Source organism: Erinaceus europaeus, chromosome 1, assembly GCF_950295315.1.
Source record: "Erinaceus europaeus chromosome 1, mEriEur2.1, whole genome shotgun sequence".
Lineage (NCBI taxonomy): Eukaryota > Metazoa > Chordata > Mammalia > Eulipotyphla > Erinaceidae > Erinaceus > Erinaceus europaeus.
The window spans coordinates 9974472-10038649 of NC_080162.1; the positions used below are offsets into that span (position 1 = coordinate 9974472).

Genomic DNA, 64178 nt, shown 5'->3' on the forward strand with positions numbered 1-64178 from the left:
ATTATTTCCTCTATACAACTGGTATGGATTCTTTCCCCCACCATTCAAGTCAGCTTTTAGGAATATCCAGGAATATGAATTTGGGTTTCTAAATTTGCATGAAATTATAGCTGTCCTGTTCGCTAGTCCTACCTCCTGCTGACTCAGAGATTCAGCTTTAAAATAGAAAAGCTATATTTATTTTGCATAAGGCTGCTACTGCTAGTGACTAAAAATAACTCTGATATGCTCTTAATCAGGGCTGCATGCAGATCTTGTTCTAATAGAGAAATAATTTATAAACTCAACTGAATTATCTGGAAACTGTTTACAGGAGATCTGATTTCTCTCCCGATTCCATCTTTTTACATACTTATTTTTTTAAAAAAGGCTTTAGACCTTAAGTGAATGCTAATTGTCAGTAGGAAAACTTTACGTGTAGAAAGTTGCTTGTGTAATGTCGCAATTTTGGTGGCCTGGCCTGAGGTCCCCGAAAGCTGCCCAGACACAGGTAAGTGGCATCCGCCCACCTCTGTGGCCCCACGTTTCCCTCCACCATGGGAATTTTTTCGTTTTATGAGGAGGTGTCCCAGTTATTATCTCCTTCCTCTCTGGGACAGATTCACACTCTCACAGACGGTTTAATTTTCGCTACCCCTTGGATTTTTATAACTGTGGTCGCCACTTACAAGATATGTACAACGTGGTCTGTCATGAGGATAAGTGACCTTGAGGCTGAGATACGAGAGTTAAAGCACATGTGCTTAAGACTCAGACGCCCTCAGCGATCAGCAGATAGACCCAGAACTTCCGTTCCCACAGACACATACACGTGTTCGGAAGCTTCTCCTCCGACCCCGTCCCCTGCCGCCCAGGGTTCACCTTCTCCTGAGATACAAGAGTTAAGAGATATGTGCTTACAACCTAAGCAATTAAACGCCCTAAGCGATTTGCAGTCAGCACCCAAACTTCTGTCCCTGCAGACACGTGCTCAGTTCCTTCTACGGCTTCCATGACCCCTTCACCCGCTGTCCCTGCAGACACGTGTTCGGCTCCTTCTATGGCAGACACGTGTTCAGTTCCTTCTGCTTCTCTGGCCCTGCCCCCTGCATCCCCTGAGGCTTCCGGTTCTCTAGCCCCTCCTCCTACCGCCCCGGTTCTGGCTTCCCCTGAGGCTTCTGCTTCTCTGACCCCACATCCTGCTGATACATCATCATTAAGAGACCTAGTGGCTGAGGCACGGGAGTTAAAGGATATTTTTTCAGCATTTAAGGACTTTAAACCATGTGCAGTCCATCCCGAGAGCTCCGTCCCCGTAGATATGCGTGCAGTTTCCCCTGTGGCCACTACAGCAGTTTCCATGGCACCTTCCACTTCTGTAGCTCCCTCTCCCGCGCCATCGGACCAAATCCACACCTTCCCGGTAAATGTGGCCCCTTCTAAACAAAACCCACAGCCGTGGCAGCCATACTCCTCTAAAACTCTCGGAGCACTCAGACAAGCAGTCAGGGAGGACGGTATGCACGCTCCATGGACCAAGTCCGTTTTAAGGAGCTTTTACCACCATCTTAACACACCGCAGGATTGGAAGGACCTGGCTCGTGCTGCACTCCCAGACCCCCTCTACCTACAGTGGAAGGCATGCTTCCGCGATGAGTGCTCTAGACAGTCGCAGGAAAATAGTAACAAACAGGTAGGATGGGATTCTGATGCTTTGTTTGGAGAAGGAGCTTATGAATCTGGAGCTCAGCAGGCAGAAGCCAGGTTTCCAACCGGTTATTTTGAACAGGTGCGCATCTGCGCAACACAAGCATGGGAAAGGGTGACCCCACCCAATGTAGATTCGTCAGTTCCCATTAACTCTCTTCGCCAAGGCACTGATGAATCATTAGCGAGCTTCATCTCAAGGGTGAAGGCAAGCTTAGAGAGAAAGGTTTATAATCCTGACGTCCTCTCACTACTCCTGCGCTCTATTGTGTGGGAAGGCATGATACCATAATTCCGTCAGGCATGCCTTAATCTTAAACACCTACACCCAGATAATTGGATTTTAGCGACACAGGAACTTACATCAGGTAATTATGGGGCACCTGCTATGACACAGGTTTATGCAGTTACCCCACGTAATCACAACAGGGCCTGCTTTCAGTGCAGTCGCCAAGGACATTGCATTGGCATAACCAATGTCCTGATAAGCTGTGACGACGCCTCCAGTCAGGGAAACCCTGCCTCCAGTTAGAGCAACCACGCCTCCAGTCAGAGCAACCCCGCTTTCAGTCAGGGAGCCAGAGGCCACGTACTGTACACAAGATGTCGTAAGGGGTTTCATTGGAAGAGAGATTGTTGGTCCCAGTTTCATAAAGGCCCCTGAATGGTACAAATTTGGGGCCGGAGATTTTGTGGACCACTCCTGTTTTAGAATGGGGTCACCCTTCTATGACAGTAAAGATTGGCAATATTCCTTTTAAATTGTTGATTGACACGGGGGCAGCAAAGATGATTTTAAGGCAAGAAGAGGTTCCCCAAGATTGGGAACTTATCCCTGGACCCAGTATACATGGAGTAGGAGGGGTGACCCAATCATTTCGAACACGAGACTCGCTCATGTGGGAAGACCCGGAAGGTTCTACCGGACACTTCTGCCCTTTGGTAGCTGATATTAGCACCAACCTACTGGGCAGGGATATTCTGGAATGTCTTGATGTTAGGATATTCACAGATGCCTCTGCAGAGCATAACACTCGTTCCCATGAGACCAGGTCTAATCAGCACCCCCAATACTAAATGCCACTGTTCGTAGCCAAACACCCCACTTAAGCTGGCTTTCTAATGAGCCTGTCTGTGTGGAACAGTGGGCTTTACCTAGGGACAAGCTAGAAATTTTAAAAGAGCTCGTGCGAGAGCAGTTGTCCTTGGGACACATTTGCCATTCTTGAAGCCCATGGAATACTCCTGTCTTTGTGATTAAAAAGCGCTCGGGAAAATGGCGCCTCCTCCAAGATATCCATGCAGTTAATAAAACCATGCAGGTCTGGGGCTCCTCCCAAAGGGGTTTGCCTCTTGCTTCTGTGGAATTCCCACAGGAATTCCAATCATAGCTATTGATATACAAGATCGTTTTTTCTCTATTCCCTTGCATCCACAAGATTGTAAACGTTTTGCCTTCTCTGTTCCTTCTATTAATAACACCAGCCCTGCTGACAGATTTGAATGGGTGGTGCTGCCCCAGGGCATGGCCAATAGTCCTACAATTTGTCAGGAGGCTGTTAAATCTGCCCTTTTTCCATATATCCATAAGGGCCTTAATGTTTTTCATTACATGGATGACATATTAATATGCGGAAAGTCAGATACAGATCTCTGTGCCTTACATGATTTTCTCATTCCTGCATTAAAGAAAAGCGGCCTTAATGTGGCTCCTGAGAAGATACAGCTAATTCCTCCAATATATTTTTTAGGTTCAGAGATTTCTTTAATGCAAATTGGTCCCTTAAAACCTAATGTCACCTTTCCTTCTAACCTTACTCTTGCTTCTTTACAAAGTTTTCTAGGAAATTTAAATTGGCTTAGGCAGTAACTTTATCTGCCTACAAGCTGCCTCCAACCACTGTTTGACCTGTTAAAAGGAAACAAACAGCCCTCCTCAAAACGTAGGTTAACTCCCAAGGCCTTCTTGGCACTGTAAAAGGTTAACCAGGCCCTCCAGGACATGCACCTTGTTCGATTCTCCCCCTCCTCTCTGGCAAACCTTCTAATCTTCAACTCCACCCTAATAGTAGTAGGGGCATTGTGGCAAGAACATGGGGTTCTTGAGTGGCTTCACATGCCAGTAGGAGCTCCGAGACTCCTCACTGAGATAGACGCATTAGCATTCATGGTTCGCCAAGGGAGAAATAGGTCTGTGCAGGTCTTAGGGAAAGAACCGGATTTAATCATTCTGCCCTTTTCTCACAGATACAGAGTGGCTCATATGCCATCATTCCCGCTTTGCCATAAGTTTCTTGGGGTTTCCAGGTCAAATAGATAACCATTTTCCTTCTAATAAATTGATAGCTTCTTTACCTCTTTTGCCTCTACTAGCACCTAAACTTTTCTCTCGAGATCCCATTCCTTTTGCCCCTACAGTCTTCACTGATGGTGGAAAAAAGGGAGCTGCTGCCCTTATATATTACCCAGACAAACAACCCCCTAAACCTCTCTTTACTGAGCTTCCTGAGAATTCCCCTCAGTACAAAGAACTTAATGCTGTTTTCCTTGCATTAAAAGCTGTACCAGAATTCTTCAACCTTTTTTCTGGCAGTGTGTGTACTGTCAACTTACTTCCATGGCTTGCTCGTTCCTATGTAAAAATTGATGACAACCCACTTTCCCCTCTTTTGATTCAAATCGCCTCTATGCTCTCTTCTCGAACCCAACACTATATATTCAGCACCTTCGTTCCCACAGCCCTCTACCTGGTGCCCTGTCCGAAGGGAATGCTGCAGCTGACTGCCTTGCCTCCACAGGAGCTCTCCTAGTCTCTGTCATTGATCCTGCTGACTTTCATTCCCTAACCCATGTTAATCTTAAAGGCCTTAGAGCTCGATTTCCTGATGTTCCATTACCACAATTAACAGGGCTCTGTTCTGGCTCCTACGCTATTTAATATTTACATCAATGACCTTCCAGAAACTTCTTCAAGGAAGTTCATCTACGCTGATGACATCTGCTGTGCAACTCAGGCATCCAAGTTCGACATCCTCGAGGAAACACTCACAAAAGACATGTCTCTGATATCTGATTACTGTAAAAAATGGCAACTAATCCCTAGCACTGCAAAAACGGTATCATCTGTTTTCCATCTACACCATGCCTTGGCCTTGCGTGAGCTTAATGTGCAGCTTGACGATACGAGAATCCGGCATGAAGCCCAGCCAGTCTATCTTGGCGTTACTCTCGATCGCACCCTGTCATTTCACGAACATCTCATAAAAACTGCAGCAAAGGTGGGTGCGAGGAATAACATCATTGCAAGACTGGCCAGCTCCTCATGGGGCACGAGCGCTTCCACACTACGATCATCCTCTCTGGCATTATGCTATTCCACTGCAGAATACTGTGCCCCAGGATGGTTCCGTAGGCCCTATGTCCACTTGGTCGATTCCAAATTATATTCCTCCATGAGGATCATTTCTGGAACCATCCGTTCCACCCCGGTTCCATGGCTGCCAGTTCTTAGCAACATCGCCCCGCCAGATATTCGTCGGGATGTGGCATCATCTAAGTTCATTTCCCACGTCTACGCTCAACCGGACCTGCCAATATACGCAGATATCTTCGCCCACCTTGTCCAATGCTTGACGTCTCATCATCCAATCTGGTCCCCTACGCCTACACTGAACTTCTCTGTTCCAGACTCTTGGAAACAGAGTTGGCAGTCAGCTGAGGTAAAGAACAAACACCTCATCACAGACCCCTGCAAGCATCAACCCGGCTTTGACCTAGCACGTTATGATCGGGCCCTCCTCAATCGCTATGGAACAGGCCATGGCCTGTGCACCGCTACGTTCCATCGCTGGGGAGCCAGAGACGACCCGAACTGCCCCTGCGGCTCCCCACAGACTATGACCCACATAGTCAACGACTGCTACCTCTCCAGATTCAAAGGAGGTCTCGAAACTTTACATCAGGCTCAACCTGATGCTGTTGACTGGCTATGGAAGAAGGGCAAACGCTAGAAGAACCACAATTAAAATATATCCTAGCTACATGCTCTTCCTGTGCAAGTCTCATAAAAACACTTGCTATTTAGACTCTTGGTGTTAACCCCCGAGGCTTAAAAGCTAATGCTATTTGGCAGATTGATGTCACCCACATACCAAACTTTGGCAAACAAAAATATGTGTTTGTCTCAATTGATACCTTTTCTAAATTTATGTGGGCAACAGCTCAGACAGGAGAAAGCTCTAAAAAGCTTATAAGCCATATGCTCTCCTGTTTTGCTGTGATGGGCTTACCTCTTCAACTGAAAACTGACAATGGACATGCATTTACCAGCAAACAATTTAAAGGTATTTGTTCCCTCTGGAACATTACTCATACCACAGGCATTCCCTATAATCCACAGGGACAAGGCATTGTCGAGAGGGCCCATCAAACCCTTAAGGCTCAATTAAATAAAGATAAAGGAGGAATGTACCCCCCAATATCCAGCTAGCAAAAGCCTTAACTACGTTACATCTCTTTAATATTTATAATAACTCGGACTTACCTCCTATTATTCTTCACTGGCAAAAACCATCTACTCTCCCATCTATTAAGGTCAAATGGAAAGACCCACTTGATAAAATTTGGAAAGGGCCTGACCCTCTATTGACCATGGGAAGAGGTTTTGCATGAATTTTCTCTCATAATTACTCTAAACCTGTCTGGATTCCTGCCCGCCATGTCCGACAATACCCTCATGATGGCACTGTTATCCCTGAAGAACTAGAAATAATACAAGAGGACTAGCCACAGGATACATCCCAGGATCCATAATATGACATGGCAGAACCTACAAAAGTTGGCTCACAGAGCCCTCTCTCCTACACCTTCTCTGAATGTCTTATGTTATGACTGGCCAGTTGTGTTTTGTGAGTGAGTGTGCTGAATGACCAAAATTTTTTGTATGACCCATCTGCTCAGAGTACTCTAAATGTTAAAACCATTGTCACTAACAGGCGTTAACTCTCTAAGTAACCTGAGTCTGTTTATAGTCCAAAGTCAATTATAGTAAACCTCTAACTTGTTACAAGTTTTATTGTTTTTCACAAGTAAGTGATTACAGCTATCAAGCCTTCATATGAGGAATCATCTGTTCATATGGTAAGATAGTAAACTGTAAGAAGTTCCTCCATATCCAACCTATGTGAATTAACAACATTCACATATTCTTGTACACTTAACTGGTGTATCTTGTCTTGCCACCATAGGCCTGCCTTTGTCAGCCAACAATTTAAAGATGTTTCCATTTATAACATCACCCATGCCACGGACATCCTTTACTACCCCCAAAGACAAATGGCTGTTCCCCTGGACATCACATCCACTGACTGCTTCCCTTAGACTTGAGATATGATCCCACCTCTTCATACCAATGGATACCTTCCCCCTTCCTTAACTGTCTACCCTTAGTTGTGGGACCCTAGCTTGTTTTACTTCTTCTGCTCACAATAGGTCTTATAGTTCTTTTTTTCAACATTTTTATTTATTAATGAGAAAGAGAGGAGGAAAGAGAAAGAACCAGATATCTTTCTGGTACATGTGCTGCCAGGGATCGAACTTGGGACCTCACGCTTGAGAGTCTAATGCCTTATCCACTGTGACACCTCCTAGACCACGGTCCTATAATTCTTAACAAGCTCATGGCCTTTTGCAGCAACAGATTGATGCCATAAAGATGAAACCTATACAAACTCACTATCATAGGCTGGACATGGCAGAATATTGAGTTGCTGTGGAGGATTTGCCCCCCTCTATCAGAACGTCCACCATGTAGAGGACTGGCTAGCCAATGCCGGGTAAGAGGAAACTAGCGCTATCCAGTCAACCTAAGACAGGGCACCTGGTACTACTGGGCAAAAATGACCAGGTGTTCCAATGACGGGTAAGACGGAAGGCTGATCCCCATCCTAAGACGGGCACTGTCCACCCTGCCACAAAACAAAGTCCGCCAAACATCAAAACATGATATAAGACAGGGGGACATGTGGGGAGCCACATGTGCCCTCAAGGTTGCTATTGTCATGGCCATAGAGTTTATGTTAAAAGATAGTTCCTGGGAATCGGGCGGTGGCGCAGCGGGTTTAGCGCAGGTGGCGCTAAGTGCAAGAACTGGCTTGAGGATCCCAGTTTGAGCCCCCGGCTCCTCACCTGCAGGGGAATCACTTCACAGGCGGTGAAGCTGGTCTACAGGTGTTGTTCTCGCCCTCTGTCTTTCCCTCCTCTCTCCATTTCTCTCTGTTCTATCCAACAACCACAATATCAGCAATAACAACATAATTACAACAATAAAACAACTAGGGCAACAAAAGGCAAGATACCAAAAAAAAAAAAAAAGGGACAAGATAGTTCCCGCTTCCCTACACCTTAGAGTCTTTGTTAAAAGACAAGTTCTTTTCCCCCATGAATATATAATAATAAATGAATAGGAAAGATACGTCCCCCAATACTTAGTTGGCTAAGGCACCAAACCTCTTTTTCTATAAAGCATTCCAAGTCAGATGCCCTGCTAACCACGAGAAGCAGATTGTCTTTCTTCCACAGGAATCCCGGAAAAAGCCATCTGGACCCCTGCACACCCTGACATCACCCACTAGATGGCACGACTACAGTGGCACACACCCCGAAACCCTAGATGTCACCTGACGCGATCTGAAGAACCTGATTCACAGACTCCAAGGACAGAACTTTTTTACTGCCTGTCTGCCTTTCCTGCTTCTGCTTTGCCTGCCACGTTTTGGTGGTTCCAGCTCACAATCTACAGAAAAGCAGAATTCCAGAGGCTGACCTTCCTCATGCAGCATTTCATCCTCTGCCATTTCTCCCCCTGGTCACCTACTTTGGACTGAGACTTCTATCGGACTTGCTGGTATACCCTTTGGACACTTTAGACAATTTTACAGCAGCTTCCTTCCCTTCACGTTGCTGGTTTTTCAAAGACTGACCCTGAGTAGTTCATAGACTTTACACACTGTTGCCCTGGGCATTAGATAAAAGGAAAGGGGGAGATGCTGGGAAATTGTGCAGATGCAGTCACATCTGCCATGTTGTCCCCTCAGGCTACTGCTAGTTCCCGTGAGAGTTGGGACATTCTCGGAGTGCCTGTTCAGCCATGTTGTGCCCTCAGGGCATTGACTATATCCCCGAGATATCTGGAGTGCTTTGGTCACTCCTCCCTCTCCCACGAGAGTTATTATCCTACCCTGGAGTGCTATGGTTACTCCTCCCCCTTCCCATTCTAGCAAAAGCTGCTCCTATAAAAGCCCGTCTTCTTCCGCACCTCGCTCTCTTGCCAGCGTTTCACTCCGGTGTTCAGATGCAGGAAAGGTTACTGCGTGAGGTGGCCATTTTCACTACCTCCACGTGGCCCAACCTGCCTCTCTAGCACCCAACTCTGAGGTGCCAGCGCAAATAAAGATTTGTGTTTCCTCTTCGCTCCGGACCCCCTGTCTCTTCTCCATGGCCCGCGCACAACAGTAGGAGAGGTTCTGCTCGAAATTTTTCCACGTTGTGTCAGTGAATGGCTTTTTATTTTTACTTATTTAACAGAGCATTGCTCAGCTCTGGTTTGTAGTGGAGTGGGGGGATTGACCCTGGAACTTTGAAGCCTCCCTCAGGCATGAGAGTCTCTTTGCAGAACCATGATGCTGTGTACCCCGCCCATGCGAACGAACTGTTAAGACTTTCGTGCACATATTGTGAGTTTATACACTGTTGTCTCCCGGTTTTAAATCCTTGGGACAGGAACAATGTCTTCTCTTTTGGGTGCCTCTTCCAGTGTGGGTGCAGTACTATTTATTGCTGATGAATGAACTGACTTTAAATTAGGTTGTTTGGAATAATCTGATTTCCAGAAATACCTTTTATTGATGAGTTCATAACCACACTTGTTTCTTGTGTGGAATCTATTAGGTGATCACTGTTAGTACAGCTTAGTTACTCACAAGAATTACAAAGGCAACAGCCTCCACTCCATCCCCTACTCCATCCTCCCTCCCCTCCCCTCCATCTCCCCCTCCATCCTCCCCTCCCTCTCCCCCTCCCCACCATCCTCCCCTCCCTCTCCCCCTCCATCCTCCCCTTCATCTCCCCCTCCCCCTCCATCCTCCCCTCTATCTCCCCCTCCATCTTTCCCTCCGTCCTCCCCCTCCATCCTCCCCTCCACCTTTCCCTCCACCTCCCCCTCCATCCTCCCCTCCACCTTTCCCTCCACCTCCCCCTCCATCCTCCCCTCCACCTTTCCCTCCACCTCCCCCTCCATCCTCCCCTCCCCCTCCATCCTCCCCTCCACCTCCCCCTCCATCCTCCCCTCCACCTTTCCCTCCACCTCCCCCTCCATCCTCCCCTCCACCTCCCCCTCCATCCTCCCCTCCACCTCCCCCTCCATCCTCCCCTCCATCCTCCCCTCCACCTTTCCCTCCACCTCCCCCTCCATCCTCCCCTCCACCTTTCCCTCCACCTCCCCCTCCATCCTCCCCTCCACCTTTCCCTCCACCTTTCCCTCCATCCTCCCCTCCACCTCCCCCTCCATCCTCCCCTCCACCTTTCCCTCCACCTCCCCCTCCATCCTCCCCTCCACCTTTCCCTCCACCTCCCCCTCCATCCTCCCCTCCACCTCCCCCTCCATCCTCCCCTCCATCCTCCCCTCCATCCTCCCCTCCACCTTTCCCTCCACCTCCCCCTCCATCCTCCCCTCCACCTTTCCCTCCACCTCCCCCTCCATCCTCCCCTCCACCTTTCCCTCCGTCCTCCCCTCCATCCTTCCCTCCATCCACGGGCCCGGCGGGGAGCCGCCCTCCACCTCCGGCTCGGCCTCATCTCGGTGGCCGCCGTCAGGCTGTCTGTCTGTTACGTCCGTCCCTCCGCCGTCACAGGCCTCGCGGCGCCCGCCAGCCTCGCGGCCCGACCGCACAGCCGCCGCCAAGGGGGCCGGGGACGCACAGGCGGCTCCACAGCGCCCCCCGGACACCCGGGGCCTCCGCAGCGCTCAGCGTGGCCGCCGCCCTTCGCCCCGCCCACCAGCCCGGGCGGAGCCGCCCTGCGCCTGCGCCGCTCCTGCCCCGCCCCGCCCCGCCCCGCCCCGCTCTGCGCCTGCGCCGCTCCTGCCCCGCCCTGCGCCTGCGCCGCTCCCGCCCCGCCCCGCCCCGCCCTGCGCCTGCGCCGCTCCCGCCCCGCCCCGCCCCGCCCGGCGCCCCGACCGGAAGTCGCGCGGCTACCCACAGTGCCTCGCGGGTGGCGGGGATGATAACAAATTCCTGCGCGGCGCGCCCGGGGTCACGTTGCAGCTCGCCGGCGCGCTGGTCCCGCAGCCACCACGTCTGGGCCACCGGGTCCTGCTCGCCGCCTGGCCCGCGGGCGCCATGGCCCTGCTCCGGGGCGTGTGGGGCGCGCTGAGCTCCCTCGGAGCGGACCTCTGTGCGGGCTGTGGGAACCGACTGCGCCTTCCCTTCAGGTAGGGCGGCGGGCGCCGCGGCGGACACGCTCAGCTGCCCTGGGGCTGGGGGCCGGGCTGGGGGTCAGGCTGGGAGTGAGCTGGGGGCCGGGCTGGGGGGTCCGAGCTGGGGGGTGACCTGGGGGGTGAGCTGGGGGCCGGGCTGGGGGGATGAGCTGGGGGATGAGCTGGAGGTCCGAGTTGGGGGCCGGGCTGGGGGTCCGAGCTGGGGCCCGGGCTGGGGGGGTGAGCCGGGTTGGGGGTCCGAGCTGGGGGTCCGGGCTGGGGGAACGAGCTGGGGGCCGGGCTGGGGGAACGAGCTGGGGGCCGGGCTGGGGGGTGAGCTGGGGGGCCGGGCTGGGGGCCGGGCTGGGGGGTCCGAGCTGGGGGGTGAGCTGGGGGCCGGGCTGGGGGATGAGCTGGGGGATGAGCTGGAGGTCCGAGTTGGGGGCCGGGCTGGGGGTCCGAGCTGGGGCCCGGGCTGGGGGGGTGAGCCGGGTTGGGGGTCCGAGCTGGGGGGCCGGGCTGGGGGAACGAGCTGGGGGCCGGGCTGGGGGGGTGAGCTGGGGGCCGGGCTGGGGGCCGGGCTGGGGGAACGAGCTGGGGGCCGGGCTGGGGGGCGGGGGATCCTGGCCGCGCCGCGCCTGCCCTCGAGCTCCGCGCCGACCTTGTCGGAAGGGTAAAGCGACTCTGCACGCCGGGCCGAACTTCCGGCAGCCTCGCCGGTCCTCCCTGCACTCTCACCGCGCACCCCGGTGCTCCCCGCACCCCGCGCTCCCCGCACCCCGGCCGCCGGGGCCCGCAGGCGCGGAGCAGCAGGAGCCGACCGGCCGCACAGGTTCGCTGCACGCGCTGCTCTTCCTTCCAGGTTTTATCTTCTTTTGTTTTTCCTCTTTTTGATTTGATTTGATTTTAGCTGTTTGTCTCCTAGAGGCGGGTCAGACGAGGGGGAAGGGCACGGTAGACAAAAGAGCCAAAGGCCACGGACATGTGAGCGCACATGTCGGGCGGTAAGGGCTCCGTCTGTCCGCCCGCCCGCCCCTGCAGGGGGAAAGCTCTGCTCTGGCTGGGCTGCGGGTGTGTCTCTGTCTCTCTGTCTCTGTCTCTCTGCCTCTCTGTCACCCCCTCCCCTCTTGATGTCTGGCTGTCTCTGTGCAGTCAATAGATTTAGAAAGACAGACAGACTCCTGCAGCACTGCTTCACGTTTTTGCAAAACTTGCCCCTGCGGGTGGGGACTGGGAGCTCGAACCCGGGTCCTTGCTCGTTATAACATGTGCGCTCAGCCAGGTGCGCAGCGCTACCTGGCTCCAGTCTCTCTCTCTCCCCCTTCCTTCCTTTCTTCCTCTCTCTTGATTCAACATCTCTCTATTTATTTATATTATATATAATATAATATATGTATCTATATTTAACCGGAGGACTGTTCAGCTCTGGCTTATGGTGGTGCCGGGGATTGAACCTGGGACTTGACGGAGCTGCAGGCGTGAGAGTCTGTTTGCATAACCATTATGCTATGTACCCCCGCCTCTCTAATACTGATTTCGCTTTACATTTTTTTCTATTGTCTTTATTTCTTTTATTGGATAGAGACAGCCAGAAATGGAGAGGGAGAGAGACCCCTGCAGCCCTGCTTCACCACTGGTGAAGTTTTCCCCCTGCAGGTGGGGACCGGGGGCTCGAACCCTGTTCCCGGCACGCTGCGCCACCGCCCGGCCGCCTCCCCCCCTCCCCTTTTTGTTGCCCTTGTTGTTGTAGCCTCGTTATGGTTATTATTATTGCCATTGTTGATGTCATCGTTGGATAGGACAAGAGAAATGGAGAGAGGAGAGAAGGACAGACACCTGCAGACCTGCTGCACCACCTGTGAAGCGACTCCCCTGCAGTGGGGAGCCGGGGGCTCGAACCGGGACCCTTACGCCGGTCCCTGCGCTTTGCTTTGCCGCCGCCCCCCCCTCCCCCCCCAGCCTCTTTCTGTTTCAGGCTCTTCGCTCAGAGGAGGGCGGGAGTTCCGCTTTCTGGGCTGTGTGGAGCGGAGGTTGCCGCATCTGGGACCCGGGTTGCTAGGCGCGGCGCAGTGCGACGCTCACCTGCCTGCGCTTCTGTTTGTGCAGCTTTTCCACCCTCCCAAGATGGCTGTGCTCCGGCATGACTTACCCGAAGAAGCCGATGACTTCCTTCCTTCGCTTTTCTAGAGAACAGCTTCCGATATTTAAAGCCCAGAACCCAGGTAAGGAGAGAGTGAGGACTCTGCCACCAAGTGGAAATGCAGGTGTAACTGGGAAGGAAGGAAGGTGCTCTGGGGGTCGGGCTGGAGCGGGGACCGGCGGAAGGATCCCGCTTTGAGCCCCGGCTCCCCACCTGCAGGGGAGTCGCCTGCAGGTCTGCAGGTGTCTGTCTTTCTCTCCTCCGTCTTCCCCATCTCTCTCCACTTTGCTCTGTCCTATCAGGCAACAATGACATCAGTAACAACAATAACCACAACAATAATAAAAACAAGGGCAACAAAAAAGGGGAACAGTTTTTTTTTAATTTTTTTCTTTTGAAAGAAAGTACTTGTAATATAGTGGCACAGAGGAAGCAGCCTGGCAGGTGGTGCATGACTGAGCGCTGGCCCTAAAAGTGGAAGGAGGTCTCCGGTTGCAGCCAGGCCTCCCTGGTGCCAGGGTGCTCTCCGTGTCTTTTCTTTCTTTTAACCACAGCGCTGCTCAGCTCTGGCTTATGGTGGTGTGGGGCATGATTGAACCTGGGACTTGAGAGCCTCAGGCATGATAGTCTCTTTGGATAACCATTATGCTATCCCCCGACCCCTCAGGGTGGTTCTCGCTTTCACTGCTCTCTCGTATTAGTAAGCACTAAATGATAACAGTAAGTCCTTATAGAGTGGAATGTTTCTGCAGAAGAGGATGAAAAAGCTGAATTTGGGGGCCAGGTGGTGGCACACCTGATTGAACACAACCTTACAAGGCTGAAGGACCCTGATTCAAGCTCCCCAGTCCCCACCTGTACGGTGGTGAAGCAGAGCTACAGGCTTCTCTTTCTCTATCCGCCCTTCCTCTCAGTATTTGGCTGTCTCTATCCAGTAAATAAAGGTAATAAAAATTTTTTAAAATCTTTAAAAAAAAAAAAAAAGGAAAAGCTGAATTTGGGGGCTTACTTTTTTCTTTGTTTTTTAACCAGAGCACAGTTCAGCTCTGGCTTATTGGGGGGGGGGGGGGGGGCGTTGAACCTGGGACTTTGGAGCCTCAGGCATGAGAGTCTGTTTGTATAACCATTATGCTGTCTACCCTCCGCCCAGGGGCTTAATTTTTTCATAAGCCCCAAGGACCATTTTGTTGCTTGGCTGCTGCTTTTTTTTTTTTTTTCTTTTTGCCTTAATTATTAGTGAAATGAAATGGGTTTTTTTTTTCTTTAAGGATTTTATTAATGAAAAAGATAAAAGATAGGAGAGAAAGAACCAGACATCACTCTGGTACATGTGCTGCCAGGGATTGGACTCAGGACCTCATGCTCGAGAGTCCAATCCTTCCTCTGTTGTGCCACCTCCAGGACCCCAAATGGAGGTATTTGGGACACCCGCCATGAAGTCCTAAAGAAATCAGTACTTACTCAGGAGTTCTCCTCACTGAGAAATCAGTTCTGAACTTGAATACCTGAAACAAGGATTCCAGGTGGTGCAGGGTGTACAGAACCTGACTTAGGTGCCAGCTCCCACCATGCCAGGGTGCTGCTAGCTCTCTCCCTCTTTTTTTTTAAATAGACTTATTTTTTAAATATGTACGTATTTATTTATTTCCTCTTGTTTTTTATTGTAGTTATTGGTGTTGTTACTTCTTCTTCTAGCGTTTGCCCTTCTTCCGTAGCCAGTCAACAGCAAAGCTGTCAGGAGCTGCTTATTGCTGGCTTTGAAAGTGACTGGGATCCATGTGGATTCAGTCGGCTAGGAAGGATCGTCAGTTTCCCCAATGAATGGGTACTCACGGGATGCACCACGAGAAGGTCGATCCAATGCAACCCGGTGTTGTTACTGATGTTGGATAGGACAGAGAGAAATAGAGAGAGGAGGGGAAGACAGAGGGGGAGTTTCAAAGACAGACACCTGCAGACGTGCTTCACTACGACTCCCCTGCTGGTGGGGGGCCGGAGGCTCGAACCAGGGTCCTTAGGCCGGTCCTTGCGCTTTGTGCCACCTGCACTTAACCCGCTGCGCCACTGCCCAACTCCCCAACTCCCCAACTCCCCTCTCCCTCTTTTCTTAACATCACCTCAGGCTTCAGTGCTCTGTGATTGACTTTTTCAGGTAGAGACAGAGCAAAAGGTCATAGCACTGAAGCTTTCTCGGGTGTAGTGGGGTCCTCTATCCAGGGAAGCGGCTGTGCCCACCGCACAGGACAGACAGCCACAGAAAGCCTGTGGAGCTTGCTTCTGGGGCAGCAGTGTAAATAAAAGGACACATTGTGATTGCTGCGGCGAGACTTGAGTCTTACTCCCTATCATTTCAGGGGAGGGAGAAAATGGGCAACAGTGTATTGATCTCAGTTATTTCCCTGTTTTATTTTTCTTTTAAAAAAAAGGACTTTGTTTTAGTTTGAGAGAAACAGACCAACGTGTTGCTCAGCTGGCGTATGGTGGCGGGGATTGACTCTGGAGCCGTAGACATGGGATCCTTTTTGATCCTTTTTTTAAATTACCAGAGTACTGCTTGTGTTTTATGGGTGTCTGGGGAGATAGAGTGTGGGGCTTCAGGGTCTCAGGCTTGAGAGTGTTTATGCATAAGCGTTATGCAATCTCTTTCACCTCATTTTAAAACAATCTAGTATATATGTGTGTGTGTGTGTGTGTGTGTGTGTGTGTGTGTGTATACTTTTTTTTTTTTTTTTTGCTCCAGGGTTATCGCTGGGGCTCTGCATTATGAATCCACTGCTCTTGGAGGCCATTTTGGTTCCCCTTGTTGTTGGATAGGCCAGAGAGGAATTGAGAGAGATGGGGAACACACAGAGGGGAAGAGAAAGACACCTGCAGACCTGCTTCATGCAGGTGAGGAGCTGGGGGCCAGAACTGGGATCCCTGAGCTGGTCCTTTGCGCTTCGCGCCATGTGCACTTAACCTGCTACGCAACCGCCCGGCCCCTGCAAATGTTATTTCTGTGACCAGAATACTGGATGGTGGTGTGTGAATCAAAACTGTGTTTTAGTCAGTTTTTGTAGACTTGATAATTTAAAAAGTTTTTTGATTAAAAGTATGAAAAAAGATTTTTTTTTTTTAACCAAAGCACTGCTCAGCCCTTGGGGTGGTCCTTGGGGGGGGGGGGTTTGAACCTGGGACTTTGGAGCCTCAGGCATGAGAGTCTCTTTGCATAACCATTATGCTATCTACCCTCAAAAGTAAAGATCTTGCAGAAGTTCATTACCTAACTAATAAGTTTACTGACTTAAGGGTCTGTGTTGGTAGTATATGGTAGACGTCTTCCTCTTTTTTCACCAGAGCACTGCTCAGCCCTGGCTGATGGTAGTGTGGGGGATTGAACCTGGGGCTTGGGAGCCTCAGGCTTGAGTCTCTGCACAACTGTTATTTATTTTTTTTGTCCCACCTCCATTCTAGGCTTCTTAACTATTAAAATGATGAACTTTGAAAACACAGGGTAGTTTATTTTTGTTTTCTTTTACCAGTTTGTTAAGTATAGCTTAAATTTTTATATATGAAATAGGATTAATAGAACTTCTGGATTATTAGATTGTACTTTCCTAGAAGTCTTAGAAACTAATCTTGCTTTACAAAACTATGATACTTTTTGTATTTTATTTCAATCTGTAGGTGTGAAAATTCCAGCACTAATTAAACAGATTGCTCAACAATGGAGGGAACTTTCTGATGAAGAGAAAAAAGTAAGTGTATAGATCTTTAGTATTGCTGACCATTTAATCATTGTATTTTAAGAGACCAGATGATCTGTGCTTTTCTTTTTTTTTAACTTTCTACACGAATGATGTGGGAGCAGCCGTGAAGGTCGGTCGGTGCCGATTGGAAAATGAAAGCTAATTGCTAGTCTTGTGAAGACTGTGTTTTTAATCTATATCAATGAATGGGGATGGGAGGCCTGGGCCATGGTGTTCCTGGCTGAACACATGGTATCATAAGGAAGGAGCCAGGTTTGAACCCCTGCTCCCCCACCTTGCAGGGGGGAAGAAAGCTTCATGAGCAGTGAGGCAGGTCTGTTGGTGTCTTTTTCTCTCCCTCTCTATCTCCCCCTCCCCTCTCAGGTTCTCTTGTCCTGTCTGCTAAAATAGAAAGAAAAAGGGAGAGTAACGTAGTGCCAGTGGTAACCCTGGTAGCAGTACAGGAAATGCATGTAGAACACATCTTCATTTTCTCTCCCCCTTCTTCACAACCAGGGTCATTGCTGGGCTTAGTGCCTGCATGGCGACTCCATAGTTCCTGCCGTGCCCCCTCTCCCCCCACAGAAACACCTCCATGTTCACTGCTCATGCAACTGCCTGCTGGTGGGGGGCAGGGAGCTTAAACCTAGGTATGCCTGTTCTGAGCACTTTTTTTTTTTTCCTTTTTCCTTCCAGAGCAGTGCTCAGCTCTGGCTTATGGGGGGTGGGGGTGTATTGAACCTGAGACTTTGGAGCCTCAGGCAGGAGAGTCTGTTTGCATAACCATTATGCTATCTGCCCTCTGCTTTTTTTTTTTTTTTTTAACATTGCAGTTTCAGTGTGGGCTTGTGTTCAGTTTGCCAGCAACAGTGTATTGACTTCTTGGACTTACAGGTATATGAAGATGCTTACAAGGCAGACTGGGAGTCATACAAAGAAGAGATGAACAGACTGCAGAAAAATCTAACACCAAGTCAAATCGAATCTTTGGAAAAAGAAGTCTTGCAGAAACGTTTAAAAAAGAAGGCAATAATCAAAAAGAGAGTGAGTTTCACTAAAATAGCCTTCCTTGCAGGCAAAGAGCCAACCAGTAGCTCTATACTGGACACAGATCCCTTTCTTTTGATAGCGTGTGACCACATGGTGTAATAGTTGGGTTGTCAGAAAGGTCATGGCTCACTTCTGTGTAGGAACACAGAAAAGTATGTCAAGGCTTTTCTTGCAAACTGATAGAATGTCATACTCCCTTTAGGAAAAAATGGGCTAGTCTTCTGCCACTAAGCTGAGTCTGTCTTAGAAATCTTTGCAACTACTTTTGAATATATATGAACTTAGTATTTGTGGCTAGGACTGGCATTAAGCTGTAGGAATATAGGAGGGAGGAGGTGGCAGAACAAGTTGGACTCACATGAGGTCCCAAGTTCAAGCCCCAGCATTTGCATATGCCTATGAATGCTCTGAATCTTCTCTCATTTATAAATAGATCTTGATAAAAGTCAATATGAAAGAGCTGTGTCAGGGATAGCTAAAATATTTGCTTCTGGGCCTCGGGGTCTAACTTACTGTTCTGTGGATTTAATGGTGAGGGCCGAGTGGTGGCACACCTGGTTGAGTGCACGTTACAGTGCGCAAGGACCCGGATTAGACGCCCAGTTTCCACCTGCAGGGGGAAAGCTTTGCAAGTGGTGAAGCAGTGTTGCAGGTGTCTCTCTCTTTTCTTCCTCTTTCTCTCACCCCCTTCCCTTTGGATTTCTGGCTGTCTCTATCCAACAAATGATAATAACAAAAAGATAATAAAAATGTAGGAAATGGTGAGTCTGCTTCTGAGACTTGCTGGATAGACTGAATTCATTAACGCATTTGCAGAAAGTAGACCTATTTTATTATCCAATAACAATGCTTTTAGGATAGCATTCTGTTTCTTGTGGTTGACAACTCCACATCGTTAAAGATATGAAATTCCCAACTTAAAGTACTAACCCAAACAGTTTCATTGTACTGACCCCGAGAAAGGAATAATCATTCTCTACAAGAATCATAATATTCACTTTAGGATCCATTCTGTCATAACACATAATGGTTAGTCCCTTCTACACCTAAAATAAATTTCACAAGAGATTAAAATTTTAACTCCTGTAATTTTATTGTCTAGGAGTTGACAATGCTTGGGAAACCGAAAAGACCTCGCACGGCTCATAACATCTTTGTTTCTGAAAGATTCCAAGAAGCTAAGGACTTGTCAGTACAGGTAAAAAGAGCTGTGTTTGTCTTCTAGTTTTGTTTAATATTTGAAACATTTAGATAGAGTTTAGGGATGTCATGTCAGGTCATGGTGAACAGCAGTGAATTATAATAAACACGTAGTGTATGCAAATATGACCCTCTTTTTTGGTATCTCTTCTAAAGAAAAATCCTTTCTTGCTATATGATGAATTTGAGTATGTCGTTACCAATGTAATCAACTTTTCCATTGAAACATCTTAGATTTTTCAGATTTGTAATTAGTATGATTTTTATATCATTATTACTATTATTTTTTTTTACCAGAGCACTGCTTTGCTCTGGTTTATGGTGGTGCAGGGGATTGAAACTGGGATTTGGAGCCTTAGGCCCACCCTTAGTGTTCAAATTCTCATGATGCCTCCAACAGTTTTTCACTGGAATGTGATCACTGGAATAAAATAAGAGTGATCTATACTATTTTTATATTTTTTATAATGGGATTTTAGTATAGCCTACTTTTTTGGGGGGGGGCGGGCATTTCACAGGAACCTTTTTTTTTTCACCAGAGCACTGCTCAGCCCTGGCTGATGATAGTGTGGAGGTTTGAACCTGGGACTTTGGAACCTCAGGTCTGTTTGCATAACCATTACGCTATCTACCCTGCCCTATTCACATCTTCTACACAGCAAGGTCCCAGGAACGTCCCCCCCCCCCCACACACCGCCACAGGGCACGGCAGGCGGACGTCCCATATTCTGCACAGCTCTCCCGGGACAGCTGCTAGTGATGGCCATGGCCCGTAAAGCCTTTCGAAGCTTTACTTTTCTTATTCACCCTCCTGATCTTAAACAGTGAAGCCCATCAATCCCATTCCTACCCAGATCTCCTGATAAACCTGGGTGTAGGACCGCGTGCGGGGGGGTCCCAGACATTTTCTTCATAAAGCTTTGCAGCATCTTGACGCCGTTCCCACACTTCTTTGTGTTCGATCTAATAACATTTTGGTTTTGCCCAGGGTCCTACAGATGCGATTTTTTAACAGTCTTTCCATTTGTCCTGATTCTAGAATTCTTTTTTAAAATTATTTATTTTTCCTTTTGTTGTTTTCCCCTTTTTAAAATATTTGTTTATTGGATAGAGACAGCCAGAAATCAACAGGGAAGGGGGGATAGAGAGGAAGAGAAGCAGAGAGACACCTGCAGCCCTGCTTCACCACTCACAGAGCTTTCCCCCTGCAGGTGGGGACTGGGGACTCGAACCTGGGTCCTTGCGCACTGTAACACGTGCACTCAACCAGGTGCGCCACTACCTGGCCCCCCTTGTTTTTTTATTGTTGTAGTTACTGATATTGTTGGATAGGACAGAGAAGGAAGATGGGGGGGGGAGAGAAAGATAGCCACTTGCAGACCTGCTGTTCACCGCCTGTGAAGCGACTCCCCTGCAGGTGGGAGCCGGGGGCTTGAACTGGGATCCTTTAGCCGGTCCGTGAGTTTTGCGCCACGTACATATGCTTAACCCACTGTGCTACTGCCCGGCTCTCCCAGCTTTGGTTTTCTATGGTGCAGGGGATTGGATTGGCAACTTTGGAGCCTCAGGCATAGCAGTCTCTGTGCATTATGCTATCTACCCCACCTATAAAGTATTTTTTAAAAAATATTTATTTCCTTTTTGTTGCCCTTGTTTTTATTGTTGTTGTTATTGATGTCGTTGTTGTTGGATAGGACAGAGAGAAATGAAGAGAGGAGAGGAGGACAGGGAGAGAGAAAGAGACACCTGCAGACCTGCTTCACCGCCTGTGAAGTGACTCCCCTGCAGGTGGGGAGCTGGGGGCTTGAACCGGGATTCTTACTCCGGTCCCTGCGCTTCACGCCACATGCGCTTAACCCGCTGCGTTACCACCCAACCCCCTATAAAGTATTTTTTTTTAAGATTTCAAAAAATAAGCAACAGATTTATTGCTCATAGTTCTAGAGGGTGGGAGGCCTAACGTCAAGGATCACAGTAACCTTCTTGGCTGATAGTAGGCACCTTCTCACTGTGGAAGGATTAATCTACATTGTTAGGAGTGTGCAGAAGTTGATGTCATTCACACCTTTAATTTCATGTATTATCTCAGTGAAGAAGGAGTTTATAGGGCGCATTTTACTAACTGGAGCAGCTCTGCAGGTGTCTTTCTCTTTCCCCATCTCCCTCCCATCTCTGTTCTACCAAATAATAATATAGAAAGAAAACAAAAAAGGCTACTGGGAATGGTGGATTCATAGTGCTGGCACCTAGCGATAACTGGTGGCAAAAAAAAAAAAACCCTCAAAACATACTATGTCAGTTCAAATATTGTCTCCTACCTCTGTTGTTGCTAATAGGAATGTAAAATTCTGGGCTGGTGAGATAGCATAATGGTGATGCAAAAAGATTGTCATACTGAAATTACTGAAGGTCCCAGTCCAGCACTATCATAAACCAGAACTGAGGGGCGGTTGGCAGCGCGTAAGTTAAGCGCGCATGCTCAAAGCACAAGGACTGGCCTAAGGATCCCAGTTCGAGCCTCCAGCTCCCCACCTGCAGGGGGTTCGCTTCACAAGTGGTGAAGTAGGTTTGCAGGTTTATATCTTTCTCTCCCCCTCTGTGTTCGCCCCCCTGTAGATTTTTCTGTCCTATCCAACAACAGCTATAACAACAATAACAATCACAGCCACAACAAGGGCAACAAAATAGGAAAAATAGCCTCCAAGAGCAGTGGATTTGTAGTGCGGGTACCAAGCCACCCCCACAATAACCCTGGAGGCAAACAAAAAAGTTAGATCTGAACAGTGCTCTGGGTAATAAATGGAACTTAGTCGGAGTCGTGGCGCAGAGCTCAAGGACCGGCGCAAGGAGCCCAGTCCCCCACCTGCAGGGCCTCTCTTCACAGGCGGTGAAGCAGGTCTGGTCTGCAGATGTCTTTCTTTCTCTCCCCGTTTCTGTCTTCTCTCTACATTTCTCTCTGTCCTATCCAACAATGACATCAATAACAACAACAATAACTACAACAGTAAAACAAGGACAACAAAAGGGAACAAACTTCTCAAAAAAAAAATCAAGCAAAAATTATGGACAAAAGGTCAGAATTCTGGACAGAACAAAATTGTGGGTAGGTGGCTCAGCAGGGTAACATCTGTCCTGCATGGGTGAGGACCTGGGTTTGATCCTTGAAAAACAAACAGTGATGACTCAGTGGACAGTGGGCTTTGTCAGGTTGAAAGCAAACACCCGAAGTAGCTCATCATCCTCACACTGCTGTTGCTCAAACTCATGACTGAAGCCTTCTGGCCTTTTTTTTTTTTTTTTTTTTTTTTTTTTTTACCAGAACAAACCATTATGCTGTCTACCCTCTACCTAAATCCGGCTTTAAAGAAAGACGCTTCAGAGCACATCTCTTTCCTTCATACTCCACCTCCACTGCTGGTCTCTCTACCACTCACTCACTTTCCCCTTCATTGTCTGCGATGTGACTCCTCTCTCCACCCTCCTACAGCTATACGGGCTCCCTGTATCCCTTTAATTTCATAGACGAGCCAAACCTAATACAAGTGTTAGGACTTTTTCCACAGTAATTCAGCAGTTAACTTCAGCTGAGGAAAATTAAGCACTGGTATTACATGTTCTGTGACTGCACCTACACTCTATCTCAAATTTTGGAATAAAAAAATGAAATTACAGGGAGGAAGTGTAAATACTTAGTCTTTGAATTTAGCTTGCATGTTTCAAGACTGAATACCTTCACAGCAAGAGAAAACATCAACAAAATACAGTTACCCAAATGGAAGAAAATATTTAAAGTACATATAGCTGATAGTGGGTTAATACCTACAGTATGCAAAGAACTTCATACGACTAAATAGGGGGGAAATTTATCCATAAAAAGATTTGCTGTAACGTGGATGGATCTTTAGAGAACATTATGTTAAATGAGATACAGCAGACCAATACTGTATGACATGATAATTATATATAAATTTGAAAAGTAGCCCATCTCTGAAGTTGGGGGGGTTTCAGAGCAATTAAAATGGGTGAAAGTGGGCAAAAGTTGGAAAAAAATGTTTTTTTTTTTAATTTATTTTTTATTTAAGAAAGGAGACATTAACAAAACCATAGGATAGGAGGGGTACAACTCCACTCAGTTCCCACCACCCAATCTCCATATCCCACCCCCTCCCCTGATAGCTTTCCCATTCTCTATCCCTCTGGGAGCATGGACCCAGGGTCGTTGTGGGTTGCAGAAGGTGGAAGGTCTGGCTTCTGTAACTGCTTCCCCGGAAAGTTTTTTTTTTAACTATTTATTTCATGTATTTATTCCCTTTTTGTTGCCCTTGTTGTAGCTATTATAGTTGTTATTGGTGTCGTCGTTGTTGGATAGGACTGAGAGAAGTGGAGAGAGGAGAGGAGACGGGGAGAGAGAGACAGACACCTGAAGACCTGCTTCACTGCTTATGAAGCCACTCCCCTGCAGGGGGGGAGCCGGGGGCTCGAAGCGGGATTCTTATGCTGGTCCTTACGCTTTGCGCCACTTGCGCTTAACCCGCTGTGCTACCACCCAACTCTGGAAACTTTAGTTTTAAGCCCAGGGATGTAACACACCCTATAGTGACTATAAATGATACTGGATTGCGTATTTGAAAGTTGCTTGGTGAAGAGATCTGCTAAATCTATCAGAAGGAGACAAAGTTTGACTGCTGATTGATGTTGAGTAAATAGACTTACTGTGATCATTTCACAGCAGATACCCAGTATGTTGTATACCTAAAACCAAGTGTTATCAGTTATATCTCAGTAAGTAGATATTTTCATTTTTGTATGTGTTAATTTGAAGTATTTTATTTAGAAGTAGGTATTTAGAGCTGATGACACTTTGCCTGTGGTCCTTGACTTTTAAGGTGTTTTCGTTGTTGTTGTTAAAATAGATAATGATCTTCATTGATTGAAGTGCTTTTATCTGATACATAAACTTGTTGCTTTACAGGAAAAGCTGAGGTCTTTAAATGAAAGCTGGAAAAATCTTACGAATTCTGAAAAGCAAGTGAGTAGTATGTCTTCAGTCTCAGGTGTCTTAAGTGTCTGAAAGAATATGTTTGGCTAGGGCTTGATTTACCTGGGAACCCTATGAGGTTTGTATCATAAAAACTACATAAACAGAATTATATAGTATAGAATTATACAGGAGAAGTATATGATAACCTTATTTATATACATCTAGCACATTTGAAGTGTTTTAAAAATCATTTTTGTAGTTTTAGAATCTATTTTCATTTTGTTTTTCCTTTAGTAGTTTTTAACTGCAAATAAAATTGATATTTAAACCTCCGGCACTTGCTGGGGAGATACGCAGAGATCAGGCGCAGCCCCCATCACCACCAGAAGTCGAGACAAGTAGTACACTGATGAAAACAAAAGAGCAGCAACAGAACCATCCCACTCAAATCACATTCTGTGTCCCTTCCTTTTCCATTTACAAAGCCCTGGAATTTAAATAACTGGAGCATTGCTCTGGCAGGTATATGATGGGGTGGGGGAGAATCAGACTCAACTTCCTGCTTACAAATCCAGAGTTGTGGCCACTGTGAAACCCACCAGGCAACGTTCATTCTTCTGTTCACATGTAGATTAGTAAGGTTTTTCTTGAAAAAATATTTGTGTGTCTATATAAATATATGTATATATATATATATATTTTCCAGAAATTAATTGCAAGTTCATCTAAAGATTTATTTTAGGGGGCCGGCTAGTGGTGCGCCCAGTTCGTGCACATAAGCTCACAGAGTATGGGTCTGGGACACTCCACAAGTGGTGAAGCAGGCCTGGGTCTGCACGTTGTCTCTCTCTCTCCCCCTCTGTTTTCCCCTCCTTAATTTCTCTCTGGAAATGGAGAAAATGGCTGCCAGGAGCAGTCGATTCGTAGTGCTGCACTGAGCCCCAGCGATAATCCTTGAGGCCAAAAAAAATTTCTTTTAATTACACTATCTCCACCACCCCACCCCCAGGCGTATATTCAACTTGCTGAAGATGATAAAGTTCGATATTATAATGAAATGAAAGTTTGGGAAGACCAGATGATTGAAGCCGGGCGGAATGATCTTCTACGTCGCAGACCAAAGTCCTCAAAAGATGAAACAGAAGATTGAGGCCCATTTATAATGGATAAGACACAGGAAACCAATCAGGTCTCAGCACCTGAAGCTGTTGTAAAATTAGGAAGTATAAAGTTGGTAAACATTTATATTTAATTCCTTTTTCTTTAACCCATGGACTTCTGAGAGCTGAGTACATTTTGTATTAGTGTCATGCTTTGGAAAACTCCAGCAGATAGAAGCTTTATGTGGAACTTTGTGTTAAGGAACTACTGAGGGTCTAGATAATGACCTGTGTTGATCAGTGTATCATTTTACCTTTGGAAAAGGTAAACCAGACTGTGAAGTTTCTTTTTATACTTGTAATGACTCTAAGAATATTCATGTATCTGTTGGCAGGAATTTCCCATTCAGAAATACACCAAATTGTAGAAGTCAGTGTTCTATGACCTAAATAGGAATTTTTTTTTTTTTTAGAGTTCCCAAAACTTCCCTAGGTAAATTCATTTCCTAGGTATAATTCATAACTATATTCAGAGTTGACAGTTGTACATGAAAGGAATTGCTTGTTTTATTGCAGCTTTTTATAAAAGAGGAGAGATTTATAAACCATTTCCTCATTGTCTTTTTTCCATTAAACACTCTGATTATGTGGCATCTATGCATAGTACCTTATACTGCATAGGATAAAAATTCCAAATGTTTCCAGATTATATATATTAAATTCATTAAAAAAATTTTTCCCCTTGAAGTGGGAATCTGCATTCTAAATTTTCTCACACGTGAGTATATTTATCTAGAAAGTAGAATGTTGTCTTAAGTTTTAAAATGAGAGATAGAAAAACCTAAGCCAGCCTGCAAAAGTTTCTAGACTTGGAACCTGTAATTTTTCAACATTTTGCATAACAAAAAAATCATAGAAGGACAGCCAGTTGTGGCCCGTAGGTCAAGTCCATCCCACTAATGAGTAGGATGTTCGGGGACACAGCCGTATTTCAGTGGATTGTGTGAGCTGTAAAATATAAAATATCTGACCTAGGAAATCATTGCCAAAATCCATGGTCTGTACTAGTATGCCTAGTGTCCTAATACATTAATATGCTAGAATAAGCTTAAGAAGTTCCTGTTTGAGATTTTCATCATTATGGTCCTTAGCTAAAATCCCCAAATGGGTACTTCGCAGTGTCAGCAAGAAAAATGATCTTTCATTTCAAGTTTTACTGTAGCTTAGTTTTAAAAGTTCCTATGTGCTGATTCTTGGTTGGTGAAAAGATCCTTAAGGGCTTTTCAGTTAGCTCACAACACAAGCCTTCCTTACTGCCTCTCAGCATCTGTGTACCCTCTTACAAAGAGCCAAACAAAGATATTAAAAATCCACACTACTTTTGTGAGCAAAATAAATTTGAGGGAGGGAGGAGTAGATAGTATAAAGGTCATGCAGAGACTTTCATGCCTGAGGCTCCAAAATCTCAAGTTCAAACCCCCCCCCCAATAAGCCGGAGCTGAGTTGTGCTCTGGTTTAAAAAAAAAAAAAAAAAAACAGAATACAGATGTTAATTTTGCATGATTTCTCAGGAATAGGACAGATGAAAATGTATATATAATTTAGATTATGCAAAATACTTAGGAATTGTAGATCTAGATCTCCAGGAAGTGAAGCTGTTTCTTATTTGTGGACTAGAAATAAGCAGAAAGTGATGAGATGGTGGCGTTAACTGTTAGATGCTATTAAACTGGACAAACGTGACTGAAGAAAGATCTGTAGATGGTTTCTCCTGCAGGTCTTATAAATACAGTGCAGTCTGCCGTTAGTGAGATAGGAGGCTAGTCTGAGGCTAGTCTTGGTAGTTTGGGGTGAAGGGCTGGGGGAAAAGATTTGTGCTGCTGTCTGCCGCAGGCTCTACCAGTTAGGTTTCCAGGAAAGAATCAAACCAAAATCCCTGGTGGACCGAAGCGTAGGTCCTGATTATGTGCCCTGCTTAGGAAAAGGGAGGGAATGATCTCAGAAAGCCACTTCCTTACCATGTTCTGTTCTTGTAACAGATGGGCCAGGCAGAAAGAGGATCCCCGTGAGCAGCTGCAGGACAAACATGACAAGGTCACACCTTGACTTCAGAGCTGTAGGCTTAGCTTACTGCATGTTTGCTGTATTGTACCAAACACTGCAGCCTGCTTTCCCAGACTTGTTGGGAAGATCGGTCAGGCAAGTTCTCCCGTACTTAAAATCAAACAGGAGAAGGAAAAACAAAACGATGAGAAAAACTAGAACAAAACCAATTGATGACATTGTCATTTTTTTCCCCCATTAAAGAATGTCATTGTTAGTATTTGAATATTAGAGTAATCTGGTTTTATGCCTTAAGGAGCTTAAGTCTGGGGTACTACTGTACACCAAATGCCATCTGTTTAATATGCACACATTTTCTATTAGAAAGAGTAAGACCTATCAGTAACCAGTGATCACTCAGAAAAGCCCTAGTTTCTAGACTTTGTTAAATCTGAGTAAAGATCCTGAGGCAAAGTCATGCTTGACCATTTTCTCAGCAGGCAGTCAGAGACTCCTTTTGTTGGGGTGTCACCGTTAGGGCAGTGAAAGGGGAGATGGTAGTTTGGGCATTTTACTTTGTGCTTGTAAGGAGAATTATGTGCAAGTTGAACCCATTGTAATCATGTACTTTACCATAGCCTTTGCTTTTGACTAATTCCTTTCTTGGAAATGCCTTGCTTTTCAAGGTGATTTTTAAAAGTTTACTCTGAATGTACGTTGAAATTTCTGAATTAAAATATTACTATAAATGGATTTAGAGTAACAAAAACCTTTGTTATTTTTCTGACATTTATGGTACCTGTATACTTAACCACCACTAGGTTGTGCTAAAGCAGTGGAATGTTTTTTGTAGTTATTTGAAAATATCCATGATTTCTGTTAATCTTACCAGTGTTTACTATAAAAATATTTTCTCTTCTCTCAGCCATTTTCCCTACTTCATAGTACCAGGCTCTTACATACAACTTTGGAAATGTAGTAAGCATAGACTGTGTTTTAGCATTTTTTTTTTTTTTAAATTGAACCTTTGGAAATAATAGGGAATTGAGCTTTTTTTTTTTTTTTTTTTTTACTTTTTTGTTTATAAAACTTTTCCAGGGGGGGCGGCGGCGGGGAGCAAAAAAAAAAACCTTTTCCAAATGGACAGTATACAAAGCTAGTTTCAGTTTCTCACATTGTTCACAAATAAAGTATTTTTGATAACTGATTTAAATTGTTGATTATTTTGGGTGAGCTAAATGCTTGTGTGGGTAGGGTAGTCTGCTGCTTTGCCGTGTGTGACCAGGTTTGAGCCAGGCTTCCAGTGCTGTGCTCTCTCTCAGTCTGCCTCTGCCTGTCTGTTTACAAAAAGAAAGAAAAATAGGTTTTAAAAATGAAAACATATAGAACCACTTTTTAAGCCATTTTTTAACTCATTCTAACTTTAAAAAAATTTAAATTTAAAAGTTTTTTTTAATTTGTTTTCCCCCCTTTTGTTGCCCTTTTTTTTATTGTTGTAGTTATTGTTATTGATGTCATTGTTGGATAGGACAGAGAAATGGAGGTGGGGAGGGCAGGGAGAGAAAGGCAGACACCTGCAGACCTGCTTCACTGCCTGTGAAGTGACTCCCCTGCAGGTGAGGGGGTGGGGCAGAGACTCAAACCAGGATCCTTGTGCTTCCACCACATGAGTTTAACCCACTGCGCTACTACCCTACCCCCACTCATTCTAACTTTTAAATAGCCCTAGATAGTGGTTTCTGCTAGATGTGCGTGACATGAGTAAATATTTGAACTTAATATGATGTGAGAAAAGAATTGAATAATTCCCACCCCCATATTAACAATATGTCTATTCCTTCTTCCCAACGAGTAATGTATAGGGGAAGAGAGAAGGGAGGACATACTTGTAATACAGTGATCTTTTTGTTTCTCTACATTGCCAGCTACCATCCTTCACATTAATTCTTTTTTTCAGTTTGATCATAACCCACCGCTCAGGCTTTCTTCAAACTTTTTCTTATTGGGCTGGCAACAAAGCAAGTCACCTGTGTAGTGCACATGACCAAGCGGGCGCACAACACAGGGGAAGCTTCTCTAACTGTTCTTTCCCTCCCCTCTCTTCTGTTCTCTCCCTCTTTCTGTTTTTTTTTTTCCTCCAGGGTTATTGCTGGGACTTGGTGCCTTCACTATGAATCCACTGCTCTCTTGGAGGCCTTTTTTTTTTTTTTTAGTTGCTCTTATTTATTGTTATTGCTGTTGTTGGATAGGACAGAGAGAAGTCAAGAAAGGAGGGGGAGACAGGGAGAGAAAGATAGACACCTGCAGACCTGCTTTACCACCTGTGAAGTGACCCCCCCCTGCAGGTGGGAAGCTAGGGACTCGAACCGGGATCTTTTTTTTTTAATTTTTAAATATTTATTCCCTTTTGTTACCCTTGTTTTTTTATTATAGTTATTACTGTTGTTATTGATGTAATTGTTTTTGGATAGGACAGAGAGAAATGGAGAGAGGAGGGGAAGGCAGAGGGGGAGAGAAAGACACCTGCAGACCTGCTTCACTGCCTGTGAAGCGACTCCCCTGCAGGTGGGGAGCCGGGGCTCAAACTGGGATCCTTATGCCCGTCCTTGTGCTTTGTGCCACCTGCGCTTAACCTGCTGTGCCGCCTGACTCCCCAGAACCGGGATCCTTCAGCTGGTCCTTGTGCTTCATGCCACGTGCACTTAACCCGCTGTGCCACCGCCCATGCCCCCCCCCCCCTTTTTTTCTCTATACCAGAACACTGCTCAGCTCTGGCTGAAGGTGGATGAGGCTTTAACCTGGGACCTCAAGAGTCACAGGCAGGGAGTTTTTACATAACCATAATGCAGTCTCCCTCTCCCATCTTATTTCTGTGTTCGAAAGAAAAGAAAAGCTGCTGGAAATGACGTATTTGTTGTGCAGGCACTTGACCTCAGTGATGACCCTGGTGCCAGTTAACAGAAGGAAGTAGGTAGGGGCCGGGTGTTAGCACACCCTGTTAAGTGCACATAGTACTAATCACAAGAACCCAGGTTTGAGCCCCTCCCCATCTGCCATGAGGTCGCTTCACAAGCAGAGAAGCAGGTCTGCAGGTGTCTCTTCTGTTTCTCCTTCCCCTCTCAATTTTCTCTTTGTCCTACCCAATAAAATGGAAAAAAAAAAAAAAAAAGGCCACCGTGAGCAATGGATTCACAGTGCAGGCACAGGCCAAAAAAAAAAAAAAATATATATATATATAGGAGATGATGGGGGTGGGGGGTGGCATGGGGGAGAAAGGGAGAAGAGAAACAAGTTTAAGGGTCATAGGATACAACCACCTGAGCCTATGTCTTCTCTTTGTGCTTTCTGTTCTTTACTGGAAGCTACTAATCGTTAAGCTTGGGCACTGGACAGCCTGGGTTATATGGTAAGTCTCAAGTCTCAGCTGTGATTGTGCCTTATATTCCCTTCTGTATAATTGGACTGTTCAGGGAGTTGGACGGTAGCACAGCAGGTTAGGCGCATGTGGCACAAAGCACAAGGACCGGCATAAGGATCCCGGTTCGAGCCCCCGGCTCCCCACCCTGCAGGGGAGTCGCTTCACAGGTGGTGAAACAGGTCTGCAGGTGTCTATCTTTCTCCCCCTCTCTTCTCTCTCCAATTCTCTGACCTATCCAACAATGATGACATCAATAATAACTACAACAATAAAGCAACAAGGGCAACAAAAGGGAATAAATATTTAAAAAAAATAATTGGACTGTTCCCTAGAAGAACCAAAATCCCTTCTTTCTGCAGTACACCTTGTGAACAGTGAGCTTTTTTTTTAATGCCATAATGTAAAAAAAGGTTGGTACTATTCTTGTTAACTCTAGTAAAATGTAAGTTACTTCTGGGCGGGGGTGGGGTGGGGTGGGGGTCTTCCCCTGTTTTGAAGCTCAATTTGAACCCTGGTTGGTAGGGTTAGTGATGGAATTGAACAACGGAACTGGTCTCTACCTTTATCCTGTGTGGCCAGACATAACTTGGTTTATTTCTGAGAACGCATGGAATCATTTCAAGATGAGGTCATATGATAGATATAAAATCAGACTTTAGGGCAGGGGGTAGATAGCATAATGGTTATGCAAACAGACTCATGCCAAAGGCTCCAAAGTCCCAGGTTCAATCCCCTGCACCACCATAAACCAGAGCTGAGCAGTGCTCTGGTAGAAAAACAAAAATCAAACCAGAGCTGGGGAATGCTATGGTGGAAAAAAAAAATCAAACTTTAATGAATTTTAAAAGATGGAAATGAAAAATAATGACAGGGTGGGGTTAGATAGCATAAATGTTATGCAAAGTGACTCTCATGCCTGAGGCTCCAAGTCCCAGTTTCAATCCCCCACACCATCATAAATCAGAGCTGAGCAGTGCTTTGGTAAAAAAAAAAAAAAGAAAATAATGACAACAGAAAATATGAAAAGTAGGGCCAGGTGGTGGCACACCTGGTTGGGCGCACCTGTTGCAATGTCCAAGGACCCGGGTTCAAGCCCCTGGTCCCCACCTGCAGAGGGAAAGGTTTGTGAGTGGTGAAACAGAGCTGCAAGTGTGTCTGTTACCCCTTCATTCTCAATTTCTGGTTGTCTATCCTATAAATAAATAAAAATAATAAAGAACAATTAAAGAATACAAAAAGTCATAAATGTATGGGGTTTAAACATTGCATTCCTAAATAGCCTGTGTACTGAGTAAATCAAAGGAAATTGAAAATATAATACACTGAGATGAGTGCAAATGAAGACACACCAAAACTAAACGGGTTGCAGCTGGAACGGTGTTTAGTAGAATGTGATAGTTACCCATGGCAACTGTCCATGTTACAGAAGATGACAAATCAACAGCCTTTCAAAACCATGGGAGATGAAGACAGCCCAGAACACCTAGATGGAATGACGAAGTAGAGCAGAAATGAGTAAAATCCGTGTAGACAAATAATAAGAGAAAAATAATGAACTGATTGGTTAGTCAAATTTATAAACTTTAAGTTTTTGTTAAATTATTTATTAGAGACAGAAATTGAGAGGGGAGGGGGAGATAAAAGTAGGAGACAGACACCTGCAGCCCTGCTTTGCCACTTGACAAAACTTTCCGCCTGCAGGTGGGGACCAGGGGCTTGAACCTGGGTCCTTGTGTATTATAATGTGTGCACTTAACTTGGTGTGCCACCACCTGGCTCCTAACTGTAAGCTTTTAGCCAGCTATGTTGATGCATTTAGCTAGACTGACCTAGGAAAAATGACTACTGGGATCTAGAATTAGCTTAATCCCTGACTACAGTAGTGAAAAGAAATAAATGAACAAGTTAGGTGAAATAGACATAGGGTTTGTCCTAACATGTAGAATGTGCGATATCAAGAGGGAACCGGACTTAAGAAACAAGGACAGAAGAGGGAGATGTGAAGAGAAGCTTGGACTGAGCGGTGGTCACTGCACCAAATCAAGAGACTGAGTCGGGGTGGGGGTGGGGGGAGGGAGAGGGCCTTGGGGTGCTGGTGTAAGATGGTAGAAAATGATTCAGGTGTTCTGCAGACACGACGGGGAGGAGAGGGGCCACCCATGTGTCAGCGACCACCCAGTAAACCACAGCCCCCAGTAAAGTGGGAATAGGACATGTAACAGTGCCAGCTATGGACTTGGGGTGATTAGGATGCACCAGTGTAGGCTTATCACTTAACACGTGTGGCACTCTGTGGGGGATGTGGAGAGACTGCATGAGATGGGGCAAGGGTGTAGAGAAATCTGTGTTTCCTCAGCTTCGCTCTGTATCTAACACATGCTCTAAAAGGGTCCGAAAAATAAAACCATATTGATGCCAGGGCCCAACCCCAGAACTGGAATTATAATCACTAGATGATCTCTTAAGCCTTCATTTTCAACAAGTAACTTCAATGATTGTTTTTTTTAATCTTTATCTGTTGGCTAGAGACAGTCAGAAATTGAGAGGGAAGGGGGTGAGAGAGAGAGAGAGAGAGACACCTGCAGCACTGCTTCACCACTTTTGAAGCTTTCCCCCTGTAGGTGGGGACCAGGGGCTCGAACCTGGGTCCTTGCGCACTGTAACGTGCGCTCAACCAGGTGCGCCGCCACCTGGCCCCCAACTTCAATGATTCTTATGCCTGCTGAATTTAATTTTTTGCCTCCAGGGGTTATCCCTGGGGCTAGTTGCCAGCACTACGAATCCACTGCTGCTGGCGGCCATTCCCCTTCCCCCAATTTTTTTATAGGATAGGACAGAGAGAAGTTGAGAGAGATGGAGAAGGTGGAGGGGGAGAGAAAGACAGACACCCGCAGACCTGCTTCACTGCTTGTGAAATGTCCTCCCCCTGCAGGTGGGGAGCCGGGGTCTTGAACTGGGATCCTTGAGTGGGTCCTTGAGCTTAATACTTTGTGTGCTTAACCCAGCCCCCTTTAAAATGGCTGAAGCTGAGGGTATGAGCAGTTGACAGCTAACTGCATCCAAGTCGACTGTCAGGCAGAGGAGATAGCATAATGGTTATGCAAAAACACTTGATGCCTGAGGTTCCAAGGTCTCATGTTCAATCCCATAACTTACCAAAACACAGCTGAGCAGTGCTGTGATATCTCTCTTCTTCTCCCCCACTCCCTCTCATTAAAATGAAATAAAATACTAGGAAAAAAAAAAAAGCAGGATTCTTCATTTCAGCAAATATTCTTCCCATTATACAAAGTGTTAACCCACTTACACATTTTTATGTGCTGCTGTTAGTTGTTTATGCCTATCAGGATATAGAGCTTCTTTATAAAAAGTCCACACTGGGTTTCATTGTGTACCATTACTTAAGAAAAAAAGACAATTGAGAGCGCAGCAGGTTAAGTGCACGTGGCGCAAAGCGCAACAACCGGCGTAAGGATCCCCGTTCGAGCCTCCGGCTCCCCACCTGCAGGGGAGTCGCTTCACAGGCGGTGAAGCAGGTCTGCAGGTGTCTTTCCCCCTCTCTGTCTTCCCCTCCTCTCTCCATTTCTCTCTGTCCTATCCAACAATGATGACATCAACAACAATAACTACAACAATAAAACAAGGGCAACAAAAGGGAATAAATAAATATTTAAAAAAGAAGAAAAAAAGACAAGAAACCATGAAAGCCAAAAGTTTTAGTTCCCTTAATGATTTTTAAACTTTTGCTGATAGACGTACTTGGAATATATCTGCAGGATAAATTCCTTAAATGGAAATACCAGGCTAGAGGTCTATGCATTTGTAATTAAAAAATTTTTTTAAGAAAAATCTTTTTATTATCTTGATTTATTGAATGGAGACAGCCAGAAATCAAAGGAGATAGGGGAGACAGAGAGACTTCACCACTTGTGAAGCTCCCCCCCTGCAGGTGGGGACCAGGGACTTGAACCTGTATCCTTTCGTACTGTGATATGAGTGCTTACCCAGGTGTGCCACCGCCTGGCCCCCTACATTTTTTTTTTAATTTACTGCATTTGATAGGACAAAGAAATTGAGAGGGAAAGGGGGGAACAGAGAGGGAGAGAGACAGTACTGCCTCACCATTTATGAAGCTTTCCCCCTGCGGGTGAGGACCGGGAACTTGAAGCCAAGTCCTTGTGTGCTATCATGTGTGCACCACCGCCTGGTTCTTCAGTTCAATGCTTGGGAATGAACGGAGGTCCTCAGACATGAGTAATAGTACTGAGCAGCCTCCCCAGCCCAGTGTTTTGGTTTTTTTTAAAATTTTTTTATGTTCTCCATATTGTGAGAGACATCAAGACACCGCTCCACCAAGCACGGGGTTGCCCTGGTGCTGTCCACGGTGCTTTGCTGTGGTGTGGGAATTCAAACTCACGGCCTCACACGTGGTAAGGTGTGAGGTGTTTGCATCGAGCTATTTCTCAGGGCCTGTGTGTATATTTCTTCTTCATTTGTTTGCTCACCGCTGTAGCACCTGCAGTGCTAAGGACTGCACACACAGCCTCCTCAACCAAGTCTGAGGCCCAACCACCTTCCGACACACCATCTTTGTCATTGTTTTAAAACATTTTTTCCTTTTTTAATATATACTTATTTATTTATTCATTCCCTTTTGTTGCCCATGTTGTTTTATTGTTGTAGTTATTATTGTTGTCATTAGATAGGAAAGAGAGAAATGGAGAGAGGAGGGGAAGACGGGGAAGAGAAAGACAGACACCTGCAGACCTGCTTCACCGCTTGTGAAGCGATTCCCCTGCAGGTAGGGAGCCGGGGGCTCAAACCGTGTCTTAAAAAGTTTTTAAACTATTTGATGTATTTATTTGATGGAGATAGAAAACTTGAGAGGGAAGGGGGAAGCAGAGAGAGAGAATTTGCAGCACTGCTTCACCACTTGGAAAGCTGTGGGCCCTTATATATTAGGATGTGAGCACTCAACCAGGTGCACTGCTGCCCTGCCCCATGTGGGTAATTTCGGTATGTGGCACCCCAGTTGCACTCTACAGAGTTAGCCCCAATCACATACCTAATCACAACATGTGCCACACCATTTTCAAATGCCCACATGTTACTCTCTTGTTGGGATTATCGCGATTTGTTTACTTTGTCTCCTGTTTGTGGACGCTGAAATCCCCTACACTGTGTTTATTTTGCCATGTTATAACTAATCCGCAAAATGGGGAGGACTGCAGTCTTGGAAGGATCCTTGCGATTGACTTTATTATTGTTGTCATTATGACAACAGCACTACAAACTCTTCTCTGAGTGTTTCTCCAATGTATGATCTCACTTGTGGATATAGACCTCACCTCTAGCCCCTGGGAATTTACTCTGTGAACCCAGCAGGATGACAACCCTTCTATCAAATTCCAAAGCTTTGAGACAGATCAGCAGAGCAGGGCCCCCTAGTGACTGATGACACATATCCCTGACCCCACCATTTCCAGTTTGTCTTCTGAGGCCTTTCATCCCTGCATCCCGAAGATGAGTCCGTTTCTTCCCCAGTGGGAAAGCAAACAGTGGAGCTGGCAGAGCTGGAGGCACGTCCCTCAGGCTATGCAGAGGGGGCTTGCTCTGATCTCTGCCGGGATACTTTGCAAATATCTTTGCTTTAAACCCCAGAGAACTGAGGACAGGACTGGGGTGGGGCAGCTCTAGTACTTAGTAGCTCTGGAGATGTAACCATAAGAAATATCAGTGGTTCCCGTCGACACCCCTCCTGGGTCGTATTCTAGTACTACCCTCATCATGAACTGACCTCGTTTCATATTGCTTGTCAAAGACTTGATTGAGGAGACGGCTCTCAGAAGATAGTTCTGGAATGCCAGCCATAATGGTCTTTTCTTGTTAATCTGTCCTGTATCCAATTATAAATCAAAGTGAGATTGAGATGCTATATGACTAGAAAATATTTTGACCCAAAACCCATGAATGTTTAAGTCCAATCCAAAAAGTCAAGGTCCTAAAAACAAGAATGAGCAAAGAATTACATATATATGTAATTATTATGTAATTTATATTTATATACTATATATAAATATATATTGCCCTTAATTGATAAGTATGCTCTTGGCCCTTGATCCCAGTTCTTCTTCTAGCGTTTGCCCTTCTTCCGTAGCCAGTCAACAGCGTCAGGTTGAGCCTGATGTCTGCTTGTTGCTGGCTTTGAAAGTGACTAGGATCCATGTGGACTCAGTCGGCTAGGAAGGATCGTCAGTTTCCCCATAAGCAACTTAAAGTTAAATAAAGGGAGGTGCCTGCCAGGTGGTGACGTGTCCTGTTAAGTACACATTTTTTTTAAGTTTTTATTTGCTATTAATAGTATGTTACAAGATTGTAAGATTTCAACGTATAGTCCCACACCACACCCTCCACCAAAAGTTCTGTGTCCCCAACCTTTGACCTCCCAAAGATAACCACCAGAGTTCTCACGAGTCTTATGGTTTGCTTGTTTCTGTTTTGTTTGAATTTTCTTTTTTGGCAAGTTCATGTAAATCGGGTCTCTAGATTCCACATGTGAGTGAAACCATCTGGTAGCTGTCTTTCATCTCTTTACTTCACTAAGCATCATCACCTCCAGTTCCATCCATTTTGTCCCAAAAGATGGATTTTGTCCATCTTTTGATTGCGGAGTAGTATTCCATGCAATATATATCCCATAATTTCTTTAGCCAGTCATCTGCTGATGGGCATTTAGGCTGCTTCCACTCTTTGTCTATTGTGAATAATGCAACTGTGAACACAGGGGCGCCTGTGTCCCTTCTAATTAGTGTCCATTGGATAAGTTGTATTGCTGGATCATAAGGTAATTTCATTTTTATTTGTTTAAGGACTGCTCATACAGTGTGAAGCACACATGCTACAATGTGCAAGTCCCCAGGTTCAAGCCGCCAGCCTTCAACTGCTTCTCAAGCAGTGGGACAGTGTTACAGCTCTCTCCCGTCCTATCTCCCCCGTTCCCTCTCAGTTTCTCTCTGTTTCTACCTAATAAGTACACAAAATACATTTGAAAAAAAAAGTTATCTAAAGGGAGATCTTTTTAACAAATTGTTAAACCTTTAAAAATATTATCTACATTTATTTATTGGATAGAGACAGCCAGAAATCCAGAGGGAATGGGGAGAGAGGGAGAGAGGCACAAAGACACCTGCAGCCCTGCTTCACCACTTGCAAAGCTTTCTCCCTGCAGGTGGGGACCTGGGGCTCCAACCTGGGTCCTTGTGCACTGTAATATGTGCACTCAACCAGGTGCGCCACCACCAAGGGAGGTGTTTTCTTTCTTTCTCCTTCTTCTTCCTCTTCTTTTTCTTCTTCTTCTTCTTCTTCTTCTTCTTCTTCTTCTCCTTCTTCTTCTTCTTTTAATATTTATTTATTTATTCCCTTTTGTTGTCCTAGTAGTTTTTTATTGTTATAGTTATTATTGTTGTTATTGATGTCATCATTTTTGGATAGGACAGAAAGAAATGGAGAGAAGAGGGGAAGACAGAGAGGAGGAGAGAAAGACAGACACCTGCAGACCTGCTTCACCGCCTGTGAAGTGACTCCTTTGCAGGTGGGGAGCTGAGGACTTGAACTAGGATCTTTTCCAGGGTCCTTGCGCTTTGTGCCACGTGCGCTTAACCTGCTGTGCTACCGCCCAATTCCCGGGAGGTCTTTTCTAATCACTTTCATCCATCCAAAGATCATAGTTCTATTTCACCACAAAACAGCTATGAAGAAAGAAGAAGGAAGAGAAGGAGATGACTGTGACTGACTTAACATCCGGGGGCCTTAACACTTTAAACACCTGTAGAGAAACAAGAGAAGACCACTCCAAATGGATACAATCTTTTAGGGAAATAAAGTTTCCAGCAGAGAGAGGGTCAGAGACACGTGTTTAGTCCATGGACTTTTTTTTTGCCTCCAGGGTTATCGCTGGGGCTTGGTTCTGGCACTATGAATCCACCGCTCCTGGAAACCATTTTTTTGTTTGTTTGTTTTCATTTTATTGGATAGGACAGAGAGAAATTGAGAGGGGAAAGGGAGAGAGGGAGAGAGAAAGACACCTGCAGACCTGCTTCACCACTTGTGAAGCGACCCCCTTGCAGTGGGAAGCCCAGGGCTTGAACCTGGATCCTTGCATGGTTCTTTATGCTTCGTTCTTTGTGTGCTTAAACCAGTGTGCCATCGCCCCACCACCAGTCTGTGGATCTTGTTATTTAATCTATGATTCTCAGAAGTATTTGGAGTCCCTGACTTATATCCCTTGATTGCACCAAGCAGCAGATCTTGTTCTCTGCGGACATGCTGTTCCCTACAAGCAGATGCTGTTACTCAGTCGCCAGCTGTGACTGGCAGACGGTGACAGGTTGGGAAGACCTGGCGAAGACAGTTCAAGCAAAGTCACATTAACGCTGCTGGCAGTAAATCAAACTCACTGAAGTCTTCTCTGTGATTCATAATTTATGTAGAAGATCCCTAAGTTAACTGATTATTCGTCTTTCTAGCTTCTGCACAATTCACTATGAGAACTTTAACTTTCCTCTCTTCCCTCTTTTTTTTTTTGGCTCCGAGTGGTGACAGTGAAAACCAAGAACTTTACCTCTGGTTGTGGAGGATAAAATCTATACCTAGGGGTCTGGGTCTTGACACCTCAGTACACTTGATAGGGATGTCAGATCGACCAAACTTTTTGGAAGTAGTTTTTTTTTTTGCCCAGTTTAGTGAATACTTTTCTTTTTTTTCCAGTTCATATTAGATGAAAAGTATAACCTATCCACATAGGCTAGATATACATTTTATTAGCAGGCTGTTTCAGCATTTCTTAAAAGTGGTTTGTTTTGGGGTCCGGGCAGTAGTGCAGAGGGTCGAGCACACATGGCGTGAAGCACAAGGACCAGCTCAGGGATTCTGGCTTGAGCTCCCGGCTCCGCACCTGCAGCTGGGGGTCGCTTTACAAGTGGTGAAGCAGGTCTGCAGGCATCTGTCTTTCTTTCCCTCTCGCTGTCTTCCCCTGCTCTCTTGATTTCTCACTGTCCTATGCAACAACAAGAATAGCAATAATAATAACAACAAGGGCAACAAAAATGGGAAAAATGGCCTCCAGGAGCAGTGGATTCGTAGCGTGGGCACCGAGCCCCAGCAATAACCCTGGAGGAGAAAAAAAAAAAGCAGTTTGTTCTATAAACATCAGAGGGCAGTATTTGATAAGAATTTCGAAGATGCTGAAAATTCTTTGTATCAAACTTGCTTGAGTGGTCCACTGGTTTATGCTGTTCTTCTTCTCCTTCTCCTCCTTCTACTCCATTTCCTCCTCCTCCACTTCTTTTTCCTCCTCCTCCTCCTTCCTCTTCCCCGTCTCTTCCTCCTCCTCCTCCTTTTTGCCTCCAGGGTTATCGCTGGGGCTCAGTGCCTGCAGTACGAATCCACTGCTCCTGGAGGCCATTTTTCCCATTTTGTTGCCCTTTGTTGTGCTTGTTGTAGTTATTATTGTTGTCATAGCTGTTGTGTTGTTGGATAGGACAGAGAGAAATGGAAAGAGGAGGAGAGAAAGACAGGCACCTGCAGATCTGCTTCACCACTTGTGAAGCGACACCCCTGCAGGTGGGGAGCCAGGGGCTTGAACCCGGATCCTTATGCCGGTCCTTGCGCTTTGTGTCATGTGCGCTTAACCCACTGCACTACCACCCCAACTTCCTTCTTCTTCTTTTTTTTTTTTAAATTTCTCCTTTTTATTGATTTGATATGTGTGTGTGTGTGTGTGAGAGAGAGAGAGAGAGAGAGAGACACACACACACACACACACACACACACACACACACGGGGAAGAGGAAGGAGGAGGAAAAAGACGTGGAAGAGGATCTAGGTAGGGGTGAGAGTATTTTGCAGAAAATTTGCAGGGCTTGTGTGGGGGTGCCTGTTCCCAGGCAAACTTTTTTTCCCCCCATTTTATTGGGTAAAGCAGAGAGAAACTGAGAGGGAGAGAAAAGGCGCATACTCTCTGGGTTGGAGAGAATGTGACCAGAGCCAGCCTGGGCTACTACTCACTCAGCCACATGAAATGACTCAGGAACAGAGTTTGTGGCTACGAGGCAATTTCATTCTTTATTGATCAGAGAGCCCAGGATTTTAAAGGTCAGACCGGAAGTGGCAAGTCAGAAATGGAAATGGCTTGACATGGTTTGCAAAGGGGCGGAGAAAGGCAAAAGGGTTGGGAAAGGCAGGAACTTCCTTAGCAACTGTTTTGAGGGTTTTAACTGGTAGGATTAATAATATCCTGCAGGCAGGGAGGGTCTTGAGGGTAGAAAGAAGATAGATCAAAGGAATGGAATGGGTGGGGATCTTTCAGGCAAAGCAATGATTATGTAGATAGGCCATAGTATCAGGAATGCAGGGTGGGGGAGGGGGAGCTGGCTTAATCTTTTACAGAATGCCAGGCTCCTGGAGGCAGAAAAATGCAGGGTGCTTTGTGAGGCAGGGAGTCTGATAAGAAGAAGCGAATCTTGGGGAGTCGTGTCCCTCCTTGCTCAACCTCTCAGAGAGAGAGAGAGACTGACAGGATGGATGTCCCCTCAAGTCAAGCCCTACCAAGCTCAACCAGATCCTCCCAATTTCCCCACAAAATTCAAAAATTTTACACATATATCAAGAACTATATTTACTGTAAACTATTAATTCCCCTAATAAAAATAATATGCTACTATAGAGATGCTCGTAGTTGTCTTTTGGTAATTATATGCATAGGTTTACTTATAGCGACAAATAATGCATACTGAATATGGCATATAATATAAATGTATGTGATCTAATATATATGCATATTCATATATATACAGAGCTGTGAATCCTGGGCTATAGCATATGCATATGCTCATCTTCAGTAGCATTGCACAGGAGCTTATCCATTTAGAAAGCGTCACACTTAAGCTGTGGCCTGAACAACAACTGGGAGTGAGAGCTGTACTGAAATGTCTGTGCTAACGTCCTTACTGTTCTGCTGAAATATGATCTTTTTTTTTTTTTTTTAAAGTGGTTAGAGTCAAATCGGAGAAGTCCCCTCCTCCTTTCTGCTGTGGTCTCCCAGTGACACTGTAGTGAAAGGAGCCTCTGTCATTTTGGTCAGACCCAAGGAGCCAGGAGAGGATGACTGATGACTCAGCTTCCTGGGCTCTGCTTCCCAGAGTTCCACTCCCCACATCAGTGCTCCTGGCACTAGGCGAGACATAAACACAAGTACAGTGTTGATATCAATTCCAGCAGAGATGTCTGATCCAAAGTCTGAGAAGAGGAGGAGATAATTTGGGTCAATATGTCAGTGGGAAAAAAACCAAGTGAGGGACGTGACAGTCAAGTCCACACACTGTTTAAGTAACTGGTCAAGGAAGACCAAAGGCCTCTACTGCTAAAACTCATTGGTGTGGTACATGTTTCAGATTCACAGGCATTTCTTTCTTTTTTGGAAGATCTTGGGATTCAGTACTTTTACCTAGTATGTGACCTGGCATGAAAACCATCAAGAGATGCTGGATTGAGGTCTGTCTTTTCAACAGAAGTGAAAGGGGTCGGGCCATGTTGCACCAGGTTAAGCGCGTATAGCCAGCAATGCAAGGACCTGCAGAGGATCCTGGTTTGAGCCCCCGGCTCCACACCTGCAGGAGGGTCACTTCGCAAGCAGTGAAACAGGTCTGCGGGTGTCTTTCTCTCCCCTTCGTTGTCTTCCCCTCGTCTCTTAATTTCTCTGTCCTATCCAACAACAACAATGGGAAAAATATGGACTCAAGGAGCAGTGGATTCATAGTGCAGGCATGTATCCCCAGTGATCATCCTGGGGGCAAATAAATAAATGAATTAATTAATTTAAAAAAAAGAGAGGTGAGAGGAAACAAAATAAAAACATGGACCCTATAATGTCTGTAAATGCTTTGTGGCTATATGGCTTAACTCTTTGTCCTGGTCTAAGAAGTATAAACAAAACTGATGAAAACAAAAATAGTTGTTTTGGGAAATGTTTCCAGTGGAAAAGAGAAAAGTCTACTTGTCTTGCCCCTTAGTATTTACTCAGAGCACAGAAATTATTTGCAATGTGCTTTTTCTAGCTCATAAAATCCCGCCTTAAAAGAAACAACAAAAATGATTGATGCTTCAAGATGAGGTGGGTTTGTGTTGTTTTGTTTTGTTTTGTTTTTGTTCTTACCTGTGGATACAAGTGGCTGATCTCTGGTACATTTTTTAAAAAATTTATTTTATTATTTATTTATTCCCTTTAGTTGTCCTTGTTGTTTTATTGTTGTAGTTATTACTGTTGTTGTTGTTGGATAGGACAGAGAGAAATGGAGAGAGGAGGGGAGACAGAGAGGAGGAGAGAAAGATAGACACCTGCAGACCTGCTTCACCGCCTGTGAAGCGACTCCCCTGCAGGTGGGGAGCCGGGGTTCGAACCGGGATCCTTACGCCGGTCCTTGTGCTTTGCGCCACCTGGCTTAACCCGCAGCGCTACAGCCAGACTCCCTCTCTGGTACATTTTTTAAATTTATTTTTAAAAATTTAACCAGAGCGCTGCTCAGCTCTGGCTTATGGTGGTACCTGGGAGAGAACCTGGGACCTTAGGGCTTCAGGCGTGGAAGGCTTTTTGCATAACCGTTAAACTCGCTTCCTAACCCTCCCTGATCCTTTCTTGAATTGAATGTTATGTCTTTAAACAGGCCAAAACAAGTGTGATTACAGCCACAAATTGCAATATCCAAGACAGGAAAGGATTAAACCATTTCCCCATATCTCTTTTGGTAATCTCTCTTTCTTTACAATGTGAGAAAAAGTGAAAGTTCTATTTTCTAAGGATCGTCATTTTTAGTTTTTAAAAATTTATTTATTTATTTATTTACTGCATAGAGACAGCCAGAAATCGAGAAGGGAGGGCGAGACCGAGAGGGAGCGAGACACCTGCAGCCCTGCTTCATCACTCGTGAAGCTTTCCCTTGCAGGTGGGGACCAGGGGCTCAAACCCGGGTCCCTGAGCACATGTGCGCTCAACCAGGTGTTTCCTCACCAGCCCCACAACTGTTTGGTGTTCATGTTCATAGACTGAAGTTATAGATGTAGGAAGTAGTCAAGTTTGGGGGATTGTGCGCACTAATGGAATTCCTTCCTTCCTTCCTTCCTTCCTTCCTTCATCCCCCCCCCCCTTCCTTCCTTTCTTTCTTTTTTCCCCTCCAGGGTTATTGCTGGGGCTCGGTGCCTGCACCATGAATCCACTGCTCCTAGAGGCCATTTTTCCTCCCTTTTGTTGCCCTTGTTGTTTAACATTGTTGTAGTTATTATTATTGTTGTTGTTATTGATGTTGTTGGATAGGACAGAGAGAAATGGAGAGAGGAGGGGAAGACAGAGAGGAGGAGAAAGATAGACACCTGCAGACCTGCTTTGCCACCTGTGAAGTGACCCCCCTGCAGGTGGGGAGCTGGGGGCTCAAACTGGGATCCTTAAGCCTGTCCTTGTGCTTTCTGCCATGTACGCTTAACCCCTGGAATTGCTATTATTTATTTATCTTCCCCTTTTTTTATTAGTGATTTTAGTGTCTTACAAAATTACAAGATTTCATGGCTATATCTTCACACCTATACATAGTATCAGTCGCCACATCTTCCACTAGACTTTTTTTTTTAATTTAAGAAAGGATTAATTAACAAAACCATAAGGTAGGAGGGGTACAACTCCACACAATTCCCACCACCCAATCTCCATAACCCACCCACTCCCCTGATAGCTTTCCCATTCTCTATCCCTCTGAGAACATGGACCCAGGGTCATTGAGGGTTGCAGAAGGTAGAAGGTCTGGCTTCTGTAATTGCTTCCCCGCTGAACATGGGCGTTGACTGGTCGGTCCATACTCCCAGTCTGCCTCTCTCTTTCCCTAGTAGGGTGTGTCTCTGGGGAAGCTGAGCTCCAGGACACATTGGTGGGGTCTTCAATCCAGGGAAGCCTGGCCAGCATCCTGGTGGCATCTGGAACCTGGTGATTGAAAAGAGAGTTAACATACGAAGCCAAACAAATTGTTGAGCAATCATGGACCCAAAGCTTGGAATAGTGGAGAGGAAGTGTTAGGGGGATACTCACTGCAAACTCTAGTGTACTTCTGCTTTCAGGTATATATTTTGCAGTGGTTTATGGATACGTGTGAACATAAGCTCTCTCTCACAGAAACTGGTGTATATCTAGGTTATGGGACTTTGTTAGAAAGTGAACCACCTGAGATGAAATTAGAGTGTACTATAAAAGGAAAGTTCTCACCCGAGTAATGAAGCTGAAGGGTTGTCATTCCACTCGTGAAGTCTCTGGACACAGTCTGAAGCGAAGCATGTTGAGGTGGCAATCGTTGCGTTGGTTAGGTTGTGATCGGCGGATGCAATATTATTTGGTATGGATTGGGAGACACATACGGGAAAGTGGGCCCTATCCAAGGGTTCCAGGACTGGGGGAAGTAGGGGCTCTATAGTGGAGATGTGAGGTTCCTGCTGTCTTAGGGTTCCAAAAGACAATCAATAGTTAATGTTATCATCACATTATTTGTTAATTGGGTTAACTTTGAAAAGTCCCTTTGTTATGGTTTGCTGTACAGTATCCAGTATCTTGTATATAGCTGTGCTATTGGATGCTTCTAATCTACTTGGTCTAGGCTTTTGAGAGAGTCTGCATATCAAATACACAGCCTATATATTAAAAAGATTCAGTTTGTGTTTTGAAAAACTTTGAGACATACAATTGATTTTCCCCCTCTCATATTAACTACTGATTTATATGTCTACATTTTGCTAGGAGTGTACATAAACACCATTCCCACCACCAAAAGACTGTGACCCATCCCTCCCACCCACTCCCACCCCCCACTGGCCCAGGAAGCTGCATGTCTACCCCTCACCACAGGGTTTTTACTTTGGTGCCCTACTTACAATTTGGTCAGGTCCTGCTTTTAGTTTCCCTTTCAGATCTTCTTACTCAACTTCTGTTGATGAGTGGGATCATCCCATACTCATCTTTATCTTTCTGACTTAGTTCACTTAACATAATTCCTTCTAGCTCTGTCCAAGATGGGTCAGAGAAGGTGGGTTCATTGTTCTTGATAGCTGCATAGTATTCCATTGTGTATATATACCACAGCTTTCTCAGCCACTCATCTGTTGTTGGGCACCTGGGTTGCTTCCAGGGTTTAGCTATTATGAATTGTGCTGCTATGAACATAGGAGTACACACCTCTTTTTGGTTGGGTGTTATGGAGTCCTTGGGGTATAACCCCAGGAGAGGAATTACTGGATCATATGGAAGGTCCATGTCTAGCCTTGTGAGAGTTTTCCAGACTGCTCTCCACAGAGGCTGTACCAATTTACATTCCCACCAGCAATGTAAAAGGGTTCCTCTGTTCCCATATCCTCTCCAGCATTTGTTGCTGCTCCACTAGACTTTTGTGCACTGTCCTCTCCCCCGCCACCCATAGCCACCACAGTTCTCACAAAGCTCAAGGGACAGTGTGGCCACCATTTTGACTGATTTTTGGAAGCTCATTTGCTTTTGTCATCGACATCCTGTCCACATGTGAGGGGGCCACGGAGCAGCTGTCCTTCTCTTTACTTATTTCACTTGGCAAAGTCACCAGTTCCCCCCACCCTGACCCAAATGTTAGTCTCATATATATATATATATATATTTTTATTGCAAAGTAGTGTTCCATTGACTATAAATCCTTCCATTTCTTTTTATTTACTTATTTATCTATCTATTTATTTTTTTACCAGAGCACTGTTCAGCTCTGGTTTATGGTGGTGTGAGAGGTTGAACCTGGAACTTTGGAGGGGCCCCAGGCATGAGAGTCTGTTAGAATAACCATTATGCTATCTACCCTCCACCCAATCTCATAGTTTCTTTATCCAGTCATCTGTCATTGGACATTAGAATACCTCCAAATTTTGACTACAAATTTTGATATATGAACATGGAGTGCATATATCTTTTCTTTTGTTTTTTAAATTTTATTTATTTATTTATTTTCCCCTTTGTTGCCCTTGTTGTTTTTATTGTTGTTGTAGTTATTATTGTTGTTGTTATTGATGTCATCGTAGTTAGATAGGACAGAGAGAAAAGGAGAGAGGAGGGGAGGACAGAGGGGGTGAGAAAGACAGACACCTGCAGACCTGCTTCACCACCTGTGAAGTGACTCCCCTGCAGGTGGGGAGCTGGGGACTGGAAGCGGGATCCATATGCTGGTCCCTGCACTTTTCGCCACGTGCGCTCAACCAGCTGCGCCACCGCCCGACTCCCATCTTTTTTTATTTCATATAGCTATTTTTCACAAATCTTTTATTGGGTTAACAAGAGACTAGATGTCAGGCATATATCCTTTCAAATTAGTGCTTCCAGGTCCTTTGGATAGATCTAGTGGGATTTCTTTTCTGAAATAATCCTTTTACTTATCTTTCTCTGGAAGATAAATGTTATGTTAACCGAGAAAAATCTGATGAATTTGTGCCATTTATATCAGATTCTTATTAGTAGGAGAGTGGGAGGAAGAGCTCATTTGGAGGTACCACCCCATGTATTCCAGCCTGTACAATGCTCCCCATGTAAGGAAACCCAGCTTGGCAAGGAAGAAGATGCACATATTTACTTACTAGAGATTCTCAAAGACGATCACAGGAATACTGAGAATATGTCCTGAAAGTTATTTTGTCGTTTCTTGTTCCATTTCCTACCATTCTAAAGTTATTTCAAGACATTCAGCCCAACATGCCTTTTTTGTTTGTTTTGTGTTTTGTGTTTATCATCTCTATATGCAGAATTCAGGTCTTCTCCCTTTTTCTCCCACAACAAAGTAATTTAAAAAAAAAAAGATTTGTTTTATTTCCTATGAGATCGTTTCTTTAATATGAGATGGTTCTATATGAACTATCCAGGATGTCATATAAAATAGTTCATTTTGTGTTTATAATAGTAAAAAAAAAAAAAAGTTTTCCCTCTAGGATAAGAGAAAGCCAGAGAGCAATACCAGGAGGGAGACTCAGGCATTCTATCCTGCACTCTATTAACTGAGCAATCCACTCCCCTCCCCCAAACTTCACTTATTCCACTGTGTTCTTGAACCACAAAACCCAGCCACAAGCCTTCAGAGGAAGACAAAGCAAGTTTCCTTGCTGGGTGTTTGCAGAAACATTACTAAGAGACAGGTGGGGAGACCTGCTGAACAGCCCAGTGGAATCACTCACTCCGTTTGCGGTTTCCTAGGAGAAGTCTAGCCAGCGCCTTACCTGAAGTTACGTGTGGGACAGCCTTCCCAACCAGCACATGAGCTGCAAATCTGGGACATTTTTGAGGTTTGATTCCAAGCTAATCTTGCACTATTTGAATAATAGCCACCCCCACTCAAACTAGCGCAAGTTTCTTTTGTGTGTGTGTGTAAAAACTCTTAGCCAGAGTTCTCTATTACTGTTATGTGACTGATTACCTTAAACCACACTAGCAGTAGAATAAGTTACCAAAAACAAGAAAAATCTGTTTATGCAGTTTTTAAATCAGAAAACTCAAATGGAAAATCTTAGAGCTGACAGCAGTTATGGGTAAGACACGCAGGGAACCTTGAACAGCCTATTGGACCAGAACAAGCATACTAGCCCACAAATGCTTTCAATTCATGTTGTGAAATAAAACAGACATCGTGTTTTTATCCTGAGAGCATAAAACACAGCACTGAGCTTCCAGTGCTGTGAAGTAGTTAGACAATTTCAGAAAGTTGGATAGTGCTCCCATTCTGCTGAAAAATAATTACAGCCTTGTGTTTATTTTGTTTTAGGTTAAACCTATTGCCAGATAATTATTACAAAATGAATCTCTTTCCCAATCCTCTAGAAAAGAATGTTTGGTATGTTTGGATCTGCCAGTATGCCATCATACATTTTATGAGCTCCTTACTTAATCTGGTAGTAATGTAGTTTTTTTTAATATTTATTTATTCCCTTTTGTTGCCCTTGCTGTTTTTTTTTTTATTGTTGTAGTTATTATTGTTGTTGTCGTTGTTAGATAGGACAGAGAGAAATGGAGAGAGCAGGGGAAGACAGAGAGGAGGAGAGAAAGACAGACACCTGCAGACCTGCTTCACCACCTGTGAAGCTACTCCCCTGCAAGTGGGGATATGGGGCTCCAAACGGGATCATTATGCCGTCTTTGTGCTTTGCACCACATGCGCTTAATCCGCTGCGCTACCGCCAAACTCCCCCCTTGTTTATTTATTTATTTATTATTATTATTTTTTAAATTTTTTTTCCTCCTCCAGGGTTATTGCTGGGCTCGGTGCCTGCACCATGAATCCACCGCTCCTGGAGGCCATTTTTTTTCCCCCTTTTGTTGCTCTTGTTGTAGCTTCGCTGTGGCTATTATTATTGCCCTTGTTGACACAATTCGTTGTTGGCTAGGACAGAGAGAAATGGAGAGAGTAGGGGAAGACAGAGAGGGGGAGAGAAAGACAGACACCTGCAGACCTGCTTCACCGCCTGTGAAGCGACTCCCCTGCAGGTGGGGATCCGGGGGCTCGAACCGGGATCCTTACGCTGGTCCCTGCGCTTTGCGCCACATGCGCTTAACCCACTGCGCCACCGCCCGACCCCCCCCCCCCTTGTTTATTTTTAAGGATCATTTTATGAGAGAGAAAGAGAGCAGAACACCATACTAACAACTCCTCTGCAGGTAGGGAGCTGGGATCTTGAACCGGGATCCTTATGCCTGTCCTTGTGCTTTCTTAAGGCAGCATTTTTTTTTTCCTAATAAAAAGGAAACATTGACTAAACGACAGGGTAAGAGAGGTACAACTTACCACCACCAGAACTCTGTATCCCATCCCCTCCCCTGATAGCTTTCCTATTCTTTATCCCTCTGGGAGTATGGACCCAGGGTCACTGTGGGATGCAGAAGGTGGAAGGTCTGGCTTCTGTAATTGTTTTCCCGCTGAACATGGGCGTTGACAGGTTAACCCATAGTCCCAGCCTGTCTCTCTCTTCCCCTATTGGGAAAGGGCTCTGGGGAAGCGGGGTTCCAGGACACATTGGTGGGGTCATCTGCCCAGGTAAGTCTGGTCGGCATCCTGCTACCATCTGGAACCTGGTGGCTGAAAAGAAAGTTAACATACAAAGCCAAACAAAATGTTGCCCAATCATGGACCTAAAGGCTGGAATAGTGCAGATGAAGAGTTGGGGGGGGGGGTCCTCTGTTTTGTAGATAGCTAGTAGGCATATTTTAGTTATATTCCAAAGGGCCTGTGGCTATATTAGTGTTTTGTTTTTTTTTTTGCCTGAGCCTGAAATCTGATATGCAGGTGGATCCTAATTATTGTCTGGGGAGATGATGTCATGGCTAGCAGAAGGACCAGAAAGCAGGATCAGGGAAGAGTAGCTCCCAAATTTGCGAAAGGTGTATAAATGTTGTTGATTGTAAGCTCCATCGATTTGATGTGATCTGGGAAGTCAGCTTTTTATTTTATTTATTTATTTATTTATTTAAGAAAGGAGACATTAACAAAACCATAGGATAGGAGGGGTACAAATCCACACAATTCCCACCACCTGATCTCCATAACCAACCCCCTCCCCTGATAGCTTTCCCATTCTCTATCCCTCTGGGAGGATGGACCCAGGGTCGTTGTGGGTTGCAGAAGATGGAAGGTCTGGCTTCTGTAATTGCTTCCCCGCTGAACATGGGCATTGACTGGTCAATTCATACTCCCAGTCTGCCTCTCTCTTTCCCTAGTAGGGTGGGTCTCTGGGGAAGCGGGGCTCCAGGACACATTGGTGGGGTCGTCAGTCCAGGGAAGTCTGGTCGGCATCATGCTGGCATCCAGAACCTTGTGGCTGAGAAGAGAGTTAACATACAAAGCCAAACAAATTGTTGAACAATCATGGACCTAAAGGCCGGAATAGTGCAGATGAAGTGTTGGGGGGGTACTCACTGCAGACTCTTGTGTACTTCTGTTTTCAGGTATATATTTTTCCCTGGTTTATGGACACGTGTGAACATATGCTCTATCTCAGGGGTCCTGGTCTATCTAGGTTTGGGGACTTTATTGGGGAGTGGAACACCCGGAATGGAATTAGAGAATACTATGAAAGGAAAGGTCTTACCCGAGTGATGAAGCTGAAGGGTTGTCATTCCACACCTGAAGTCTCTGGTCACAGTCTGAAGTGAAGCATGCTGGGGTGGCACTCATTGCATTGATTAGGTTGTGACTGGCAGATGCAATATTATTTGATATGAATTGAGAGCAGCATGCAGGAAAGTGGGCCCTATCCTAAGGTTCCAGGACTGGGGGAAATATAGGCTCTATAGTGGAAATGTGAGGTTGCTGCTGTTAGGGTTCATCACATTATTTGTTAGGGTCATCATCACATTATTTGGTAATTGGGTTAACTTTTAAAAGTCCCTTTGTTAGGGTTTGCTGTATAATACCCAGCACCTTGTATATAGCGGTGCCACCGGTTGCTTCTGTTCTCCCTGGTCTAGGCTTTTGAGAGAGTCAACATATCAAAGACTCAGCCTATGTATTAAAAAGACTTAGTCTGTGTTTTAAAAAGTTCTAGACATACGATCAATTTTCCCCCTCTCATATTAAATTGAATAGTGATTTATATGACTACACTTTACTAGGAGCCATTCCCACCACCAAAAGGAAGTCAGCCTTTTTGACTTCAGAAGAATCATGCGCTTAAACACGACTTTCAATGTGCATGTGCAGTGTCCTTCTTCCTATTGTATTAGAAGTTTCGGAAGATGGGAATCACGCGATAGGTAGCGCAGGTGGCACAAAGCGCAAGGACCTGCGTAAGGATCCCAGTTCCAGCCTCCGGCTCCCCACCTGCAGGGGAGTCACTTCACAAATGGTGAAGCAGGTCAACAGGTCTCTTTCTCTCCCCGTCTCTGTTTCCCCTCCTCTCTCCATTTCTCTCTGTCTTACAAAGATGACATCAGTAACAACAATAATAGTAACTACAACAATAAAACAAGGGCAACAAAAGGGAATAAGTAAATAAATATTTTAAAAAAGAAGTTTCAAAAGATAAGGACTATGCTGGCCTTATTCCATGTCCTTTTCTTAGTGCTTCATAATGTGCTTAGTAGATACTAATTGATATTTAAATATATTCTGAGTTAACAAATAAATAGGCAGGTAATTGCTTTCTTTCCTGAGGATTCAAGTGTGTTCCTAAGACATCGAGATACATTTGAAATTGCGCTTTGTGGACAAGTATAAATGATGTAGAAATTTGATAAAGTTACTATTGGTCGAAGAGCTAGTTCTTTATTGTTTTTTATAATTCATTCATTTATTTATTTATTTTTAATTTTTTTAAATTTTTTTATTTAAGAAAGGATTAATTAACAAAACCATAGGGTAGGAGGGGTACAACTCCACACAATTCCCACCGCCCAATCTCCATATCCCACCCCCTCCCCAGTAGCTTTCCCATTCTCTATCCCTCTGGGAGCATGGACCCAGGGTCATTGAGGGTTGCAGAAGGTAGAAGGTTTGGCTTCTGTAATTGCTTCCCTGCTGAACATGGGCGTTGACTGGTCAGTCCATACTCCCAGTCTGCCTCTCTCTTTCCCTAGTAGGGTGTGTCTCTGGGGAAGCTGAGCTCCAGGACATATTGGTGGGGTCTTCAATCCAGGGAAGCCTGGCTAGCATCCTGATGGCATCTGGAACCTGGTGACTGAAAAGAGAGTTAACATACAAAGCCAAACATATTGTTGAGCAATCATGGACCCAAAGCTTGGAATAGTGGAGAGGAAGTGTTAGGGAGGGTACTCACTGCAAACTCTAGTATACTTCTGCTTTCTTACTTTGGTACCATACTCCAAACTCAGTCAATTTCTGCTTTGCGTTTCTACTTCTTCTTCTTTTTTTTTTTTACATGCATAACATTCCCCAGATTCCCATTTAACAATACAACCCCCACTATTTCATTCATCATTTTTCATGGACCTGTATTCTCCCCACCCACCTACCCACCCCCCGAATCTTTTACTTTTGTTTAATACTCCAATTCCATTTCAGGTTCGACTTGTGTTTTCTTTTCTAATCTTGTTTTTCAACTTTGGCCTGAGAGTGAGATCATCCCATATTCATCCTTCTGTTTCTGACTTATTTCACTCAACATGATTTTTTCAAGGTCCATCCAAGATCGGCTGAAAACGGTGAAGTCACCATTTTTTACAGCTGAGTAGTATTCCATTGTGTATATATACCACAGCTTGCTCAGCCACTCATCTGTTGTTGGACACCTGGGTTGCTTCCAGGTTTTGGCTATTACAAATTGTGCTGCCAAGAACATATGTGTACACAGATCTTTTTGGATGGATGTGTTGGGTTCCTTAGGATATATCCCCAGGAGGGGAATTGCAGGGTCATAGGGTAGGTCCATTTCTAGCCTTCTGAGAGTTCTCCAGACTGTTCTCCACAGAGGTTGGACCAATTGACATTCCCACCAGCAGTGCAGGAGGGTTCCTTTGACCCCACACCATCTCCAGCATTTGCTGCTGTTACCTTTTCTGATGTGTGACATTCTCACAGGAGTGAAGTGATATCTCATTGTTGTCTTGATTTGCATTTCTCTGACAATCAGAGACTTGGAGCATTTTTTCATGTGTTTCTCGGCCTTTTGGATCTCTTCTGTGGTGAATATTCTGTCCAATTCCTCCCCCCATTTTTGGATGGGGTTATTTGTTGTCTTGTTGTTGAGTCTGGCAAGCTCTTTATATATGTTGGTTATTAAACTCTTATCTGATGTATGGCATGTAAAGATCTTCTCCCATTCTGTGAGGGGTCTCTTGATTTGGGTAGTGGTTTCTTTTACTGTGAAGAAGCTTTTTAATTTGATGTAGTCCCATAGGTTTATACTTGCCTTAGTCTTCCTTGTAATTGGATTTGTTTCATTGAAGATGTCTTTAAAATTTATGCGGAAAAAAGTTCTGCCAATATTTTCCTCTAAGTATCTGATAGTTTCTGGTCTAACATCCAAGTCCTTGATCCACTTGGAATTTACTTTTGTATTTGGTGAAATACAGTGATTCAGTTTCATTCTTCTGCATGTTTCAACCCATTGTTTCCAACACCATTTGTTAAAGAGACTCTGCTTTCCCCATGTAATAGTCTGGGCCCCTTTGTCAAAGATTAGATGTCCATACGTGTGGGGCCTCATTTCTGGGCTCTCAATTCTATTCCACTGGTCAGTGTGTCTGTTCATGTTCCAGTACCAAGCAGTTTTGATGACAATGGCTCTATAATACAGTTTGAGATCTGGGAGTGTGATGCCTCCGGTTCTGTTCTTTTTTCTCAAGATTGTTTTGGCAATTCTAGGTCTTTTCTGGTTCCAGACAAACATTTGTAGCATTTTTTCTATTCTCCTAAAAAATGTGCTTGGGATCTTGATGGGGATAGCATTAAATTTGTAGATGGCTCTGGGTAATATATTCATTTTGATGATGTTAATTCTTCCAACCCATGAACATGGAATATCTTTCCACTTCTTTGTGTCTTTTTCAATTTCGTTGAGTAGTGACTCATAATTTTCAGTATACAAGTCTTTCACTTCTTTGGTTAGGTTTATTCCTAGATATTTTATAGTTTTTGTTGCTATAGAAAAAGGAACTGATTTCTGGATTTCAATTTCTTCTAACTTAGTGTTTGCATAGAGGAATGCCACTGACTTTTGAATGTTAATTTTATAGCCTGACACATTACTGTATTGCCTGATGATTTCCAAAAGCTTCTTGCTGGATTCCTTAGGTTTTTCCATGTATACTATCATGTCATCTGCAAATAAGGAGAGTTTGACTTCTTCTCTTCCAATCTGTATGCCTTTAATTCCTTGCTCCTGCCTGATTGCTATGGCAAGAACTTCCAACACTATGTTGAATAGTAATGGTGACAGTGGGCAGCCCTGTCTAGTACCTGATCTGAGGGGAAATGCTTCCAGTTTTTCACCATTGAGTATGATGTTGGCTGTAGGTTTGCTATATATAGACTCCACTATCTTCAGGAATTTTCCATCTATTCCCATTTTTTGTAGTGTTTTGATCATAAAGGGATGTTGTATTTTGTCAAAGGCTTTCTCTGCATCTATTGACCATGTGGTTTTTGGTCTTGCTTTTGTTGATGTGGTGGATCACATTGATTGATTTACGTATATTAAACCAACCTTGCATGCCTGGGATAAACCCCACTTGGTCATGATGAACAATCTTTTTGATATATTGCTGTATCCGGTTGGCTAGAATTTTGTTCAATATTTTCGCATCTATGTTCATCAGAGATATTGGTCTGTAGTTTTCTTTTTTGGTTGTGTCCCTGTCTGCTTTTGGTATCAGGGTGATGTTGGCCTCATAGAAGCTGGCAGGGAGTATTCCAGTGTCTTCAATCTTCTGGAAGACTTTTAAAAGTAGAGGTATTAGTTCTTCTTTGAAAGTTTTGTAGAATTCATTTGTAAAACCATCTGGTCCAGGACTTTTATTTTTGGGAAGATTTTTGATAACTGTTTCAATTTCATTAGCTGTGATGGGCCTATTCATGTTATCCACTTCCTCTTTACTTAGTTTTGGAAGTTGGTAGGTATCTAGGAAATCATTCATTTCTTCCAGGTTCTCTAGCTTGGTGGCATTTAGTTGTTCATAGAAGCCTCGCATGATATGTTGAATTTTTGCAGTGTCTGTTGTGATTTCTCCTCTTTCATTTATTATCCGATTTATTTGGGTCTTCTCCCTTTTTTGTTTTGTGAGTCTGGCTAAAGGTTTGTCGATTTTGTTTACCCTTTCAAAGAACCAACATTTACTTTCATTGATCTTTTGTATGGTTTTCCTATTCTCAATGTTATTTATTTCTGCCCTAACTTTAGTAATTTCTGTCCTTCTGGTTGCTTTAGGATTCCTTTGTTGTTATTCTTCTAGGTCTTTGAGATGTGCAATCAGGCTGTTTATTTGTGCCTTTTCTTGTTTCCTAATGTGTGCTTGTATAGCTATGAACTTCCCTCTTAGGACTGCTTTAGCTGTGTCCCAAATATTTTGATAGCTTGTGTCTTCATTTTCATTGAACTCTCGAAACATTTTGATTTCTTCCTTGATTTCCTCTTTGACCCAGAAGTTGTTAAGAAGTGTACTGTTGAGCTTCCACATTTTGGCACTGTTACTAATCTTTTGTTGATTGTTAAGTGTTAGTTTAATTCCACTGTGGTCTGAGAAGATGCTTGGGATGATTTCAATGCTCTTGAATTGGCTGATGCTGTCTTTGTGGCCTAACATATGGTCTATCCTTGAGAATGATCCATGTGGATTTGAGTAAAATGTGTATTCCAGTTTCTTGGGATGAATGACACTGAAAATGTCCAATAGTTCTAGTTTATCTATCTCTTCATTTAGCTCCCTTATGTCTTTACTGATTTTCTTCCTGGATGATCTGTCAAGTTGAGATAGTGGGGTGTTGAAGTCCCCTACTATGATTGTGTTACTGTTAATATATTGCTGTACCTCTTTCAGTAGAAGTTTGATGTATTTAGATGGCTTCTCATTGGGTGCATAGATATTAATAATTGTTAAGTCCTCTTGATTGACTGATCCTCTGAGCATTAAGTAGTGTCCATTCCTATCTTTTTTAATCTTATCTATTTTAAAGTCTATCATGTCAGATATGAGAATAGCTGTTCCTGCCCTTTTTTGTGGGCCATTGGCTTGAATGATAGTTTTCCATCCTTTCACTTTAAGTCTGTGTTTGTCTTGTTGTGTTAGGTGAGTTTCCTGTAGACAACATATTGTTGGGTTGTGTTTTCTGATCCATCTTCCTACTCTGTGTCTTTTAATAGGTGAATTCAGGCCATTGACCTTTATTGATATCAAAGATTGAAGATATTTTAACGCCATTCTTGTAGAGTTTTAGAGTGTTTTGATATATGTCCTATTTGTGGTGGTCTGGTTGTTTATAGGAGACCTTTCAGAACTTCTTTCAGGGCAGGCTTGGTTATGTTTGCTTCCTTCAACTGTTGCTTGTCTGAGAAGGTTTTGATGCTTCCATCTAGTCTGAATGACAATCTAGCAGGATATAGTATTCTTGGCTGAAAGCCTTTCTGATTGAGCACTCGATAAATATCTTGCCATTCTCTTCTGGCCTGTAGTGTTTGTATGGAGAAGTCTGCTGCTAATCTTATGGGTTTTCCTTTGTAGGTGACTCTTTGTTTTTCTCTTGCAGCCTTGAAGATCCTTTCTTTATCCTTATTCCTTTCCATTCTAAGTATGACATGTCTTGGTGTCTTTAGGTCTGGGTTAATTCTGTTTGGGACCCTCTGGGCTTCTTGAATCTTTATGTCTTTGGTGTTGTCTAGACTAGAGAAATTTTCAGCTATTATGGCCTGGAGAATGCTTTCTTCCTCTCCTTCTCTTTCTTCCTCTGGTAAGCCAATAATGCGTATATTGTTTCTTTTGAAGTCATCCCATAGGACTCTGTTGTTGTTTTCAGCATCTCTTAATCTCTTTTTGAGATCTCTTACTTCTTTTTTAGTTGTCTCTAATTCATCCTCAATCTTGCTAATTCTGTCTTCAGCCTCATAGATTCTATTCTCTCTGCCCTCTACTGCTTTCTGGAGTTCATCTATTTTGTTGCCCTGCTCTGATACTGTCTTAGCTTGTTCAGCTAGTTGCCTTCTTAGCTCAGAGATTTCAGCTTTCAGCTCTCTAATAACCATGAGATTATTAGAATTTTCTTCCATAATCTCATTTGTTGTTCCTGCAGTTCTGATTACAATTTTTTCAAATTCTTTACTCACTCCTGTTATTATTTCCTTAGCTAATGTTTGGATGTTGAACTCGTTGTTTTGTGCTTCACCCTCTGGAGGAGTTTTAGCTGGACTCTTGTCCTGGTTCGAGTCTCCAATATTTTTTCTTGTTGTTTTAACCATTTTATATATTATGTTATGAGTTCCCTTTATCAGTACTTTTCAAATTATTGATCACTATTGCCTGGATTGACTTGTGTCTAAGTAATTTAATTAAAGGGTTTATAGTGGTGGAAGTTAACAGTTTTTTTCAATCCCTGAGTTGGAGCTCAGTGGTGTAAAAGCCCCTTTTTTTTCTTCCCTGTAGGCTATGGGTGCCTGAGGGCTTTTAAACTATCAATAGGCTTCTTCGCTTAATCACTGACTCCTGACCAAGAGATAAAGCAGGGTGTGGTAGAGATAATCCAGTGGTTATGCAAAGAGACTTTCACAGCCCCTCAGCTATGCCACCGAGGTATAGGTCTTCTCCTGAGTTTCCCGGTTAGATCTCTGTCCCCTGGTGTCCCTCCCTGTTGCTGCTCCAGATTCTGAGGGTAGTAGCAATGGAGACTCAGAGTTGCACTTGGTGAGTCTCTGGGGAGTCCTTTCCTCCCTTCAGCTGTCCCCTTGTTGTGGAGCAGACTGGAGGTGGTGTCTCCACTGATAAACTGCTGAATGTTAGCAGTCACTTAATCTCTCCTTAGGCCCCTCTCTCCTCTCTGTCACCAGCCACGTGTGTTTGTACTCACGGGTGATTTACTGGGTTCCTGTGGTCATTCTAGTCCTGTCTTGTTTTGGTCCGGGTGGTCTCCTTTGGTATTCCTAGTTGATTCGGGAGAGGAGAGGAGAGGAGAGAAAGCGATCTGCTGCTCGTAGCTCCACCTCCGGAAGTCGAATCTCATTTATTTATTTTAATGAAAGAGACAACAGAGAGAAAGACATATACTGGGAGACGTGTACTGAGGGAAACCACTGCTCAGCTCTGGTTTATGGTGGTGCGGGGGATTAAACCTGGGACCTTTGGTGTTTTAGGCATGAAAGTCTTTTTTGCTTTCTGGACCTCTTTTCCTTTCACAGGTCTATCACTCTAATCTTCAACACCTCAGAACTTTCCTACTGCCCTTTAGAAAGCCAGAGTCTCAACCAGTCAACGTACATGTTCAGCGGGGAAGTAATTACAGAAGCCAGACCTTCCACCTTCTGCAACCCACAGTGACCCTGGGTCCATACTCCCAGAGGGATAGAGAATAGGAAAGCTATCAGGGTAGGGGATGGGATATGGAGACTGGGTAATGGGAATTGTGTGGAGTTGTACTTCTCCTATCCTACAGTTTTGTTAATGTTTCCTTTCTGAAAGAAAGAAAGAAAGAAAGAAAGAAAGAAAGAAAGAAAGAAGCCAGGGTCTACCACCTTGGTTTGCCCGTTGTGATCCAGCATTGCTTGCTACCTGCTTTAATACTTTCCTTCAAGTTTCATGCCTCCTAAGTTTATTTGTTTCTTATTGTCTCTGTACCAAATGATCTTAAAACTTAGAGCTTAAAACAGCATACATTTAAAATTAGGTTCTGAAGCTCAGAAGTCTGAAATGGTCTCAATGCGGTAAAATCAGTGTGTCAGCAGGACTGTGATCAGTCCTTTTTGGAAACTTAACGGAGGCAGGTCCGTCCATACTCCCAGCCTGTTTCTATCTTTCTCTAGTGGGGCGGGGGTCTAGAGAGGTGGGGGTCCAAGTACATTTGGTACATGGTCCAAGTACATTGGTACATTGGTGAGGACATTTGTCCAGGGAAGTCAGGTTGGTGTCATGGTAGCATCTGCAACTTGGTGGCTGAAAAAGCATTAAGATGTACCCCTCTTATTCTATGGTTTTGTTAATGTCTCCTTTCTTAAAAAAAAAAGATACAATGCAGAACAAATTGTTTAATAATCAAGAACCTAAGGACAAGAATATAGCAGATGAGTTTTGGGATCTTCATTCTGAAGAAAGCTAATAGGTCTTTTTTAGGTATATTCCAAGGGGTCCATGACTTTACTAATTTTTGCCTGAGCCCGATAGCTAACATGCAGGTGGACTGAAGGTATTGTCTGGGGAGATGGTGTCCGAGTTGGAAATAGGACTAGAAATCTGGACCAGGGCATGGGAAAAGTATATAAGCATCATTTTATAGTGTCAATTTTTTTTTTTTAAGGTCTTTCTGCTTGCTTGCTGTTTTGCGTCACTGCATACTATCGTACATTTTTGCTTTAAGGTGTATGTTTTTCTCTAGCTTCTGGGCACATGTGCACATGTGTTCTGCCTCATGGACCCTGACCTATATCTAGGTTCTGTGGCTTTGCTAGGAGGTGCACCACCCAATATGGAATTGAGGAGTCCTGTGAGCTAGGAACAGTCTCACCAGAGTGCTGGAGCTGAAGGGTTGACATTGCACGCCTGGTGTCTCTGGACACAATCTGAAGTGAAACGTGTCAAGGTGGTACTGGTTGCACTGATTTGGTTCAACTCAGTATATATAGTAATCTTATACAAATACAGCAGGTGGGTGATAGGGGGAGTGGTAGTATTCCGGGTTAAGTGCACATAGCATGAAGCACGACTTGCTCAAGGATCCCCGTTCAAGCCCCCAGCTCCCCATCTGCAGGGGGGTCACCTCAGGAGCGGTGAAGTAGGTCTGCAGGTGTCTCTCTTTTTCTCTCCCCCTCTGTCTTCTCCTCCTCTCTCAATTTCTCTCTGTCCCGTCCAAAACAGTAACAACAACAACAACAACAATAGAAAAAAGAAAATGGTCTCCAGGAGCCGTGGATTCCTGGTACAGGCACTGAGCCCCAAAACAAAAAACAAAAAAACACAGTAGGTCCTCAAATAATGTCATTTCAATATTTATTGTTATTGTCGTCATCATTGTTGTTGCATAAATATGACAACGTTCAATTCCTAGCCAGGCAGTGTGCGGAGTCTGCAGTTCCCCTGCCATGTCTGGATTGATTGGTATCCTTAGGTGTACCGCTTTCCTCCCATAGTCCACAGACGGGTGTGTTGAATTCATGCTGGAGTCTCAGTTGTCCTCGTCTCAGTGACTTTGGGAAGGTATGTACGTGAGTGTGCCAAGTGCTGGCATTTGCCACAGTTTATTCCTGCCTTATATTCAAGGATTTTCTCTACATGCTCATCAGCACTTCTTTCTTCCTAAAAAAATTAATTAATCACTTAAATTACTGACTTTGGCTTACAAGGGTATGAGATCGCAGGGGAATAGTTCCACCACCAATGTTCTGTGACAGCCTTTCCAACAGTACCCATCATTGTTCTCAGAAAGTCTTTTTTTTTTTAAATATTTTATTTATTTATTCATGAGAAGTGATAGGAGAGAGAAAGAACCAGACATCACTCTGGTACATGTGCTGCCGGGGATTGAATTCAGGACCTCATGCTTGAGAGTCACGTCTCTTAGCCACTGCGCCACCTCCCAGACCACTCAGAAAGTCTTTTTAAAAGATATATTTTATTTTAATTTCTCTATTGGGGGTTAATAGTTTACAGCTGACAGTGAAATACAAAAGTTTGCACATATATATATATATATATATATACATAAATATATGTGTATATATATAACATTTCTCAGTTTTCCACATAACAGTACAACCCCCACTAGGTCCTCCTCTACCGTCATGTTCCAGGACTCGAACCCTCCCCCCACCCCACCCCTGAGTCTTTTACTTTGGTGCAGTACACGATTACATATGTTTTAATTTGTTTACATTGGGTAGGACCAGAGAGAAATTGAGAGAGGAAGGAGAGAGAGAGAGAAAGAGAGAGAGAGAAAGAGAGAGAGAGAGAAAGAGAGAGAGAGAGAAAGAGAGAGAGAGAAATGGCTGCTGTATTGTTTCACCACTTGTGAAATTCCCCCTTGCAGGTTGGGGCTGGGGGCTTGGACTCAAGTCCTCATGTGCTGTGACATTCCTGCAAGGCTGGATGTACCACTTCCCTTCTCACAAAATCTTATAGACAGTTTGACTAATTTTATTTACACCATTTTTAGGATATGATTTGCTATTTACCTTCATGTTGCTAATATATGGTTATGTGGTTCTCTCTTGATTTTTTCAGTTTTAGACAATATCTCTCCAGGAAAGCTAGGGATTTAACTCTTTGTATACATCTAAATCTCTTAATCTTATTTTTATTTATTTATTTATTTTAAATATTTATTTATTTATTCCCTTTTGTTGCCCTTGTTGTTTTATTGTTTAGTTATACATCATTGTTGGATAGGACAGAGAGAAATAGAGAGAGGAGGGGAAGACAGAGAGGAGGAGAGAAAGACAGACACCTGCAGACCTGCTTCACCACCTGTGAAGGGACTCCCCTGCAGGTGGGGAGCTGGGGGGTCCAACTGGGATCCTTACACAGGTCCCTGCGCTTTGTGCCACGTGTGCTTAACCCGCTGCGCTACCACCCGACTCCCTATTTTTATTTTTTTGAGAGAGATGCAGAGAGAGAGAGACATACACACACAGAGAGAAATCTAAATCTCTAAATCTTAAGGAAATGAACCATGTTGTTCATATGTACTGCTGGTCCTATTTCCCTCATATGGTCACACCATACTATTGAGATGAATGGTATAATTTTGTCACTCTCGCATATAAATGCTGTTTGAAGCTGAACTGTTATATGTGATGACTGATTTTACATTTCTGCACATTTTTTTCGAGGTTTATGTCTGCCCACAATCCCTCTTCTGCAATTTCAAAATTCAAGAAGATCTAAAAAAACAAAGCAAAATTATATGTTGGAGACAAACTTACTGACAGCAGCATTTGACCTGAACATGCGGGTTGCCGCTTGTAGGTCTTTATACCTCCTGGTATAGCGATTCATAGGCGATTTTACACATGCATGTTATGTGTTTGACTACAGGAGTGAGTGCAAAGTCACTCGGGAGTTATACAAGCATTTGTACTATATTATATTTCCCAAAATTGGGAAAATGGAATTAGAATTTGAAACACATCACACAGCGATTGTTTCTTAAGTTTTCTTTTCTAAACTTTCATACTGCTACAATCAACAGTTTTATAGAAAGTACACAAAACCCAAATGGCTGTTTAATGAATCGTTATAACGTGAACATTTATTTAGCTGCCACCATCAAATATGGTAACTAGTGCCCCCCCAAAGCTCACTGCATTTCTGTTTTCAGAAATGCTACAGTATTCAAACCTAATTTTTTTGGTATTTATTCTTTCAGAGGGAGAAGGAGAGAGCACCAAGGCTTCCTTCAATGCACTGGTGGCGGGGTTCAGACATGGGTTGTACACATAGCAACACAGCATCCTTATCCAAGTGAACTATTTTGCCAGTCCACCTGGTGTTTACTCTTATATTTATTTCCCTGTTCTTATTTGTGATTAACAGTGGGTTACAATACTTTAAAATTATGATTTATAGTTCCATACTACCTCCACTCCCCACTTCTCAAAGATAACCACCACAGCTCTCACAAGTCTTAGAAGTGGTTTGCACAAGACGACAAATAACCCCATCCAAAAATGGAGGGAGGACATGGACAGAATATTCACCACAGAAGAGATCCAAAAGGCCGAGAAACACATGAAAAAATGCTCCAAGTCTCTGATTGTCAGAGAAATGCAAATAAAGACAACAATGAGATACCACTTCACTCCTGGAATGCTGGAGAGGTTGTGGGGTCAAAGGAACCCTCCTGCACTGCTGGTGGGAAGGTCAATGGGTCCAACCTCTGTGGAGAACAGTCTGGAGAACTCTCAGAAGGCTAGAAATGGACCTACCCTATGATCCTGCAATTCCTCTCCTGGGGATATATCCTAAGGAACCCAACACACCCATCCAAAAAGATCTGCAGAGAGGAGGGGAAGAGAAAGATAGACACCTGCAGATCTGCTTCACCTTTTGTGAAGTGACTCCTCTGCAGGTGGGGAACTAGTGGCTCAGACTGGGATCCTTACACCGGTCCTTGCGGCTGGTGCCACGTGTGCTTAACCTGCTGTGCTACTGCCCGACTCCCATGACTACTATTTTCAATTTCACTTCATGCCATATGCAGACATACATGTAAATATTTCATGTATACAGTCATACCCAGTCATGTTGAATCATTTCTTTTTTTTTTAATATATAAGGTATTTATAACTTTATTATTTTTTCTCTCTGATTTTTTTTAATTGGGGAATTAATGTTTTACATTCAACAGTAAGTACAATAGTTTGTACATGCATAACATTCCCCAGTTTCCCATATAACAATAAAACCCCCACTAGGTCCTCTGAATCCTTCATGGACCTGTATTCTCCCCACCCACCCATCCCAGAGTCTTTTACTTTGGTGCAATATGCCAATTCCATTTCAGGTTCTACTTGTGTTATCTTTTCTGATCTTGTTTTTCAACTTCTGCCTGAGAGTGAGATCATCCCATATTCATCCTTCCATTTCTGACTTATTTCACTGAACGTGAATTTTTCAAGGTCCATCCAAGATGGGCT

General features: G+C 44.4%; 1 protein-coding gene across 1 annotated transcript; it reads left to right on the forward strand.

The window, feature by feature from the left end:
• The first annotated feature begins 10936 nt into the window (after positions 1 to 10936).
• On the forward strand, positions 10937 to 27442 carry TFAM (transcription factor A, mitochondrial). Its single transcript, XM_060189732.1, has 7 exons — positions 10937 to 11173; positions 13265 to 13380; positions 16965 to 17035; positions 17921 to 18070; positions 19179 to 19274; positions 24249 to 24305; positions 25267 to 27442. The coding sequence occupies exons 1-7, from the start codon at positions 11082 to 11084 to the stop codon at positions 25405 to 25407; spliced, it is 723 nt and encodes a 240-aa protein (XP_060045715.1). The 5' UTR covers positions 10937 to 11081; the 3' UTR covers positions 25408 to 27442.
• Positions 27443 to 64178: the final 36736 nt, after the last annotated feature.

Bases quoted from the DNA above. Each gene is read 5' to 3' on its own strand.
- TFAM (XM_060189732.1), top strand. From the start codon at position 11,082: ATGGCCCTGCTCCGGGGCGTGTGGGGCGCGCTGAGCTCCCTCGGAGCG. The intron at 13,381-16,964 runs GTAAGGAGAGAG...TTCAATCTGTAG, and splicing joins ATTTAAAGCCCAGAACCCAG to GTGTGAAAATTCCAGCACTA. The intron at 18,071-19,178 runs GTGAGTTTCACT...TTTATTGTCTAG, and splicing joins AGGCAATAATCAAAAAGAGA to GAGTTGACAATGCTTGGGAA.